The following is a 72,089-nucleotide window of genomic DNA, read 5'->3' on the forward strand; positions in this document are numbered from 1 at the left end:
GCTATCATGATGGGCAATATTGCGGGGGAGAGGGGCGGAGAATAAGAAGATAGAAGCTGGGGGTCAAGGGGAAAATAAATGCACAGACATCTTAGTATCTTAACTGATGTCAACTTGGTTTTGGATTCCAGATTTTGTGTGACCTAGAGGGCAAGATACTTATCTCTCTGTGGTTTTGTATCCTCATCTTAAAATCATATAATCCTACGCCGTAGAACTGTTGTGCAGATCACTGAGATAATGACTGTAGAGCTCTTGGTGCAGTGCCTCAGCAAATAGCAGGCCTTCAGTAAATATTAGCTATGGTCATTATGATCGTCACTTCCCTCTTCCAATCCCAGACTGTGACCCTCAGCATTTACTTTCCCGGCCACTTTGTAGAAGCTGACAATGAGTTCTGTGACACTGAGAGGAAAAGGACAGAGAGGAAGAAGGGAAGCTAGAGAATGAGGAATGAACAAACCACATCGGGATGGGACTCAAAGCGTTAAAGTCTACATTAAAGTCTACATGGAGATTTGATCAGCAACACACCTTGAACCAAGGAGAGTCTTTTAAACTCAAAGTAGATGGACTTGGGTTATTATTTTATTTATTTTGGCATATCACATCTAGTGATTCTAAATAAAGGTTAGCCTGAAGATGGTTAAGAACTTGTTTCCTATAATTACTATTTTTGAATTCAAAAAATAGAGGGCAGGTCCTATTTTCTCCTCTGTCTCTGACTCACATCAAAGGAGAAGCAAGTCTTGTCTCTTGCTGTCCCTGTGGTCAGCTGATCTTTGTTTCCCTGATGGGTACCCACCTTTAAATACTCCAGGGGGCAGGGCTTAGGCCCTTCTCTATCCACATTTAAATGCAGCATATGCATTTTTCTCTTTTAAAAAAACTTTCAATTGGAAACCAGCCGGCTTTACAAATAGACATTTAGCCTTAATGGTTTGCCACGAATACGCTCTATGCTGTACTTATCATCTACTTAAGCTCTTTGGTGACAGGGAGAAATTCAAGGCTCAGAAAATATGCTTACTTGCTTTAAACAAAATGCCACAATGCCATCTTCAAAGCCTCTGAGATCCATTTGAAGCAAATGTGTCTAATTTGGGCATTCTTTGAACTTGCTGGATTGAAATACTGTATAGAAATCCCCAGTTTTAAGCCAACTTTTTTTTTTTTTTTTTTTTCTCTTGACAGATGCAAGAATGACAGAAAACACCCTGGCCTAGAACTCATGGCCTTGGCCTATGGAACCAGGTCCTGCTCTAACTGTGACCTTGGGCCAGTCACAATCTTTTCCAGTCTCAGATTTTTCATACATAAAATGGTGAGGTTGAACGGTTATTTTTCATATGGCTGGTTTCACATTTGTGAGGCCCCATGTGAAATGAAAATGGGGACCCCTTGTTCCAAAAAAGCAGGAAAAGAGTGCTGTAAGGTGCTCTAACATCACAGCGGTATCTTTCCTCCACAGTGTTTCAGCTTGTCATGATGTTTTTTTAATTTGCCACTTAATTTAACATTCTTCTAAGTAAAGAAGCATTAAAATGGGAAATCATCAGTATGAATTTTACCGTTCATCTTTATATTTTGCAATGCCAGTTCTAGGTGCAAATGTAAGAGCTTTTACCTTGCGGGGAATCACAGAAACACAATGAGTGTTTTGTAGCTCTTATGTGCGTATATATTTCCTTAGAATAGCAGAAACACCACACAGGACTAACCGCACAGTTTTCATTTCACTTGTTGGTACATGTACATTCTGTCAACACTTCTTACCTTCAGTTCCTGATGGCTGAGAAAGGACTGCAAGGAAGAGGTCCTAGGGACTGCTCTCTTTCCCTCCAGCAGAAGTGCTTGGCTCTCACAGGGAAGGAACTAAGACAAGTCAGAAAGGATATGACAGAGTTTCTTGGTTGTTCCCACTTATTAGTGCAATTGCCTTCTTTCTGCACTGGAAGCAAGATCTATTTCAACAAGCCTCTTGGGGGCTGCCATTTCCCTTCCCTCCACCTATTCATTGTACGAGTAACAGGCTTGCCTTGTGCTCCCTCAGAGCCTGGCTGAGCAACCACGCATGGCAGTGAACTCCCACACTCTGGAATTCTCTGCTCACAGATGTCAGGAGTGCTACATGCTATAAGCCAATGGGGAGCCAAGAACTCCGGACACACATGGTGCACACCTCTTCCCTGCTCACATGCATGATGCCTTATCCCCTCCACATACAAAAGACAAGTTCAAAGATAAAATCTTTAAGTGTTTCAAGATGGATGGCAACTGCATATCATTAACCCTAGGGTGGCATCCGTCTGAGTACAGGACTGTGTGAGACAGCGCAGGTCTCCTGGGCCCACAAAGCTTGCCCTGATCTTTAAATTTCTGGATCCCATGGAATGATCTAACTGCAGCAAGACAATTCATTCTTGGGCATTTCGTTTTTTTAAATCTTTATTGAGCAACTTTTTAGAGTGACTCCAGCTTAAGGAATTTCCAATCAGATCATGACATTAAAAAAAAAAAAATTAGCATCATTGAAGTACAATTTACATACATAAAATTCACTCACTGCAAATGAACAGTTTGATTATTTTTAGTAAATGTATCCAGTTGTGCACCCATCACCACAATCCAGTTTTAGAGCACTCCACCAACACCCCCCCCCACCATAAAGTTCCCCAGTGCCCACTTGCAGTTAATTCGCATTCCCACTCCAACCCAGGCCACACCGCTGGTCATGACATTTGTGCAGCAACTCGTAATGGACAAAATGCACTGCAATGGTTCTGGTTCCATTAGACACAAAGGAGAAATTCCAGGAACTGTGGCTTTTTGGAGTAAGGATTCCTAAAGCATGGGAACTGAATGGAAAAAGATTTGCCTTTGTGTGCATTTTATTTTATTTTATTATTTTATATTTTATTTATTTATTTGCAAGAGAGACAGAGAGAGAGCGAGCATAAAGCGCCAACACGGGAGTGGGGTAGAGGGAGAGGCCGAGAGGGGATCATGAACTGAGCCTAAGGCAGATGCCTAACCGACTGAGCCACCCAGGTGCCCTTTGTGTGGATTTTTAAAAGCGTGGATTTTTTTAAAAGTGTGGATTTTTTAAAGCCTGGGTTGCATTTTCATCTTCAGTTTCCGTCACCACCCCCACCCCTAGCTTGGGGCTCTTTTGCAGACACGACCTGTGGAACTTTCCTAAGAACAGTGGTCTTAGGGAAGGGACTGGTGATAAGGGCTGGGATGGATAGCTAAGTCCACACCTACAGATGAGCTTGGGTGACTTACTAACTTCTCTGAGCCTCTGTTTCCACATCTGCACTGTGAGAATAGTAAGACTGACCTTGCAGAGTTGGCATGGGGACGAAGGGTCGCATGAGGAATGGGGCATTTAAAGCCTTTAAAGCCTCTAGTGCATAGGGCTCCAAGATATGGGCAATTGTTGGCTGAAAAGTGTCACGAGCACCATTGTTTTCAGTACTGTGTATAAGAGCAGCAACACTCCCTCTTTAAATGCTAAACTATAAATATGTTCAACTGAATTCGTTCATAGACCCCCAACTCTATTTCCAATTTTGGAACAAAAATCAACAGCTACATAGAATTTCACTTGGAAATTTCACTCTGTGGATGCCTGGCTGACACACAGCTCTTCTGTGAGTAGAATCTTCCTTCCTCCTTTACTTTCACTTAACCAAGCTAAGCTCTTTAAATGCTGGTAGGTTTCTGCCAATGGCTAGTTTTCTTCACTCTGGCTAATTTATGTGACTTAACTGGGTATCAATGTCCTCATTTATTAAATGGAAAGGATAGATTACAGAGATTCTAAGGATTTCTTCCAGTTCTAAAATGCAGCTCTCAGTGGTTACCTCCTGGGGAAAGAAGAAACACACCCATACAAAGAAAAGCTGCTGTCTGTTCAGATAGAATTTCTTCTCATTACATCTTTCAATTCCTTTTTTTTCTTCTGAGTATTTGCAATAAAATTGGTAGGTATTATAACTGACCAAATCCTAGCTGTGATCTCATAGCAGGAGGAAGCATCAAAATTGGGGCCCTCCCTTTTCCTAGCCTTTGAAAATTGATGCGTAGCAACCTCCTGGCTCTGTTTGGCTCTTGGGTGTTATCATGGAGGAGGACAGATTTGCCGTGAAGCAAAGAGAAGAGGTGAGCAGGGAAAGGGCAAAGTCTGCACCAGACGGGTGATGCCCCCACATGCATTCCAGGAGACGGAAGTGCTGAAACCATTCTATGTCCTTGAGTTTTCATGGGATTCCACTGAATTTAGTCTTTCCTGGTTAAAAAATAATTAATAAAAGCTTTGCCCTTTTTACGAACAACATCCCTGCCTTTCTTTTTATAATGAGAAGCGATTTAAAAAGATAACTTGTTTTTACAGAAGTGAAAGGGACATTTAAAAGGATAGGAGTCCAGTTCTTTCTTTTTAAAACACTTTGTTATGGAGTACACAAAAGCAGGGAGAACAGCACCATAAGGTCCCATGTGCCCATCGCCCATTTTAACAGGGATCGGTCTGACTGGTTTTGTTTCCTTTGCAGGATCCCCACTACTCACAACCTCACCACAGACTATTTTGCAACAAATCACACCATCATATTCTTTCATTTGTAATGTTTTACTCTGTATTCTGGATGTAAATACCTTCTAAGAAAAACAGAGCCAGAATATAATTACCATACCTCAAAAAAAGAGAATAATTCCTTAATAATCAGCAAATAGGAGTCAAATGTTTTTAATTATCTAACTTTTTTTTCCCCACAATTGGTTTAGGGTTCAAATAAGGTCCATATATTGCAGTTGGTAAGTTTGTGTTGTAAGTCTCTAATCTAGTGGTTCTCAAAGTATGGACCCTAGACCATCAGCATCAGTATTACCTGGGGTCTTCTTGCCAAGGCTCCTTGGGTCAGAAACCCTTGGGGGTGGATCTTCACAAGTTGTCTTCTAGGTGATTCTGATATATACTGAAATTTGAGAAGCTCTGCTCTAACCTTTAGGTTCTCTGTCTCTGCTTCTTAATATATTTGTTTAAGAAACTGATCGCATGTCCTATACAGTTCCCCGTAGACTGGATCTTGCTGATTACATTTTTATAGTAATTCGACGGTTCTTTATATTTAAACAAAATAAGTGGTACATAAGCTTACTTTATATGAATCACCTTATTTAGGTATTTGAACATCAATATTAGGAGCTACTATCAATTGACAATATTGGGTTACTATTTGTTCTGTGTATGTTTTAGAACTATTCTTTATTTTTAAATTAAAATCCAAAATATTGCGTGTTTGGACTTGATATCATGTCCGCAAAACCAAATAACAGCCTTCCTAACAGATCGTTAAAAAGCTGACACTTCCAGTGGCATGAGAGTAAGCCAGCAATTTGGGGGGGGTTTAGTTTATGGTATCTCTGTGGTGTAATCACTCCCCCATGACTGATTTCAGGCTACCAGTGTATGTCACCAAACTGTGACTTGGGAAGACAAGGGCACAGTCAGCAATCAAGAGCCAGTAGGCTCTTAACTATAAGGAACAAACTGAGGGTTGCTGGAGGGGAGGTCCTGGGGGGATGGGGTAACTGGGTGATGGGTATTAAGGAGGGCACTTGAAGTAATGAGCACTGGGTGTTGTATGAAAATGGCAAATCACTGAATTCTACCTACAGAACTCAAATAGAGTATATGTTAATTAAATTGAATTTAAATAAAAAAGTTTTTTAAAAAGCCAGTAGGAGCTGGCTCCAACACACCATTGGTATGGCTCATTTAGAATCTAGTCTTAATGGCTCAATCACTTGTACAATTTAGGCAAAACGTGCTATTTTCTTTCGGATCTGTGAATCTGAACTAAGGTACAAGCAATGGTTAATATTATGTGTCAATTTGATTGTGTCAGATGTGTGTTCCAACATTATTCTAGGTTTTTTCAGTGAGAATATTTTTGGATGAGATTAACATTTAAGTCGGTGGACTTTGAGTAAAGTAGACTGCCCTCCTCTTTGAGTGGGCCTCATCCAATCAGCTGAAGACATTAATAGAAGGAGGAATAGCTTCTACCAGGGAAAGGAAATTCTGCCAGCAGTCTGCCTTTGGACTCAAACTGCAACATCAACTTTTCCCTGGGTCTCTAGCCTGCCAACCTTACTGCAAATTTTGGACTTACCAAGCCTCCACAAACATGTAAGCCAATTCCTTAAAATAAATCCCCCCCACCTCTCTCTTCCTACACTTCTTTGTGTGTGCATGTGTGTGCATGCACACACACGCACACATGCACGCACTCAGTTGGTTTTGTTTATTTTCCATAAAACTAAGTTACCACAAAACTTTAAAATTCTTTATTTAAAAAACTCTTAGTCATAACCCTAATTTTATAATCCTTTCATATGTCAAGCTCTGCAGTTGGACAAACACTAATGTGAGGTCGCTTCTTTCCCAAGCATCTCCCTGCTGGCTTTTCTATAGCCCTTGAAATCCCCACGTCACTCACACAAGGTAAGTCCTTGATGGTTCCTGTTAAAATACAGAGCAGGACAACAATCAAGCCGCTGTCAGATGTTAGCATTTTTGTTTTTTTAAGATTTTATTTATTTATTTGACAGAGAGAAAGAGAGATCACAAGTAGGCAACAGAAGACAGAGAAATAGGGGGAAGCAGGCTCTCAGCCGAGTCGAGAGCTGGATGTGGGGCTCCATCCCAGAACCCTGAGCTCATGACCTCAGCTGAAGGCAGAGGCTTAACCCATTGAGCCATCCAGGTGCCCCAGATGTTAGCATTTTTAAAAAAGATTTTATTTATTTATTCAAGAGAGAGTGAGACAGGAAGCATGAGCATGGGGGAGGGGAAGAGGAAAATGGAGCAGAGAGCCCTGCACAGGGCTTCATCTCAGGACCCTGGGATCATGACCTGAGCTGAAGGCAGAGGCTTAATCAACTGAGCCACCTAGGTGCCCCAGCTGTTGACATCTTAATGGGCTACACAAACAGACTTCCTGTCCAATCAGCACTGAGAAATCTGTGCAGACAAGTTCTGGATGTATTATTGGGGCCCCTGGGCAGCTAGGGGTCCTTGTGAAGCTCTATCTAGGTTGTGGGTGGGCCTCCAAAGACTAATTTATGTACTTAAGTATATCCCTTCCAGCTCTGGAAGGATTTAGGCTGGTGTACTAACAAATATATAGTACAGCAATGTCAAAGGGGTAAAAAAAAAATGTGGTGAAAGGAAAATGATAGTAAGAGAATAGCCAGAGCCAGGAGCAACATGAACATGCAAATTACATGAAATTCTGTGTGCTTGTAGAGGCGAGCCATGTATCTGAATTAAAAACTTCTAGCAGGATGTGTGAAGTGGAGTAAAATAAGTCCAATAATATAGAAGATTAAAAAATCAATCTGTTGCTTAGACAAGTCCAAGTACTTCTGTCATTGAGACCAGAGCGAGGTTTCTTCAGTAGGTCTTCCAAAAGAAATCATTGTGTAATGTAAACAGTCATGTCTTTGCAACATCTTTGAACTAAATGAAGTGAAATGCTTCAAAGGAACCCTTTTAATAATACTCTTTGTTTAGCCAAGGGTATTATATTAAAGCACGCAGTTCAGTAGAAGCACTTTCGCAGATACCTACAAGGACGCATCCCAGGTGTGAAGTCACTGGTGATCTGGTTTCATCCAGGGATCAGTTATAAATTATCTAGTTGTGCTCAGGTACTAGTCTGGCAGTCGGTGATGAAATTTCCATGGGTTCCTGATGAAAATGAAAAACCATGTAGCAAGTTGTAAATTTTCCATAGCACTAAATTACTGTACAAGCTCCATTTAAAAGACTATCCTTTTGTTACATCCTTACTTGGTAAAGGAAGTTAGGAACCTATGTCAATAACCATCATCATATTTTTTCAAATTGGTCTATGAAATATAAAAATCTGGGAAACCATTGACCTCAGAGTATGGAAAGACATACAATCCTCTATGAGTATTATTTTTCTCAGCAGGGCTTTTGATATCTTTATAACTTACAGCAGTATGCTAGAAATTATACTCTCTGACAAATATCTGGAACGCAGCTCTCCAATGTTACAAGTTTAATACAAAACCATATGTTTTAAAAATCAGTCAATCTGGGGGAAGAATTGATATAGTATTATAAAAATTTGGGAACCAGACAAGAACCTTGCCTAAATGGGAAGCCACCCCACTGTCTCTCTAAGTTGGGCCAAGGGAGCCCAGGTCCAAGGGTGTCCTTAGGAAGTTATTTTTGGACCACTCACTAACTCACAGACGAATGCGTGAGAGAGATTTCCAAGTTTTACACCATTGAGCACTGCCACAATAATTCCAACCCAGGAGCCCTGGAAAATGGATATAACCAAGGTTCATCTGGACCATTAAACAACAACCAAAAACTCTAAACAAAAACTAAACAGTAATAAAACAACAGAATGCTTAGCTTTGAGTAATTGAGCTTTTTTGGATTTCTTGAAGTATTAACAACTACATATTGGTGATAGATGACATCATCTGGTGAAAGGGATTAGTAGCCATATATAAATAGTTAAATTTTTGAGCACTATTTTAAGCATTTTGCATATAAATACATTCAATCCTCACAACCTTACAAGATAATAATAATTACAGCAACAATACTATGTCCCCATTTTATTGATGAACAAACTGAGGCCAAGAGCTGTTAAATAAATGTCTCTCCAACTACTAAAAGGTAGAACCAAGCTTCAAACTCTGGTAGAGCAACCCTAGAGACCATACTTCCAGCAGGTGCTTCACTGACTCCTTACTTAGCTATGAGCCCGGAAGAAGGTAGGAGATGATTGCTAGGGGTGGTGCCCTAATCTGAGGCTAGTAAATTTGTTGCCATTCCTCCTGCAAGTAACCAGATCCCAAGAACAATTTTCTTGGAAGGTCACTTTGGGGCTGGAATAAAAAAAATCATACCATCTTCAGATAAGAGAGTACTTCTTGTTCTATTCTCGAGTCCTTGTCCTCCAGTTCATCCAGGAGTGGTGTCAAATTGTTTCAATATGAGTTAAAAGCAAGGGGGATGGGGAGTGTGACTCTGGTGCTCAGAACATATCCATATTTCATACACAGCATTTTATTGGATTGGCCAGGTCACTCCAGAGTCCCTGGGTAATGGAAGGTACTAGGGAGCAATCTCTGCCTGAACAGAAATATCTATGGTGTCTCTATTGAATTCTGGTGACTTGGCCCACATCAGACTCTATTCCCTTTAGTCAAAGACATAAGGAAGATAAAATAAACTCCAAACTACCTTTTATTAGGCCTACTGGCTTCCTTCTAAGAAAAGAGCATAGGAATGGTCAATAGTAGATTAGCTATGCCTAAAGCTGGCCTTCTGGGAAGGAAGTAGAAGCAACAGTCATCTCATCATTAGTCCCCCAGAGCTTGGGCTCTCTGTTGTGCTTTCAGCCTCCAAACCCTCCAATCTCTCCCATTGACCTCTGGCTCTACTTTGTGTCGCTTTTCATGGTAAGCTGTCACCATGGCACAATCCACACCTTTTGGGTCTCTGGCCTGTGGTAATTTGGGCTCTCTCTAGCAGGTGGGTCAATAGAAGTGCAAAGTATTTACAAGTTAGGAAATCACAGGTGGCGAGAGCTAATAAGGGTCCAGTTTTTAGAGATTCTTCTTGCCAGCTCCTTGAGCCCAAATATTGCACTTCTATCTCCAGTCTTACGGGCAGAGCTTAATCTCTTGGTTTGGGGCCACTCAGATCTATTCACCTACTTTGGGTACTTCTTTTTCAACTCAAACTCTTCTGTACTTTTCTAGTCTTTTCTTCTTTCTAACCTGGAGTCTGGAGTCTTTTTTTTCTTTTTGTTCTGCAAATGTTTTTAAAGTCTCTGAGTTTCTTCTGGGGAAAACAGCCTTGTTTATCCACGCTTATCTGTCCTGTCATTGACGTATCTATGGGCAAGAGATCATCTGCAAGGGGCCCCACAGATAGCAGAGGCATCTCACTACAGAGAGGGCAGAGACAGAGCTACCAGATACAGAGGACAAATTTGCCAGCACCATTTCCCCACTCCAAAAACTGTTACTTTTGACTTGAAAGAACATTAAATATTTATGCATAGACTCATTCAATAAATGTTGAATGCACTGTGGTAAAGCACTGTGCTAAAGCCAGTCATAGAGTTATTTGGGTCCTGCCTGTAAGGGTTTTTTCAGTCTGGTAGGAAAGCTGTGGCATGCCTTATATGATATAAAAGATTACATTCTAGGTAGAGAATGTTATGTCTCTAAGAAAAGTACAAAGAAAGCGCCATGGGAGTTCAGATTACTTGGTTACTGAGAAATCAGAAATGGATCAAAATAAGAGAAAGCAGGAATAAGAACCTACAGGGGGAATGAATAAAAAGTTCAACTAGTCCATCTGACTCACTTTATAGATGAAATAAACAGACCCAAATGCATTTTAAAAAGCAAACAAGAAGATAGGTAGTTTACTTGTGACAAAATTGGTCTAGAGCACAAGTGTCTGGATTTCTAGCCTGGAGCTATTTATCTCTCCCAAGTAGCCTTCTGCAATAACCCAAGGACATGTGGACCACAAATTGAAACTCAATGAGCAATAGACAACAAAATCGTTTTTTAAAAATTAAGACACCCATATAAATTGGAGACTGTCTTCAAAAAGATGGGAATGAACTCTTCGGTTATATTTGGCATTGATTCATATCCGGGTATAAGAAACTACATCCAAAGGAGAGCTATGAAAATAAGGGAATAGGAAACGAGTCCATAAGAAAGGCTATGGAAATCAGAGTTCTTTAGTCTGAAAAAAAAAAAAAAAAGAATATTAATGGGGAATTCTTTGGCCTCCAGGGAGTAGGAAGTCCCCAACCAGCTGTTCTCCATTGCTCCAGAAGGCAGAAAACCAGAGAAAATAGACTTGAATATCAAGCAGAAAAGATGAAGTTCTATGTAAGGTAAAGTTCCCTGATCTGAAGGTGTAATGCACACAGACAGGATACTGCAGAAAGCTGTGAGTTGCCTTTCCCTTTCAGTTTTTATACCTGCAAACCAATGCTTCTCCCAGAAGTCCCTTAGATCTGCCTGGAATGCAGTGAAAGACCTTTTCCTCTCAACCCTAATACCCATGCTAGACTGATCTTACAAATTAGGAGAAAACAAAAAGACAAAAATAAAATGTGACATGATATTTCCCGGCAGTTAGAAAGAGAATGGGATCAGACATTTCCATAAGATGTGAGAATTTCAGAATTGAAAAAGCTAATGAAGTATATTGTTTGACAAATGGCTATTTTTCAGGCAAGAGACTGAGAGGGAAACATGTGCATGCATGTTCACAAGACTTTCTGTGGAATTTCCAGTCCCTTCAAATTCCCACCCTTTCCTTTTCCTCCCAAATTATTATCCTTCAATACAATACTCAGGTATTGATGAATCTCTAATTTATTAGCTGAGATTGGCATAAGTTCCCGGTTTCAAAAACTGAGTATAGAATCATCTGGAATGTTGAAAACAAAATGAAAAAGCCTAGGTCCCAAAAGTGGGACCTACATATTCTCTAGATGGTCCCAATGCCCAAGTTTGAGGACAATTCACTTATGATATTTTTCTCTCCCAGAGTTATTTCTCACTTATAACTTATAACTTAGGGACTTTTTGAAGACCTGCTGAAATTTTCAAATCCCTAGCAAATCTGAGATGGGTGAAATTTCTTTCTTTTCTTTTTTTTTTTTTTAAGATTAATTTAAGGGGGGGGGAAGGCAGCAGAAGAGGGAGAGAGAGAATCTCAAGCAGACTCCCTGCTGAGCGCAGAGCCTGACATGGGGTTTGATCCCACGTCCCTAGGATCATGACCTGAGCTGAAATCAAGAGTTGGTTCCTTAACCAACTGAACCACCAAGGAACCCCAAGAGGTGGTGAAATTTCTGATGCACATGGTCAGAGAAGTAATTTGGGGCATTTTGTCCCCTGAATTGTTCCATATGGAATCCACCTACTCTTGAGACTTTATAGTGACCTTGGTTTTGCAAAGGGAACAGTCTCTATTGCATGGGAGTGACTTTAAGGAAAGGAGTAGAATCTCAAATCTTAAGGATGCACGGTAGTGTCCTTAGGGAGGGGTGAAGTGAAATACAAGGCTGGAAGACCAGCAGATCCACTTTCTGGGCTCTCTGGTTGACTGTAAAACTGGCTTTTGACTGGTGTTTTCCATTCTTTTATGAGGTGGTCAGTCCTGTGCAGCCACTAGACAGTGGACAGGCTCAAGAAAAAATTAAGTTTATTAGACTCACAGGTCCACAAGGATATGGCATGCCACGCAGCCTGCCCTTTTCACACATGGGAAAGTCACCAGGGTGGTTAGGCAGAAAAAGACAAGAATGAGGGGAAGGCTTAGACCAGAGTCTTTTATTGGAGTTTCCCTGGGAAGGGCAAGGCATGTCAGGGTAAATAGTTTGGGATTAGCAATTTCGGATAATTTCTGCAGGCTGAAGGGGTGGTCCCTAGTTGCCTGGCACCTGGCTTTGGGTTGACTAAGGCAGAAGAATATTGCCCCCTGAGGTATCTTGGCTATATAGAGAAAGTCAGGCTCTGGATTGGTTTGTTTGCACATCAAGGGTATGTTCTTAACAGTGTCTTTTTTTTTTTTTTTGAAAGATTTTATTTATTTATTTGACAGAGATCACAAGTAGGCAGAGCAGCAGGCAGAGAAAGAGGGGGAAGCAGGCTCCCTGCTGAGCAGAGAGCCGGATGTGGGGCTGGATCCCAGGACCCTGGGATCATGACCTGAGCCGAAGGCAAAGGCTTAACCCACTGAGCCACCCAGGCACCCCAGCAGTGTCCTTTTTTATATCTCTAAGAATTGGCTAGCTCAGGGAGGGGCAATCTATCCCCAACCAGAAAGTTTTTTGGTTTTGTTTTGTTTGTTTTTCAATGTCAAAACAGCATCAATACAGAAAATTTAAAATGTTTACCATAAAATTATTTTCCTATAGGAGAAATTATTTCTCTATTATTATTTTCCTATAATAATAATAATTTACTATATCCTGCAGGCTCATCCCTATAGTGTTGTACATTGCTGAGGGTGTGTAAAGTCTAGAAAATCTAGAAGATTTGCCAGTTCTTCTCCTCTCTTGAGCCATTTTTAAAAACCAGCTAAGGAACCAAAAGGACAATAAGGAATGAGCCTGCAAGGAAATTGATGATAAATTGTTTACTGACCCTTAAAGCTCCTTCAGACTTGCTGCACTGATCCTCCAGCCCTGACAGATAATCAAAACTCTTCTGAGAAATTCCTTGCTTCGTAAAGTGGAGTACTCGAGTATCACATTGACAGGAACTCAATATTTTTCTTGGAAGGATTTGGTCAGTCTGAACTGGCTATTCATGAGTAAATGGTAGTAATGCCTAAGAAGTGATTACCAATTAGTAAACCGATTGGTGTTTATCTCAACTATTGTAGAGAAGAGCCTCCATTGTCCTTCCCAGATCTCTTCCTCCCTTCTTCCTGGACCTGCCTACTTAGAGACTGGATTTCCCAGCCTGCTTTGCAGTGGGGTGTGGCCACGTGATTAGATTATCCCCAGTGAAATGTAAACAAATTGACACAGGTAACTTGTAAACAAATTGACGTAGGTAACTTCAGCCTAATCTAACTGAAAGAAAATCTCTTGCCCAGGACTCTCTTTTCTTGTGAAGTGGAAAGTATGCAGACCAGGGAGTCAGCTGCAGCCACATGGAGGAGGCTAGTGCCCTAGGGGAGCAGAGCAATGAGATCGAAGGAAATTGGGACTCTGGGGCATCTTCTGGAGTCAAGCCTACCTGCCAACCTGGAGTACTCACCTTGGAACTTTTTTTCCCTTAATATTTATTTATTTATTTCAGTGAGAGAGAGAGCAAGAACACATGCAGTGGGGAGGGATAGAAGGAGAGAAAGGGAGAAACTCAAGTAAACTCCACACTAAACATGGAGCCTGATGCGGGGCTTGATCTCACAACCCTGAGATAAGGCCTGGGTTGAAACCAAGAGTCGACACTTAAGCAACTGCACCACTCAATTGCCCCTCACCTTGGGACTTTTGCAAAAGAAATAGATTTCTACTTTATTTTGAGTATTGTATTGTGGGTCTCTTTGTTATAACTGTTGAGACTTCACCTAATTAATATATGTAATTACAGATGTGACTTTTTGTTGGCTTTTCTAAAAGAAAGTGTGATGTTCATGGAAACAAAATATCTTGGAATGTAGAAAAAGCTAAAGACCATCGTGTTCAACTTCCTTCCCATGCAGAAATCCCCTCTACTATGTCCCTTCAGAAGGTCACCCAGGCTCTGTACCAGCTCTTCTCGGCCACTCACTAGAATGGCCAGACCATGGACTGCTTTGTCTATACTTTTATACCATCCCTCCTATGACCAACAGTGCCGTGTGCTGCTGTAAAACTAATTGGCCTATAAGGTGTCTAATGCATCCTTCCCCATAATATGCTCTCCATAACACCCATTCTAGAAGATGTTCCTCATATAAAGCAGCTTGGGGCAAAATACATTTTGAAAACATGTATACTATACCTCCCCTTGAAGATTACATATATCATATATATTAATATCTTAAGGTTTAGAAAAACCTGAAATAAATTTGTTTAACTTGGCTTAATCCAGACTTTATTAATGGACATGAAACATTCCTAGACATTTACTTTTCTTCTTGAATAATATCTGTCAACGTCATGTAGAACTGGTATATTCTATAAAACACATTTAGAAAATGTAGATTTCACTCATGACTTTGACTCAGTTGGCACCATTTCCTAGACCACTGAGCCAGTCAATCGTACATACACAGGCTGCAACTCCACATAGGATAGAAAAATGTTAGAATTTGTTTATATTGCTTGATTATTGGACGTTAGCCCAGTCTGTAATAAACAGGAAATGTTTTTATTTGAGAATATACCAAGAACTCCAGAGACAAAGGAAATACACACCCAAAATAAAATCTTCGCCCAACAAACCATAAACAAGTAACTAAATTCTTCCTTCCAGTACCATTTACAGGGCTTACTCACAAAGAATCTAGTCTTTACTGATGAGGAAACCTGGTTTCTCTCCTGTACAGTCTCAGCCTATTTTAGTGGAAAGAGTGTGGCACTACGGCTGAAGAGATCTAATTTGAATCCCACTTACGATCTGTATGACTTTTGGAAAGTTATTAATTCGAGCTGAGCTTCAATTTCCTTTTTTGATAAAGTGGAGATAAAAATCTGTCATTATGTTTGCAGGGATTAAGAGAGATAATGCCAGTAAAACACCTAGCATGCCCGTAGTAGGAGTTCAAGAGATGGTAGAGTTATCTCCACTCTCATATCTCCACTCTACCCTCACCCACCCCTTCTTAAATGTTTACATCTACTTCAGACTGACCTTACTACATATTTCATTGCTATAGGATGCATTCCATATTCCTTAGCCAGATCCAAGAAATCTACTTACCATCCATTTAAAATGGAAGGATCTAATTTGTTTACCTTGCTGCCCAGATAATATCTTTCTCTTGTTAGTAGTTGTTATAGAATATGAATTGTGAAGGCTTCCTTCTGTTTTGTCCAGGAAATTGTTGTGTTCCCTCTCTGAGGGTGTTATAATGCCCCTTCCTATAATGATTAATATTTGAAAAATATCACAGCTAGCCACATTAATATTTTCCAACTAAACTGTTTTTTTTCCTCCTTGATGGAGCAAAATATTATGACCATAATTAAATTTCACTTATTTTCCTACAACTCTGTTTTAACAGATGAGGGCACTAATTGACACTGTAAGTCAAAACTATACTTTTGGGAACCAAAGAATTTTTCAGGAACTGAAACAGGTCAAAAGGTTAACTAAAGGTTAGAAATTTGTTTGAAGTTTTTTTGGTTTACCTAATTTGTAAAAGGCAAAACTTTTGTTTGTGGCCACCCATGAGTAACTTTTATCAGACAAACCCTCCCCTGAGAATAATTATAAAAGCTGAATAGTATTTTTTAAAGCATGCAGTTATTTGAAGACCTCAAATAACAACCAAGACAGCCAAAACTTTAGGGGCCAAGATTCCAGAGATAGCCTTTGATATAATAACCTGATAAGAATAGAACAAGAAAAGAATATTACAGGCTAGTCACTTGTCTTGGTATAGTTGCAAAAATTATTTATGAAATGCTTACAAACAGAATTCAGTATCACATGTAAAATGAAGAAGCCATCATGACCAAACTGAGTTTACTCCAAGAATACATGGTTATTTAACATTAGAAACTCCAATCAATGCAATTTTCTACCTTAACAGAATGGAGGCAAAAAAATTTTATGATCATCTCAATAGATGCAGGATAATTATTTGATATAGTTTGGTACCTTATGGACTTGTAGAAAGCTAAAAGTAGAAGGGGACTTTCTAAAATTGAAAATGTTTTTGGAAAAACTTACAGCAAACATTGTACTTAATGGGAAATATTAAAAGCTTTTCTCCTGAGAGCAGTGATAAGACATTGTACTGGAGGTCCCAGGCCATGAAATAAGACAAAAAAAAAAAATAGAACCACAAAACGATGTCATAAAAATTGGAAAGGAAAACATAAAACCATCATAATTTGTGGACCATATGATTGAGTACATGGAAAACCCATAAACCATTAAAATTAAAAGGTGAATTTCACAGGGTCTCTGGAAAAAAGGTCAATACACAAAAATCAGCTGTGTATTTCCATATTAGAAATAAACAACTGAAATACATTTTTATAATGACACAATTTAGATTAGCATAAGACATTAAATAGTTACCTTTTAAAATACGTGTAAGACCTCTACACTGAAAACAACAGAACATTATGGAGAGAAATTAATGAAATCTTAAATAATGGACTAAGACATAATACTTACGGATTGGAAGACTCAGTACTGAAAAGCTGTCAACTTCCTCCAAATTGACTTATAAATTGAATGACTTTCCAATTAAAATCCCACAGAGTTTGTGTGTGTGTATATGTGTGTGTATATATGTGTGTGTGTGTGTGTGTGTGTGTGTATACATGTGCATGGGTGTGTATAAATTGAAAGCCTGCTTGTAGATTTTATATGGAACAACTAAGGGCCAAGGATAAGAAAATTTGGGGACACCTGGGAGGCTCAATGCGTTAAGCCTCTGCTTTTGGCTCAGGTCATGATCTCAGGGGCCGGAGTTCAAGCCCCACATCAGGCTCCCTGTTCAGCTGGGAGCCTGTCGCCGCCCCCCCACCCCTGCCTACCTCTCTGTCTATTTGTGAACTTTCTCTCTCTGTCAAATAAATAAATAAAATCTTTTTTTAAAAAAGAATAAGATAATCTTGAAAAACAAAGCCGGAGACTCCCTCCGTCAGAGATCAGGACTTATATAATGCTACCATAATAAAAACAGTAAAGATATTGTGCAGAAAGAGACAAATAGATCAATGGAGGAAAAACAGAATTCAGAAATAGACCAGCACATGTGATGTCATTTGATTCATGACAAAGATTACTCCTGAAAAGCAGTGGAAAAGCATAGTCTTTTTGATAAATGATTTTGTCAGTTGGATATCCATAAAAAAAATATTGATTTCTACTTTGTGCCAGTTGTTAAAATCAATTTAAAATTCATTGTGCACTTAAATGTGATGGTAACATAGAAATGCAACATTGGAAGATACAAGATATCTTTCATAGGATACCAGAAGCATTAAACATAAAGAAAAAATTTATAAATTAGACTTGGTTAAAATTAAGAACTTTTCTTTATCAAAAGAGATGTGAGTGAAGATAAGTATATGTGGGTTACATGTATCTGGTATACCAGTTATCGGATATATTTGTATATACAGTAACTCTTATAAATCAGCCAGAAAAAATTAGATATTACTCACCCTTCCTTCCCAAAAAATGGGCAAAACTTTTGAGCAGACACTTCACCAAAGAGGATATGGAAATGGTCAACAAACATATTAAATTTTACTCAACATCACTAGTTATGAGATAAATGCAAAGTAAAATCATGGTAAGATAGCATTATGTACTCATTAGAATGGCTAAAATTTTAACAACTGATAATACCAAGTGCTGATAAAGATGCAGAGCAAAGGATTCACATATACTATTAGTAAAAATATAATTTGGCATACCCTTTTAGAAAAGTATTAAGCAATATCTACTAAAATTAAACATATGTATATTTTAATTTCAGTGCTGGAAGTAACAGTCCTGCTACTATCTAGCTATCTAATAGAAATTCATACATACGCCATTTAAGCTGTTGGATATTAGTACAAAATTGTTCATTCAGAGATATTTACAGTAGTCCCAAGCTGGAAACAACTCCAATACTCTCAATAACATAATGGACAAAGAACTTTGTATATTTATGAAAAAAGATTACGCAGCAGTGAAAATATAACATTCCTATGGGCAACATGGATAAGTCTTTTAAACATAACATCAAGCAAAAAAAGCCAGAAACAAAAGAGTTAGGGGGAATTACTGTAAACTGATGACATTTCTTTAAAATGACTGATATATTCAGGTTTAGTATTTCTTCTTCTATAAATTTTGATAATTTACATGTTTCTTAAAAATTATTTATATTTTCAACTTTATTGGCATAAAATTAATTATAGTGATCTCTTAAGGTTTTTAGAGTTGCTATTATCCCTGAAATTTCCATCTGATTTTTCTCCTCCAAAAGTTCCTCAGTACTCTGGGCCATTGATCGTACTACCCTCTCCTGTCTTCCAATGACATTATAAATTTATTCTTCTTATATTCTCCTAAAAGAATTTTTTGCCATTTCAAGATATTTGGGGAAGACAGGAGCATAGACATTTCTCTTCTTTATCCAATATTCCCTCAATAAACATCTTTTTGGAGGGTATCTCTTATTTACATATTTTAAGACAATGTTTAAAGCTACAAACCAATAGTAGTTTAGTACTATTAATATATTCTCAATAAAAACTCTCTTTTGGAAAGAGTTACCATTGATTATTTACTATTTTATTATTAACGCTCATGTATCGAAAACTAGTGGACATTAGGGAAAGAGAAAATTCCTGTGAGATTTTTTGAGCATCCAGATACTATTTATCAAGCAAATACTTTCATAGGGCATGCTTGTTATTTCATTCAAACTCCTATCATTGTGAAAGTATTAAGTCCATGTGTCAGCCTTGTTTTCATTATAAATGAAACTGAAGGGGGAAAAAAAGGATTTATGGACCAAGCCCTACAGCAAACAAGTAGTTAGTGGCAAGTACAGAAAAAGATGGAGATGAGTCAGGGTGACAAATGCAGAGAAGACTAGTGATCTCTCAGAGATCTTATAAACTCTGCATGAAAACCAGAGAGCATTCCTTCACAAATAAAGAGCCCTACCCATCTCAATAGAAACACTGGATCATATTAACATGCAAAAATGCCTTCAAAATTCTGTAGACAGAAATAATTTTCTCTTTAGGGTTCTACACCCAGAAAAACTATCAGTCATCTGTGAGGGTAGAATAAAAATATTATCAATAGGAAAGGTCTCAAAAAATTTACCTCCCATGTGCCTTTCCTTAAGAATTTCCTAGAGGAAATGTCCTGCTAAAATCGGAAAGGAAACTCCGAAAGAGGAAGACATAGAATCCAGAATACTGAAGCTCTCACATAAGAGGGAGGTAAAGAGAATTTGCAACAAGATGGCACACATTGAGAGCACTGTGTGGTAGGGCTTGAGAGCAGTTGGTCCAAACGGAAGCAGATCTGAAAGTTCAGGGACATAAGTCTTCAAGAACATGAAGTTTGTACAATGTCTAAATGAGTTTTAAAATATAAGCTTGACACAGCTATAGGGAGTTTGGGTTGAATGTGAGCTTATTCACAGAAAATAAAGCAAAACAAAAACATGATTGTTGTTAAATTCAGGGAAAAGAAAACAGAAAGGAAAAGTAATTATAACATGCATCATAGCTCAAATGAGAACAATGTTTATGTCATCGAATTAATACTGATCACTGATCTGAACAAAATTATGGTATAACTACTCAGGGAGAAGACAGGGATGAGAAATTCGTGTCTTGTGATTGAAGCAATATCTAAAGCTGAAACGTAATATTTAGAGATATCGAAGTAAATAACCAAAAGCAACGGTTAAAAACATTTTTAAAATAACTTCCTTTGGGGAGTAGGGAAAGAAAGGGCAAAAGGACGACTATGTTTTATAACAAGTTTTGTGGAACCATTGGACTGTGAAAATAAGCATGTCGAATTATGATAAGCATAGAAATGAAAAAATCAAACTATGAAAAAATTTGAATTTTATGCAGTCTTAGACGAGTAACTTAACCTCTCTGGACATAATAGGTGAAATAAATGGGTAGGACAGGTAGTATTCAATTTTGGATGATTTCTGGTCCCCAAAATTTAAGTGTTAAACTACTTAGTTTTAACTCTAAGGCTCAATAAGATCCTAGGAAATGGAGTCCAAATTTTAGAATTAGAAGGGATAATGGTGTCTCGCTGGATTCCTCAGTTTCCAGAGAGGAAATCCAGAGAAGCCAAGTGATTTGTAACAGGGACCAGCTCATTAGTGGCTGAGAACACACTGGGACACAGATGTCCAGCTCTTAATCCAAATATTCTTTTTATTTTACCACAGTGCCAGCAAGAGAAGGCTTTGTGAAAGAGAGAGACAAAACCACATAGAACTACAAACTACATAAAACCAATTCTGAGATATTATTTCTTGTGGTTAAGCCAGAAAAGTGGTTTGATTGAACCTCTCCCTTCCCCTGCCCCACCTCTTTCTTGAGAGGGCTATGTGCCTAATTCTAATTACAGCAAAGGCTAAAGGCAAGAAAAGTACATTTCTAATACGGAGATGAATCCATTTCCCTATACAGAGGTTGGGCTAGTACCAATTTCATTGTGTGTCACCAAGCCCTCCTTGTGGCTGTTAGTAATTTTCCAGACTTATGTCCACGCTGAGTCCGAGGTTGAATCAATGCTGGGGTTATTACAGAAACGCAAAGTGAACACATAAAGCTCCAGATGATCTGCAAACAATATTACAGGTGACATTCTGCCCAGAGCACACTCTGTATGCTGCGAACCTTCCCTTCCTCCAATTTGCTGTGCTTGCCTGCATGCAAATGCAAGAGGGAAATCTAAGACCAGTTACTAAGGAGACAAAACAGGTGCTCGCATGAGTCAGCCTCTCTTTGGAGGGAATTTGGGTAAATTTTCTATGGTGGAAGCTTCAGTGGTGATTAATTCACTTTTGACATCCATTTCAATGCACAAGGGCTGAAGAATTAACTTCAAATTAAACCTTGCTTTTTCCACAACACTGGCAGGTGAAAGCAGAAAATGATTCACTGTGGTTTGGTCTGAGGTTGCAGGAGAATCCCTGCAGTCTTCTTAGGGAAGGAAGGAGAGAGGCAGAAGCTTCTGAATGAAGAGGAAGCTCATCTTGCTTCTGGGCTGAGGAAAAGCGTGGGTGACAAACCAATCACTTGGCCCAGTAAGAGGAGCCGGAGAAAGGACCGGATGTTCAAGTGATACTATCTTGTGCTAAATCCTGTAGGACAGCCAGTCCCACCCACGCAGCCGACCCTGAAAAGGTAAAGGATTTGCACTGGGACTGGGGGAGACAAGAGGAACAGGATTTAGTTTTGACTGTCATTCTGGGAGGCAGCTGCATAATGGAAATATCACGGGTTTAGTAATCAGATACATGTTCATTGCAATCCCGGTAATACCACCTAATAGCTCTGGGTCCTTAAACTTTGTGAACATCTGTGGTCTGTGAACAACGCCTATCTCACAAGGTTGTTGTGAGGACACACACGTGACAAGCCCCCTGAGAAATTCTGGAATTCCGTTCCCTTATCTGATGCCCTATGAACACAAGTTTAGATAGAAGCATGGAATCCACAAACTGGAAAGAAGCATTAATGATCTCACTTGGCCACTCAGAATGTGTAAAGAAATTTCACCCCCTCTAAAGATGTCCAAAGGTCTTCTACCAGCTTGTGCCTAAACACCTCCAGTAAGAGGGACTTTCCACCTCCAGAAGGAAGTCCTCTAATCTTCTGATAAATATTTTAGGAAGTCCTTTACCTATTTATCTTAGATTGAGCCGCTGGAGCCACACAGGATAAACTAGTCTAATCATTCCCACAGGAAACACAGTTCTTATTTTCTTCTGATGTGTTATCTTCCTAACATGATATGCAACTTTCCTTCATTATTCAGATGGCCGTTTCTCCAAGAGTTCCTAGCAGAGACTAGGGTCCAGCCACCCAAATCCATTCTGTTTGCCCTTTGCTACTACTGAATTACAGTGGGGCAAATGGGATGATTGGATGAATTGCCATTCCCAGCCTTTCATGCAGTTAGGTGTGGGCAGGCTGGGTGGCAGTGGGAGCTGAGCAGAAATGGTGAGCACCAGTTCTTGCCCAGCACCTTAGGATAGTCTATATGTCTCCCTCATGCCCTTCCTCTATCCCTTCAACTGAAACCTGGTCAGAGAGGTGACCCTTTCAACCCTGTGGGAGGTAATAACAGCCTGATGGAGGATGAAGGAATCTTGTCCTTGTAAGACTGCATGGAACAGAGCTGCATAACATCCCAGAAGATTCAGCTGGGACTGTTCCATAAAACAGAAGCAAGCCTCTGTTTTTTAAGCCACTGTTTCAATGGATCTCATTGTATCAGAAGCCTGGGCTTACACTAACCAGAACAGGTCCTCTCAAAGTGTTCCTGAAAAATGGGTCCAGTGATCAGGCTGTGTTGTGGCTTCACTAGAGCAGAACACTTAACTCTCTTTTGTCAGAGACTTTCATTTTATGAATGGAATTTAACACGAATTATTCTTGTGGAGTCACATGAATTAAATATGATTAATCACATTTATTAAAATAAGCTAAAACCTTAAAACTTTCTGTGTTCCCACATATCCTCCAACCTATCCTTGTAGATTTGGTTTCTGGATAAAGGGAAATTCTTTATACTTATCCTTATTCAACACCAACTTGATAGATATAATCAATCTTTCCAGTTTTCTAAGATCCTTTCATTTTCTGGTTTGCCATCCACTCTCTTGCTTGCTCCTGTCGATGTCCAGTGATCCATATTTTGAGCATCATACCAGCTATGGCTTTAGTTCGGTGTAATTTCATGTTTTGATACTGGTGTTAAGGAATAAAACACCATATATATATATATATATAATGTTTTAGCAGAAAAAAAATTATTTATATATATGTGTACACACACACACACACACACACACACACACACACATATATATATATATATATATAAATTTTTTTCTGCTAAAATGAACCTAGAGTGCTCAGCCTGTTGCTTAACAGCATGGTTATGGTTCCCTATGGTGCAAGTAACATTTACAGGGTTGCCCCTCACATCAGTGCATTACAATGAATAAAGCAAAAATGGCGGTTAGCACTGGCATGCTTGCAACTGTACTTAGCCCGATGTCTGTCTTTTCTATCTTCCAGCAGGTGTCAAAACCTTGTCCACCCACAGGATTGTACTGCTTGTCTCTAAATGGAAAAAAGGCCCAGCTATTCTGCTTCTCAGTGAATGAGTTCCCTTTGTTCCTTCTCATTTGTAGATATACATCTGCAGATAGGAACATATAAACAAATGTGTTACCGTTTTAATTATCTGTCATCCACAAATGGATACACTAATGTAGCAGGCTAATTAAAAATTAACAATGCAACATCACTGTGCAACTAAAAGCCACGTTTTAGCTTCTAATAACTATTTAGGATCAGAATACAATTACTGAATAAAAATAGTTCAACTCTGATTGATTTCAGTAGAAATGAGGGGGCTGATAGTACGTGTTAGATATAACTGAAATTAGCACTCCAAATTACCTTACATTTCTGTATGTTTCTGCTGCCTAACATAATGGCAGTGCTGACTGAACGATTGGGCCAGGAGAACAGTCTTGGACTGGAACCTGTTCAGTGGATTCTGCTGTGCTCTGTGCATCTGCAGCGTCCCTGGCTTCTCCCATCCTTGGGCTCCATTATTAGCTCTTGAATTCCCGGGCTTATTAGGAGTTTTCCAGCTGGATGTGCCTAGTATTAGAATTCTATGTCAACTTAAGTTAGTGGCTTTAAGCAGGAAGACGTGATACACACTTGCTAGATCAAAAGCATACCAACCATCAAAGACATGATGGCCAGTGTTTTGAGTCCTGTTTGGGGTGTATTCAGCGTCACCAAAGTTTAAGGATGGACTAAACCCCTGAGATATGGCAGGGATTTGGTATGTTCCTACAGAATAAGAACTTAATCAACCATGCCTGGAGCAGAGCTGACATTCCACAGAGCCTGACCTCTGAATGCCAGCTACCACCCGTTAAGAGTCTTCTAGCTTCTCAGCCTTACTTGACTTCAGAAAAGAAATTTTTTCATTGGTCAATGATGAATACTTGGAAAGTCCTTTCCATCTTAGCAACTCTCCCATGTTTCTTTTTTTTTACTTATTGTTATTTTTTTAAAGATGTTATTTATTTATTTCAGAGAAATCGAGAGAGACAGAGAACGCAGAAGCTGGGGAGAGAAGCAGAGGGAGAGGGAGAAGCATACTCCCTCTGAGCAGCGAGCCAAATGCCAGACCGGATCCCCGGATCCTGAGATCATGACCTGAACTGAAGGCAGATGCTTAACCGACTGAGCTAACCAGGCACCCCAGGACCGCTCCCATGTTTATCTGCAAAGCTTCTTTATGCACTTTTTTTCTGTAGTCTTAATAAAATTGTGTGGAGAATGGCAGCTCCCTGAACTTTCATTCGAAGCTATGTCTCTCCTTAGTGGCCCAGCTTTTTCCCAACTTGCTTACCCACACAGTTTCTACACGTTTTCTCATGGAGAAAACCACCACAATCCCTTCTTAGCCTGGAGGAAAACGTTTCTTCCTGAGAAGTTTTTCCTTTTGCTGATATACAGAACACATCTGGTCATCCTTTCATGTTCCCTATCTTAGCTGATGGCACTATAATGAGCTTTTAGCTCACAGATGATTTCTTCAGCCATGTCCAGTCTTCTAATAAGCCCATCAGAGGCAATCTTCATTTCTGTTAGTGTTGTTATCTCTGGCATTTCTTTTTGGTTCTTTCTGAGGCTTTCCATCCCTCTGCTTACATTGCCCATCTGTTCTTAACGTGCTATCTACTTTATCCATCAGACCGTTGTAAGATATTGTAATATCTTATAAGATATTAATCATAGTTGTTCTAAACTTCCTCTCTGATAATTCTAACATCCCTAGCATGTCTGGATGTTAGCATGGTCTGATACTTGCTCCGTCTGTTCAGACTGTGTTTTTTTGCCTTTTAGTGTGCCTTGTAATTTTTTCTTGGTGGATGGACGTGATGTACAGGGTAAAAGGAAGAGCTGTAGAGGCGCCTGGGTGGCTCAGTGGGTTAAGCCGCTGCCTTCGGCTCAGGTCATGATCCCAGGGTCCTGGGATGGAGCCTCACATCGGGCTCTCTGCTCGGCGGGGAGCCTGCTTCCCCCTCTTTCTCTGCCTGCCTCTCTGCCTACTTGTGATCTTTCTCTCTGTCAAATAAATAAATAAAATTAAAAAAAAAAAGAAGAGCTGTAAATAGGCTGTTAGTAATGTGATCATGAGCTATGGGGGAGGGGAAGGATTCTACAGCACGTGATCAGGTCTCAGTCTTTCACTGAGCCTACACCTCTGGACTGTGAGCTTTCCAAGTGTTTCTCAGGGTCTTTTCTCCCCTCTTAGGTGGGACAGGATGGCCAGAGTGAACTTGAGTTGGTTGTTTCCTTTCCTCTGGTCAGTTTGGTTCTGCTAATACCCTAGTAGGATAGGCTCTGGTTAACTAGTTCCCCATAAAGGCAGGCCTAGTTAAGAAGGGCCAAGTACTCAGCCATAGTTCAAAATGATTCTTTTTTCCCCTCCTCCTGCCTGAAACACAGGGGGATTTCCCACCCCTCCCCACACCCCCCACCCCGCCTAGTATGTACTGTGAAAACCTGGTTGAGCTCCTGGAGGTAAATCTTCCAGTATTTGCTCTCCCGTGGTGGTTGATGTAGGGTGAGAGTGCTCTTGACTGGGTCCCTTGGGCATTTTTAACTCTCAGGATTGTCCCTGACTAAGGTCCAGGTTTTCCTACTCTGGCCTTGGCTCCAGTGGTGGTTTCTGCTCATGAATCTCTGCTCCCATAATCTGAATTTCTCTGTATTCTTCTTTCAGTCTCTTTAATCTTAGGGGCAGAAGTTTGCCCTGTGTCTTTCCCTCTCTTATGGATCCAAGGAGAGTTGCCGATTTTTCAGTCTGTTCAGCTTTTTACTTGTTAGAACAGAGTGGTGACTTCCAAGCTCTTTACATGCAGAACTAGAAACACAAAGTCCTCTTGTTATGAGTTTTTAATGCGTTTGGGAGTCCATCTAGTTGTGTGACTCATAAACCTAGAATCTCATCCCTACATCAACTACTGAGCCTTGTTGACGTTTATCTCCTAAATATCCCACGACTCTGTTCACTTTATCTCCTCTGTAGTCTCCACACTGGCCCAAACCACCATCACCTCCCACCTCTTCCACTATCTCCCACTGAGGGCCCCCTGTGACCATTCCACACCCTGAAGAAAATTTCAGAACAAAAATCTCTATATTACTAATCCTCTTTCGAAACCCTGTGGTCAACAAGAGCCAGGCCTTTGCCAATGGAAAGCCCCTACACAGACATAAACAGAAATTTCCCAGGTTCTGCAAAAAGAAAAAAAAAAGAAAAAAAACACAGAGAAAATTCTTAAAGGCAGTCCAGCAAGAATTTCATCACTCAGACCTGGGATTTTAGGCCTATGTAGTATGGATGGCTGAGTAGGCAGAATTGTTGCCTTACAATGGTGATTAAATAAATCCTGGAAATCCCGTGGTTCAGGCCTTTCACAGTTAGAGGACAAGCTACTCTGACCCGCTGTTGGTCACAACTGACACCTTGAAAAACATGAGGGTCTGAGAGGTATCTTTCTTCCACGTTGTTCTTATACTCACTTTGATGCTTCAAAAATCTTGTGAGTAGAACTGATTGGCCCCAATGGGTTTCATTTTCCCCATCCTCAAGACCGGTCTTGGTCTTCCTGTTCCAGGCTTCTCTTACAGTGACTTCCATAGTTCTTATAATAAGAAAACTCCTCAGTGTGGCCCCTGTCCTGCTCGGCTTCCCCTCACTTTGCCCAGACACAATGACTTTCTAGTTTTTCGTATTTGCCACCAATATTTCCTCCTGCCCCAGAGCTGTTCTCTTAGCCTGGGATGCTCTTCCCTTGTTCTCAGCTTAGTAACTTCCACTCATCTCCCTGATCTCAGCTCAAGCACGGCTTCTTCAGAGAAGACTTTCCTGACCTGTCTAGTGAATCGTTCCCATCACTGTAGGTTTTTATAGCATTTTGTATCTCTTCCTAACATGGGTCATCATTGTAGTTTCATATCTGTGTAAATATTGGATTAGTATCTGTGTCCCATGAGAGCCAGGACTGCCTTGTTTTGCTTATCATTTTTCCCCCTGTGCCTGGCCCAGCACTTGATTGTAGTTGGTGCTCAATGAATGTAGTGAATGAATTGATGAAAGGCCTTGTATTTGTTACAAAGAGGAATCATTGTATAACTGACATCTTGTCTTTTTTTGGATGGGGCTGGCCAGCTGGTCAACAGTATTTATTGAACTTGTAGGAGGTGGAAAGTACGATTGTCTGTCTATATATTTTAATAGTCCCACTGTATATGATATGTGAATGTTGTGCTGTGATTTCAAGGAAGAAAAATAAGGCATAACAAAGGGGATGATCTTTTTTACTTTCTTTGTGAAACATTTTAAGATAAGTAACTAGAGGCCAACACGTAAGGAATAAATAACTTCCAAAAAATAACACAGAAGACAAGTTAGTATTGTAGCTCCGAATTATGGAAGCATATTGATGGCTTCCTCTTCCTTCAGCGACTTGGTGCATTTTGAAGGATTCCTCTTTTCTAGACAAGTGCAATCGGACCTAGTGACTCACCCCAGGTAGTTCCGAGTCAGCATTACATAATACATCGCAGGCAGCTGGCTCGAGCTGGTGTCAGTTTCTGTCTCCAGGAGAGAGGGAGCGAAGCTGCTCTCCAGCAGGGTCAGCCTCTGCAGGCCTGTAGCAGAAAACAGAAGAGGTGGGAGTTCCACTTCTATTCTGTAGACTGATGCTGGCTTAGAGAGATGCCCCTGATTTCATCACTCAGCTCTGCGGACTGCATTTCATTTACCGAATGGTTGTGCAACAGGAAAAGTGATTCAAGGGGAATTAGGCAGCAGGCTTGTTTACCAAATGTTAACTTTGGTCTGAACACCAAATCACGGATGTGTGCCATGTGCAACAACAGGGTTTTGTCTGTCCCAGCAGGCAGTGTGCAGAGGGACCTTGGGAAGGGCTCCTGGGAGGGAGGTTTGGCTGGTGCAGAAGAGCCAGGCATGAAGGCTGAGCCTGGAGGCCTTTCCTGATGGGTAATGGAGCAATAGTGAAATAAGGACTTGCTTTACAAATATTTGATGGTTGCTGTATGGTATGTGTGCCTCACTGGAGAAATATTATGCATCTTAAGAACATTTTTGTGGAGAACATGCTGTTGTTTTGTTGACTGTTAAACCAGAAGCTTAAGAAGAAAAAAACACTCTTATTTATCCCAGATGTCCACTGGAAACCCAATGACCTAAACTGGGGAGCCCATTCAGTGCCTGGACAAGGAATGTCTCGTTTGGACTTGCTTTACAGAGCATGGTAATAGAATGTGTCCTGACATTTCCCATTCATTAAATATTTTTCAGATTGTGAAATTCACTTTAAAAATAGTTTTAAAAAATCCCAAATCTGCCGTGCATTCAAACTCCATGCTGAGTGTGGAGCCTACTTAAAACAAAACAAAACAAAACAAAAAACACTTCAAAAAATAACAAATCAGTAAGGATTCAGCCCAAGATTAAAGCCCTTTCAAAAGAGCTGGATTAAAATGTAGACCAAGGTAAATGAGGGTTTATGAGATACAATAGAAATGTGGAGGTGTGAGAATTTTCATCTCAAAAGAATCATTTGTGGATTTTGACACACAAGATGATAAATAGAAAATCATCATTCATTGCTTTGGCTGTCCAACCTTGAGCCCTTTCATAGGAGCCTGATTTGCTTGGAAAGACTTGTCCTTCCCCCATGTGTGTCATCCTGACAGCACAGGGAGCACCTGCCTTCCTCTAAGGAAACTGAAAGGAATCCATCCTCTGTCTCCCTGGGAGATAGGACATGATCTGGGCTCAACCAATCACTGGGTCAGGAACGGGGATCCCGGGCAAAGTACTAAAAGGACTTGAGAAGTGGACCATTGGAGCTGGCTGACCAACCCACTGCACTCTGTGTCTGTGGTTGTTACTGCATCCTGTCTTCTGGGTTCCCTTGGTTCCTATGCATTTTAATGGTTGAATGCCTCCAGCTGCTTGTGGATTCTCTGAGCCCTGGTGCCCTTCCAGCAAATGCCTTTGACTTAAGGCAGCCAGAGTTGGTGACTAATATACAAACAGTAAATTGATATGAAGAAGACTATTGAGATGGTATGAAATTAAAAAACACTCAAGGGCATACCTTCAGGAAAAGGCAGGGCTTGGGAAATTCTGGGCCAGAGTCAGAGAATGTTTCTGGGACAGAATTCCGGGAGGCTGAGAGAAATGCAAGGTATGGGACTTCCCATGTTCTGAGGTAGACTTGAGAACCAGAATCATTACCTCCCCCTACTGCAATGATAAAGGACACTGAGAAAAGGACCACCACCCTGGCTGGGATTCAGAAATGACTTAAGGGTTTTCAGAGTGGAAATTTAATATGAAAGATGAGATACATTTTGTTTAGGAGAAAAAGCAAGCAAGGGAAGTTGAGGCACCACAGAGAGAAGCCAACATAGAAATCGCTTCTTCTCACCCCTGGCTGGAGGGATGGAGGAAGGAGTGATAGTGGTATTTGGGGAGGGGGTTTCTGCATTGTAGAGGGTAGGACTGGTGGGAGCAGGAATCGCAGAGAAGACACAGTGACTCCTGGAGGTATGGACTCCATGGTGTAGAGAGAGGGTAAGACATACACTGGCTTCTCCATCCCTCCTTCCCGCCAGTCTCTACCCATTGACTGGACCCCACTGGAAAACAGGTGGTAGGACTCTAGAAAATGCAGCTTGCAGAGGATTGCATATAAGAGCAAATAGGCAATGACCCCACTGAGTGGAGATGGGGCAGCCTAACCAGGAGAGACACTGTGATAGTCAAAGGTCAGATCTGAGGAGACATCAAATGGCATGAACATAACCACGGTCATCTGGAGAAGACTGGTTCTGTTAGGTCCTAATGCTTCTGTAACAAATTATCACACATGTTTTGGCTGAAAACAACAGTCCAGTTCTGTGGGTCAGAAGTCTCAAATCAGTTTCACTGGCCTAAAGGCAGGGTGTCATCAGGGCTGGTTTCTTCTGGAGGCTTCAAGGGAGAACCCATTTTCTTGCTCTTTTCAGCTTCTAGAGGCAACCTGCATTCCTTGGCTTGTGGCCCCGTCCTCAAATCACTTCAGCCTGTTGCTTCCATTATCACATCTCCTTCCTCTCATAACTTCTGCCTCCCTGTTAGAGAGACTCCTTGTAATGACATTGAGCCCATCTGGATAATCCGGGATAATCTCTCCATTTTAAGATCCTAATGTAATCCTATCTGACCAGTGCCTCTTGCTAATAAGACAACATATTTACAGGTCCTGGGAATTAGGACATGAACATCTTCAGGAGCCTACTGCATAGAAAGAGGAGGAGTTGAGTCAAACTGCCAGGTGTTGCGTGGGACTGGGAATGGGCAGGTAATGTACAGCTTGTGTCCGGCGATCCTATTTTCTCTTAGTGAAATGGAATATGTTGCCCATTGAATGTATGCCAGACTGCTGCGGGGTTGGCATCACAGAAGGGAAAGCAATTTGAATGGGACTCTCAGAGGGAGGTATTATGAACAAAACATTCCCATTGGTGCCTGTAAACAGGGTCATCCCATCCAGCATCACAGAATCCATGTGCAAACCCACATCCTTTTCTGCCTTCCCTCTTGTCTCTGGCTGAGCTGGGAGTTGTCGAGACACAGCATGAAAAAGGTGTAAGAAGAAGGCAGAATTCAAGTGTATTTCACTAAAAATCCTGGAAGTGTGGTGGTCTACAGACCTGAAGGATAATAAAAGAATCTAAAATTCAAGAGGTATATTTATTTTGTACTGGATAAAGGGTTGAAAACTTAAGATTATAAAATGAAAGAATTACATGAAGTATAACTTTAAACCAGGAGCAGCTCACCCTATCTGAAGGATATGGGATTTGGTATTCTTTATTGTCATAGAGATTATCTCCAAAAGGCTCAGAATGTCCTTTAATGACTCAGAAAGAATCCCTTCAAATATATTCATCCCCTAGGCCTGCATGCTGGCCTCAGATCTCTGATCAATAAGCAATCTCAGGCTTCCTGAGATAATGATCCTATTGTGGTCACTGTCAAGGCAATAACCTCAACTCACCTAAGATAGGAAACTATAGGTAAGAAGAATGAATATAGAAATGATGAAGATAACAAAGTCACAGGGTTAGTGCACGTGTGTTTAGTGTACGAATATTTCATGAACGCTTGATAGTTAAAGGAGTATGTTGTGTCTTAGAGAATTTAGTATGTTAGAGAAACTGACAGATTAGTCTCATGCATTCACTTTAAAATGTGTCATTGATTTTAGGCTTGTCATATAAGCAGAAAGAGCATAAGAAAAATGGACTTAGCCTATAAACTGCATTATGCTGTTTAAAAGAACTTAAAATTTTAATTCACTAGATTTACCAAAGTACCTAACTGCCTGAAGGAAGTAGTACTTCTTCTGGTTGTAAGCCTGCCCAGTTGGGCGTTTGGAGGGCTTAAAAAGAACCTGAATACATTATTTTTATTAATGAAGTTTAAAGGATAAAAAAGGATCTGATTAAATTTGTAAATGGGATTAAGTGGGATTTTTCTCAGATTTTATTTATTTAGTTCAGAGAGAGAGAGAGAGAGTGCGAGCATGAGAGGGGGAAGGTCAAGGGAGACGCAGACCCCCTGCTGAGCAAAGAGCCTGATCCCAGGATTCAAGGGTCTTGGCCTGAACCACGAGGTAGTTGCTCAACCAACTGAGCCACCCAGGCACCCAGGATTCAGTGTAATAGTTGCATGGTGTGTTCAATATGAGCAGATGATGTAGCAATCAAAGGCCTTTTTGTTTTTATTGTATAAAATTTATCAGATTTATATATAGCCTGGTAAAGTTTTTAAGTGAAACCTCAAGCCTTCAAGTAAACTATATTTCAAATTTGTTATTTGATCAACCAGTTTAATTCTAAACTTAATAACTATAAAGAGTATTTTCTGTGCACACCTCTCCCCCTCAGAGAGCAGACTCCTGACATCAACAGCTCGCAGAGCTCTCTGTGAAAGCTCCAGGCTGGATTAGGTTGGAGTTCTCCCCAGCAGAAAGCAATTTAGCTAGGATTACATAGATGGAGGTTGCGAGAAGGCTGCCTAACGCATAACTTTTTATGTCGGAGACTTTCGACACCCTGCAAATCACATATCTGCTCCCAAGCTCATCCTTCATCTTCAGCACTGTCACCGCCCCCCGCCACCACCCCACCCCCAGCAAGTTGTTCCAGAGCTATCCCTCCAAACGATTTAGTTCACTGGTTTTGGAGGCTACTTCCAAACTTGGTGCAGAACGTCCCCTCCCACTTCTGCCTCTCCGACAGACCTTGTGGTGCCTGCACTTTGTGGGTTTGCAATGATTGTTTGCATTTCAGGTTTCCCATGAAGACTGCAGCGTAGAGACGGATTCGCTTTCGCATCTGTTTCTTCAGTCCTATAGTATGCTCCTGGCTGCCCTCTTTGCATTTATGAGATTGTCTGCCCTCCCCACCCCCACTTCGGTCCAATTCCTGGCATTTTGCTTCGTTTTGGAATCAGTCTCTTGGAAAGTACTTTCTGAGATTGTGTGTTGATGGCATTAGGTGAACACGAACTGCGTTTTGTGTTGCAGAGCAAACAAGGATTGCATTTGTGTATTTTGGAGGACAGCTAGGGGAGCAGACTTCCACAGGAGGGCAGGGCTGAAGTGACAGGATCTCTTCTCATTTTTGAGGTAGCAGGGAAAATGAATCTGGACTAGAACAGGCAGAATGGAACTGAAAGGCATCCCATTACCTGAGCATTAAGGCAGTGAACTAATCAATCTCAGACAGCCTTGCCAACCCCATTTTCCAGGTCACCTGTCTTATCACTCTATTGAGGAACTCAGGACCATTTGTTGCCTGTCTGCGGTCACTTTGTGTTTATGTTTTTCAGAGTGTTTGCTGAAAAGCTTTAATTCAGCCTATTTTGCTTAGTTCCTCATGTGTGTCTTTGTCTTATCTCATTTTGCCTTAATTTGTGGTAGAGAATTTACTTTGACTTTAGGGTCCTGTGATAGGCGGGTTGTAGTTTGCTATCTCACTTGAAATTGATAGAAAATATGCAAATGGGGGAATGAATGATTAAGTCTTCTTAAAATGCTCAAACCAGGTGCATTTGCTTCATCCTTTCTCCATCTGGGAAAATTAAACCACATTATTTCCACACACTCAAGATACTCTCACGTATATTATAGTACATCCCCAAATGAACTACTTTTTCAAAAAGAGTTTTTGTGTTTTCCTATGGGACTTGAATAGTTCAAAAGCCACATTAACAAAATTATCACTCCAAGTAATTAGGATAGTGTATTCTTTGGAAAAGCCCTATACTTTCAATATGAAATTTAAGAATTTCAACCAGTAAATAATTTTCAGTCTAAAAAATAATTTGCAGACAGAAAAGGAACTCTGTAATTTAAAAAATTCTTCTCAAACCTAAAATTCTCCTCTAACCTCTTGTTATTAGCTGTGGCAAAGACTGGGTAACTTTTCAATAAAACTCCCATTCTCTTACTCCTTGGCTACATTTTCTAGTCCCTTTGTATCTGAGTGGGGTCATATGACTTGTGGCAATTTAGGAGAAGTAATGGGTGTCACCCCCAGGCGGGCAGCTAAGAGTTGAGGTGCCTTTTTGGTAGAGCTTGTGACTCTTGATCTCGGGGTCATGAGCTCAAGCTCCATGTCAGACAGAGTTCACTTAAAAAGTAGAAGAGTTGGGGTGCCTTTGTTGTATACTCTCTTTTCTTCAACAGCAGGGAGATCATAGAGGATCCAGTGGTAGACTCCAGGGCTCTCCTGAGATGCAAAAACACTAGCTTGAAAAAGCCTGGGTGCCTGAGTCACTGTGTGGAACAGAGCTTCCCACTAACACTCACTGGGTGTGGTGTGAACAATGAAAATATCTATTTTATTAAGCCACTAAGATTTTGGGGTCCTTACTGCAGTTAACCTACCCCAGTTAAGACATTGGATACCTGTCCAAAAAAAAGTGATTGTGAATGCTGATTAACTGGCTGCCAATTCTAGGCATCCTTGTTATAAAAAAAAAAAATGAAACAGAAAATAAATGTTGGGAAGATATGGTGAAATTGGAACCCTTGTGCCTTGCTGGTAAGAATGTAAAATGGTACAGCCACGGTGGGTAGCTCCTCAAAAAATTAAACATAGAAATACCACATGATCCATCAATTCCACTTTTGGGTATACACTCAAAAGAATTGAAAGCAGAGACTCAAATCAGTATTTGTACACCAACGTTCATAGCAGCATTGTTCACAATAGCCAAAGGTGGAAATGATCCAAGTGTCCCTCAGTGGATGAATGGATAAAAAAATGTGACGTGTACATACAGTGGAAGATTAGAAGGAAGTAAATTCTGACACGTGTTACAACACGGATCAATCTTGAAGACATTATTCTAAGTGAAATAAGGCAGTCATGAAGGGACGAATATTGTGTGTTTCTGCTTATACGAGATACCTAATGTAATGAAATTCATAGACATAGAAAATAGGATGGTAGTTGCCAGGAACCACAGGGGTGGGGTGGGAAAGACTGGGGAGTTAACTGTTTAATGAGGATGGAGTTGCAGGTTGTGAGGATAAAAAGAGTTATGTGTGTTGGTGTTGGCTGCACAAGAATGTGAATGAAATTAATGCCCCTGAAATGTACACTTAAAAATTGTTATAATGGCATATTTTGCCACGTAAAAAATCTAATCTTCTTAAAATGCTCAAACCAGGTTATTTTCTACCGAATATCAATCCACAGATCAGTGTGGGGAGAAAGAACATAACATTAATTTAATTTTTCTCTTTGATAGAGGATGAATCATGAGGAAAACAGAATGATAATAGGCATTTACATTTCTATAACTAAGACTTCTAGTTTAATGTTAGTTGCCAAGAGTTGAGTTGATTGCACTTTTCCATTTATAATACAATAACATCATGTATCTGTGCAAAGGTCTCTCTAGTTTTATTTTCCTGTTCTTTTTCCCCTTCAGCCTTGATACCCCACCTCTGTGTTTGGTATATGTACTTTGATAAAAATCTTTGAAGTGTGTGTGTGTGTGTCTGTCTATACATACACCCAATATATGTCATATATTTAAATATGTATGTGCATTAAGTTTGTATGATTGATGTTATGCTATAACTCTTGCTCTGTTTACTTTCTTTATTTAACACTATTTTTAAAAAGCTCTATCCATGTTGTTTTATGTACTTCCAGCTTATTGGTTCTGACTCCTCTACTGCATTCCAGGATGAGCTTCTACCATCTCTTATTTATCCATTTCCCTAGGGGATGGGTGGCTACTTTGTTGCTCTCCTGCCTACCACAAAGTAAAATGCTGTGATGAGCTTCTTTGTTTTTGAGACCCTAGGACCTGTGAATACTTTTCTCTCATTTTACACCCAACAGTAAGTATGCACATACTGAATTTATTAAGTTCTGCCATTTTTTTCTCCAAAACAGTCGCCGTGGTCTGATGCCTCCCCCAGCGATGTGTGAGAAAATCCATTGCCCCACATTCTTACCAACATTGACTATTACCCAATTTTTAAATTTTTGCCGAATTATGCATAGGGTAAAGGAGTATTTTATTCTTTCAATTTGCATTACTCTGATTACTAGTGGGGTTGAACATCATATTCATATATGGGTTAACCATTCTGATGTTCCCTATTACACACTGCTCATTAATGTGATTTGCCCATTTTTTCCTATTGGGATTCCAATCTTTTTCTTATTAATTGGTAAGAGTTTCTCGGAATACTAGGCTTGTGGTCTCTGACATTGCAAATATTTTCACCCAATGTTTTACTCAATTGTTAAGTTTTTCTACTGTGCTATTTGTTGAGCAGAAATCCTTAATTTTGATCTAGTCAAATGAATAATTTTTACCTTATGCTTAAACTTTTGAAGTCTTGCTTGAGAATCTACTTGTATTCCAAGGTCACAGATGCAGTCTCTGACACTTTTTCTATTTATGTTTTTAAGCCATCTGGAGTGTTTCTTTGTGTATGGGGTGGGGGGGGGCGGTTAAGGATAAGTTTTATTATTCTCCATATGGGAAGAATGCCAGAATTTCCCAAAGCATTTTCCAAAGAAGACTAGAAATTATGTGAGATGTTAAGTGGGTAACAGGAAAAAAAAAAAGATTTCTATGGTTAAATAAATTTGGGAATAATCTGGTTAAACAATAATAAACACATTTCCATCCTACAGAGTTTTCAATGGGCTAAATAATATACATTTTGAATCCTTAGGAAGAGTCCACAGGAGTCCGTGGACCAAATGTAGCCCAAAGCCCCTTTGGGTGCAGCCTGCAAGCTAAGAATGTTCCTTACATTTTAGAGGGTTGTAAAGAAAAAGGAGAAGAAGCAGAAGGAGATGGAGGAGAAGGAAGGTGAGGAAGAGGAGTAACAGGGACCCTATGGGGTCCACAAATCCTAAAATATTTACTATCTGGTCCTCTACAGAAAAAGTTTGCCAATCCCTAACCTATTGTATGCAAAGTATCCAAAATAGGCTGATCCCAGAACCCTTCCGTAGAGGACAATCTCCTGGCATTAGCATCCCGCTACACAAATACCAGGAAACACTGACCTGGGCTGGATCACCATGGTATGAACAAAAGCCAAAAGTCTGGCAATTTTCCAAATAATTTGGGGGCACCTGGGTGGCTCAGTCAGTTAAGCATTTGCCTTCAGCTCAGGTCATGATCTCAGGGTCCTGGGATTGAGTCCCGCCTCAGGCTCCCTGCTCAGTGTACTTGCTTCTCCCCCCTGCCTCTGCTGCTCCCCTGGCTTGTGCTCTGTGTCTCTCATTTTCTCTCTCAAATAAATAAATAAAATCTTAAAAAAAAATTTTCCAAATAATTTGAATGCTATGGAGTCATAAAATTATTAAAGCTTGAATTGATTTTATTGGTCATTCAGTCCCAACCTTCTACCCAAGTGTTGATCCAATCGATAAGAATATCTGACTTTTTTCTTCATTTGTGCTTCCATAGGGGGTGGGGTGGGCTCTGCTTCTGGAAGCAGCCCTGGGTTTGCATTTGTCTCCCTTGTGGCGCTTCTACCACCTTCCCTGAGACAGCAGTGTATTTGTTCTCCCAAACTCACTCACTCGAAGCTCTTAATTCTGTTTTTATTTTTTCATGGCTGCTATATTGCTGAAAATATTCCATTGATAAGCTTTGTATTTCACAGCCGGGCTCTTGTTTTTTGTTTTGTTTTGTTTTTTGAAACTTTTTCTTAAAAGACCTAGGATCATTTCCTTTCTATTTTTAAATATACTTTGAAAGAGACAGATTAAAGAAATCTTACTAAGTGAATTTCTAATAGCTGCAAAAGAATGGCGTAGAGCAGTGTAACAAGAATAAAAACAATTGACCACTGTGTAATGTGCAGAAGTTATAAAAATGTTTATTCTGTTGATTGAATCCATTTTAAAATATATTCTTTTTAGGGATGAACTCAGGGAAGAGATATGGAGAATTTAGAAAGTTACCCCAAATGGCAGCCAAAATAATTAGGGGGTTAAAAAGGAGTGCGGGGGTGCTTTGAGTCTGAGCTAGACGTGTTTCCAGAGAACAGAGTATGGAAAGGGAAAAATAGAAATTTTATATTGAAGAAAGCATGCAAACATTACCTTAACCAGATGACCACGGCTAACGTTCCTAGAGATGTTCTGTGGCTGTCACGTACCCTCAGTTAGGAGATAATGAAAAAGGTACTTCACCTCTGTGGCATTCTTTCCAAAAACCTATAACCACAGTTTTGTCATATGAAAAGCAACAGTTCAACCCAGATGAGGGAAATGCTACAAAATACCTGGGCAGTATTTCTCAGAACTGTTAAGGTCAAGTTGATGAAAAACAAGGAGACACAGACACTCTGGCTGGAAGACAAGAAGACAAGAAGGAAACATGGCAACTAAATGCAACATTGTTCCAGTCTGGATCTGGGACGGGGAAAAGAACTTGAAGGAAAACCTGATATTAAAAAAAATAATAAATAAAGGAAAAAGAAAAGAAAAAAAATCTGGTAGAATTAAAATAAGATCTAGAGTTCAGTGACTAGCAGTGTATCAGTAGCAGTTTCTTTCTTTTTTTTTTAAATTTTTTATTTCTTTTCAGCGTAACAGTATTCCTTGTTTTTGCACCACACCCAGTGCCCTATGCAATCCATGCCCTCCCTAATACCCACCACCTGGTTCCCCCAACCTCCCACTCCCTGCCCCTTCAAAATCCTCAGGTTGTTTTTCAGAGTCCATAGTCTCTCATGGTTCACCTGCCCTTCCAATTTCCCTCAACTCCCTTCTCCTCTCCATCTCCCCTTCTTAATTTGGACTGATCTAGGTACTATCATAGTGTTTTATGGTAACTTTAGGAGAAAAGAAATAGGTGAGGGGTACATGGGAACTTTTGGTCCTATTTTTGTAACTTTCTTGCAAATATGATATGGTTCTAAAGTAAAAAGTTTATTTAAAAAATAGGGCATGGGAGAGGGGGCAGAATCACAAGGGGAGAACCGGCGGATGGTGATGGGATTATGAGCTGTTAATTTCTGGGGTGTGTGCTGAGTATCCCCAGGAGGCCAGAGCAACAGAGCTTGGTAAGGGCTGAGGTGGGAAGTGCCCTGGGACACTGGTTGGGAAAATGAGCACATTACAGATGAGACCATTAACATGAGTAAAAGGGGAATGGAAGATAGTCTGCTCATGAACTGGTAGGAAGGGGAAAGAGCTGGAGGGGAAGGTGGCAGGTTTTTACAGGTACGCTGAAGCCAAGCAGTGGTGGGTGTCACAGGTCAGGGCAGACAGCTCAGAACTGATTGGTCTCTGTAAAACCATGGAGTTATTACGGAAATGGAAAAATGCTTCATTGGCCGAGGAGAGAAAATATGGTGACTAATTTTCTGCAGACACCTTGATCATATTAATAAGTGGGAGCTACAAATCTGGGGCACCTGGGTAGGTCAGCCCTTAACCGTCTGCCTTCGGCTCATGTCATGATCCCAGGTCCTGGGATCGAGCCCTGAATCAGGCTCCCTGCTCAGTGGGGAGTCTGCTTCTCCCTCTCCCACTCCCCCTGCTTGTGTTCCTCCTCTCGCTGTGTCTCTCTCTGACAAACAAATAAATAAAATCCTTTAAAAAAATAAAAATATTTTTAAAAAAAGTAAAAGAAAATAAATGCCTTCTTCCCCCCGCCCAGGTTTTTTTTTTTTTTCAGCATAACAGTATTCATTATTTTTGCACTACACCCAGTGCTCCATGCAATCCGTGCCCTCTATAATACCCACCACCTGGTACCCCCGACCTCCCACCCCCCGCCCCTTCAAACCCCTCAGATTGTTTTTCAGAGTCCATAGTCTCTCATGGTTCACCTCCCCTTCCAATTTCCCCCAACTCCCTTCTCCTCTCTATCTCCCCATGTCCTCCATGCTATTTGTGTAATGCCTTCTAAAGATTTTTTTAAATTTTTTTTTATTTTATTTATTTATTTGAGAGAGAGAGAAACAGTGAGAGAGAGCATGAGCGAGGAGAAGGTCAGAGAGCGAAGCAGACTCCCCATGGAGCTGGGAGCCCGATGTGGGACTCGATCCCGGGACTCCAGGATCACGCCTGAGCCGAAGGCAGTCGTCCAACCAACTGAGCCACCCAGGCGTCCCTGTGTAATGCCTTCTAATAGGTGAGATACATTTCTATGGAGGACAGCAAGCAGCCCTTTTGCACTCACATTGTGTGAACTTAAACCAGTAGGTTTTGACTGTGTGTGGGAAGGGAGACTGAAATTAGACAGGATTTGGTGCCTTTTGATTGAGAAGCTGTTAAGCCCTAGAATATGCTCTGAAGGCTGGCATAGAACCTCTTACAGTGAGGGAAATACAGACCAGGCTGGGGGGTTGCTGCGCATTCTCTGGAGGATAACCTTTACTCCACATTCCTACCAGATCTATGGCTTCATGATTTGAAAAATATTTTTTAAGCCCAGGGTCCTGGTGCTTGTAAAACATCAATGCCCCTCCAGGGCTTTACCATTTAGCTTTTCATTTTTACGTTCTTGGGTCAAGCTGGTGAATGTAACCTTCAGAAAAATGATAGACCTCCCTGCTCAGAGCCGTGAGAACTACAAGGAGAAATACGGTTCCTTGAGTTGATTCAGACCAGGCACGCTCTCCTGTGTGGCTGCCTCGTTGGACTCAGCCCTGGCCCTTGATACTCCCACTCACCTGTGAAGGCCTTGCCAGAGTGGACATGATCCAAGCCCAGGGATCCTGATTCTGAATGTGTTCTTTGGTGTAGTCACTCTGGGCTGTGTATAGCCTGTTATAAAAAACAAGAGTGGGCTTCTGTGGAGGCAGAGAAGCCTCCATTTGCAACCCAGGTCATCCATGGAATCTCACGAACTTTCTTTCTTCTGGGAAAGATGTCATTTCTAAATCATAGCCTCTGAGATTTGTTGGTATTTGTCACACAAAAGGAAGAATTGTTCCTGTAGCATGTTTCCCAGTGTGTTTCCGGAAAAGTGGGTAAAATTCTCTTATCATCTCGGCTTACTTAACATTTCCGTTATAAACATGTTGCTACCGAGAATGCAAGCAAGCTTTGGTCCCTACAGATGGGGAAAGCCAAGACTGGGACTAGGACAGTCTGGGCAGGAGCCCATGTGTTTTTCCATAATAGCTGCATCAGACCGACAGGGACCTCGTGGCTCTAAATGACGCAAGCCCGAGTCTTTCATTATCACCCTGAGATCTCCCCTCCTCCCACCACAAGAGCATCTCCTGGCCGTTCTAGAAGGCAGAGAACAGTGCTATTTTGTCTTTCGTCAGAGTGCTCTCCCACAGGCTCCCTGGGAAGCGAGGTCTACCTTTCAATGGTGTCCCCATGAGTGAGGGGGGGTTGTCGAGGAGGTGAAAGTGGTGAGGACAGCAAACTGTGCCACTTCCATACCCTCCAGCTTGGAGGAGAGGTTCAGGCTCACCATTCCTCATGACTTTGAATAAAACGAAAAAAAACAGAATCTAAAATTACCACCCACCTCCCGTCACCCCATCTATGATTCACAGAACCGTTTTACTGGAGTGGACTGAGAACAGCATGTGCCCATCCCTCACTCGGACAAAAGGCAGCATTTCCCTGTGTTGTTTCATCTCTCAATTTTCCTCCACCCTCCTCCCCATCCCCCTACCCTTCCAGGTTGTGTTCCTGCCCTTCTCTGATGGTGGACATTCTCTATACTGTGTTGAAGATAATGTTCAATAAATTGAGTAAGATTGACTCCAGGAGAAGAGAGATGTATTTAAGATTCAGTTACAGACTTCGAAATCTGGAAGCAAATGTAGCGAAAATCTCAGTGCAATATATCGACCACTGAATTCAGTGACCCCCTAACTTGCCAAGTTGCAGGCCATTGGTGGTCTTGCTAAGAGTGGTCTCAATAGAGTGGTGGGGAGAGACTCCCTAATGAAGCAGTTCAAGAAGAACAAGTAAAGAAAAGAAAAGGGGACTCCGACCATAGGCAAGTCTTGGAAGATGTTGTGCTATGAAAGGGAGTGGGGTCAAGGGAGGGTTGAGAACAGAAGCTACTAAAGCATGTCTAATGTTGGTATTAATGCTGTTTGCTGATCCAGGAAAAAGAGAGAATTGATGTGACCCATTCATTAACTCTTGTCCCTAAAAGCAGAGTCCTCTGAGAATGATTCAGTTTTGTTTTATGGTCACTTTCATTTCTACTAGTTTATAACTGCTTCAGGGTAGAAATCATGTCTGATTCATTCTTGCATTTCAAAAAAATGTTTTGATGTCAGATCCACAGGGGCAGGGATCTGAATGCCTTTCATCCTTATTGTGTCCACAGTGGCTGGCACAGTACTTAGAGCATAGTAGGTGTTTGATAAACAGTTGTGGAATTGAATGGCTGCTTCTAGAATGAATGCATGAGTGTATGAATGAATGAACAAACCCGATTAAATGCTTTTTTGGAGTGTTTGTTGGAAAATTTGAATCATGAGCTGTCTTCCTTCCTCTGTTTTTTTCTAGTTCTAGAAACTTGCTCTTGAAACACAGAAGCACACTCGGGAAATGTTAAATTTAATATTCATCTAGAAGAACAGATAGCTGCAAAGGAAACTATCTACTTGTTTCAAGTTCTCAAGAGGAGTGATTTGGGGGGGGTACCTCTATTTTGGAGTATCTTTTGGTTTTCTTTAGAGTTATAAAGTGCTTTCCCACCTGTCGTCTCATCCTTTTATCAGTCTTGAAAGGAGGTGAGAATAAGAATTATTATTCTGATTTTAGACGTATGGAAACATAGGTCCAGAAGAGTTCAATAATTACTCAAGTTCACATAGTTCATTAGCACAGAACAGAACCTTGACCTCAAATATCCTTGCTGTCACTTCAGTGAATTAGTATTTAAGTTCTCAATTTTGTAAGAGCTCTTCACCCACATCCTGTGACTCAGAGGATCCACTCCTGTTTTTATTCCATTTGTTTCATTTCTGTGCAAAGCAATAACAAATCTGTGTTTCTCAGGGCAGGACATGGTTCATTAAGCCTCTGCAAAGTTTTAACCTTTTCCAAGACTAGAGGCCGATGGAACCGGCCATAATGAGGTTGACTTTGTTTGGTGGGAATTGTTGGGTTGGACTGGATAAAGAGCATCCAGCCTGGAGGCTGACTCCTCCAGGGGCATTTTGGGATTTGAGATACGTGGTCCCTGCAGCAGGCAGACAGGTAGATGAAACATGACTGTTTACCAAATCAAAGCAAACGTTCTACTCTTTGAAAGGTGAGACGGAGACTCTTCCCTCTTTGAAAAAGCTTGTTGAAAATGAGTTCTACTTCAAAGTGTGTTGATCTGGGAAATGTTGGCTCTAGTCACATAGACCTTGTGACTATGTTATGAGACAACCTTGACAAGCAGAGGACATGTTCCCAAATCAGTGGACACAAGAGCCTATTGTATTTCCTGGTGAATGAAATACACATGAGAATAAACCAAGTACTTAATGCACATCACAGATGTCAAGTTTAGATTCACTCACACACATGTCTAGGGCTGCCATAGGAGCATAGCAAATGCAGTTGCACAAGTTACACAATATTTATAGACCAGTAGATTAATTAAAAGACTCACATTATGAACAACCGGGTTATAGTGCCACACTGTATCAACTCCTAAAGGGATATGGGGTTCTGTTTCTTTTCTTTTTTTAGAAAAAAAATTTCAGCGTTATTGAGGTGTCATTGATAAATCAAATTGTAAGATAATTAATGTGTGCATAGCGTGATTTGGTATACAGATATATATTGTATTGTATCTTAATCTTTATCTATTATGAAATAGAATAAGCTTGAATACTTGACATTGTTAGGAGCTGAGTATTTCTGTGAAATAATGATACTGTCTTAGAGTCAATACACGTAGATAGCTTTCTTTTTTTAAATTTTTTAAATTTATTTTTAAAAAAAGATTTTATTTATTTATTTGACACACACACAGAGAGAGACAGTAAGAGAGGGAAGACAAGCAGGGTGAGTGGGAGAGGGAGAAGCAGGCTTTGTGCTGAGCAGAGAGCCCGACACAGGGCTCCATCCCAGGACCCTGGGATCATGACCTGAGCCGAAAGCAGATGCTTAACGACTGAGCCACCCAGGCATCCCCTGTACCTAGATTTCTATCTACATTTTGTTTTCCCGTAATCACAGGGAGTTTAGTGGAAGAACCAATAATTACTAAATTTTAATTGATGGATTTCCTCCCTCCCTCCCCTCATGGAGCACATGTGCTAAGTGAGCCTGCTCTAGATACTGGGAATATAGTAGTGAATACTGCAGATGTAGTTCTTGGTCTCAGGGTGTTTGTAGTTGAGATGGGCAGAGTGTGGTGGATGGAAGGATTTGAAATAGCAAACCACTAATTACGCAGACAATTAACTATGTTTACAAGCGCTGTGTAGAAATATAGGGTGATTGAGTATGGAAGACAGAAATGGATATATTTAAGATATATTTGAGTTGAATCAATAAGCCTGGTGATGTATTAGATGTGGGTGTGAGCAGTAGTGAAGGTGAGCAAGGAGTCAAGGACATGACTGGATAATTAGCTGGCTGGCTGGAAACCTATCAGGAGGGGGAAGACCAAGGAGGAACAGGTTAATAAGCGAAATCCAAGGGAAGCATCTGAGTGAAGATGCCATAAGTTGATCTCTTTCTTCCTCCCTCTCTCTTTCTCCTCCCTCTCCTGCTGTGTCTCTTCCCCACCACCCAAAGAAAAGTGAATTTCTCAAAGTCTTTTGGTTCCCCCAAAGAAAGTTACCATTTTATGAGCCATGCAGATGGGTTCAGCAAAAGTCTCTGGGGCAGGTTTTCCCATACATGATTGTAATGGACATTCTAATGTCACTCTATTTAGGAATCATGATGGTACCATGTCAACATTTAATGGCCTTCCATTTGTATGCTTGTCTTTTCCTTGTTCTACATTGTACTGTGAGCTTCCTGGGGGTGAAGATAGCACTCATCTTTTGTATCCTTCAGTCTAACACAGTGCATGACATTTAGAAGGTAACAATAATTATTTGTTGAATTGAATTATAAGACAGTTGTATGATCTGGCTACGATGAACTTGTGTTATCTGATTCCTTTTTATTTTTTATTTTTTGGTCAGAGAGAGAGAGAGAGAGAGAGAGAACACAAGCAGGGGGAGCAGCAGGCAGAGGGAGAGGGAGAAGCAGGACGCAGGGATCATGACCTAAGCTGAAGTCGGACACTTAAACCAGTGGAGCTCCCCAGGCATTCTGTGTTATCTGATTCTTGCCTAGACTTGATGAGGTCTTTCCTGGAAGTATTTATTTCTATGTATGTCTCCTTTTAGGGAAGAGGTAATTCTGTCTTGCCAACCAGGACATCTCCAATCCTGATACATGGTTACATTTCATAAGTAATTGTGCAGTTTTTATGAAAAGGAGAGCAATGTGAATTAAGGCATTCAGCAGATTTTACAAGTAAGGGGGACAAATTTGCCACCAATAAACCTGAAGAACCTCAGGAAGTAGTTCTGAGGCTTGTTAATAGAGTAGAACATTCTTACTCATAAGCTGACCACTTTTAGATTAGCCAAGTTTGGCTCAAATATCAGACCTTTAATTAATTTTCACAATTGACCAAAATTGGATTAATCTGACACATTGATACTCAAACCTGAAAGTATGGTGACTTTTCTTCATTAGTTTTCAACAGCGTTCCAAGGAAACTTTGGGGTTTCATGGAAATCTCAAGCAAGCCAATTGGATGGGGCTCCAATCTGTTATTTTTGCCTTTATCCAGGGACACTTGTTTGTATTTGATTTGTTTACAAGTCCGTAAAATTTCCACTGGAGGACAAGTTCCATGGCTTGAAAGAAAGAAGAAAAAACTTCAGAAATTAGTGTCACATAACAATCCTAAAACTGTTCTCAAATAACTGTAATATTCTTACATGTAAAATCCCTACTTGAGAGCTGGTGGTAGCACGCTAGCTGTTTTTGGGAAAGTACGAAACCTTTATCAGCTCAAACATCAAAAGCCTACAGATCTGTTTACAAAACACATGGCACATTTCTAATCATTCTATTTATCCCTCCCCCTGCTTTTTTTTTTAACTGCCTGTTTTCTTATGTGCATTTGTCAACTAAGAACAGTAGAACTTAAGAACAGTAACAATTATTTTTGTCTCTATTGAGTTTAGCATAATGCCTGGCTTGATAGAGTTATGCCAATGAATAAATGGATGAACGGATGGATGGATGGATGAATTTGACTATTAGAAGAATGATTGACGCAACACTAAGACCTGAGACTTGGTAATTGTGTTCTAATCCTGTCTCAGTGATTCTGCTTTTGTAAGACCCTGAATAAATTAATTTTGTATCTCATTATGTTAAATATAAAATTAAAAAATAGAGTGTGTTTTGCAAATTAAGGATAATGAGTCACCACTGTTTCTTGGGACTAGAGGGTGCATGAGCAAATTAATTACAAAGGCTTATGTTATTATAATTATAATGTTAATTATAAGACATAGCCGCTGTTGATGAAACTAGCCCAGAAAAGTGATGAAATATGAGCAGTTGGTTCAAATCTTGGGTCAATATTCTGGTAGACAAAACCATTACTCATTACTTAGAGGACCTGAGACCAAAGTTTGATGCAATATAGGGGATGTTGGATCTCTGTAGATTTAGTCACAGCAATGACCTAGTAGCCAAAGGAGACATTGAAAATCAAGGCAAGTTTGAAGAGGAAAAGCAAAAGCCATTGTCAAAGGGAAAGGTTTCTACTCATCTACTGCCAGGCTGGATGAATGTAGGGGTGAAAAAATACAATGGGATACAAAGTTGCTTTTCTGTGCAAGGTCTTGTGCTAAAGGAAATTAGAGATGGGTTACTGAATCAGGGGAGATAGGACATACACATATAACAAGGAAAGCATAAAGGGCTCCAGAGAAATAGTGTTCAAGTAGTATCAGAATTCATGAGGAAGAGAATAACCTTTCCCTAAATATTGCTGATACTGTGGTTACTTATGCCTTGGTTTTCAAATGAAATAAAACCTTTCATCCTCTCCATAGAGCCTTTAGCATAAATAAATACGTAGAAAGTGCTTCTGGCAAAGGCATGCATTCCCTAAAGAAGGAAGCCGTTTCCATAAAGTAAACCTCTTCTGGACTGTGGCAGTCAGCTCCATTTTGTTTCTGTCCCATGGCATGAAGGCACTTGAAGTTGCAGAGCTGCCTCTGATTCTGGGCCAAAGTTGAATCATTAGATTGCTGACCTCACCACAGCATGTGTTTTGTATTAAAATTGTGTGTGTATGTGTGTGTGTGTAGCAAATGAAAGTGAGGACTCCCCAGGTCCTACATTCTTTATTATTCATACTTACACCAATGTTTTTACAATACCTTGAAAACAATGTGTTTCTGATATATTTAAAGTACCTCACTTTTATAATGTAGAATAATAATATAACCCAGAAAGACTAAGTAAGTACACAGTTGGTCTGTATAACCACCTACAAACAACAGTAACTTTTGACCTTCATGTAAATCTTTAAATTTGACCTAAAAACACAGAGAACAAACCGAAGGTTGCCAGAGAGAAAGGGGAAGGGGAGTAAGCAAAATGGGTGAAGGGCAGCGGGAGTTAGAGGCTTCTAGTTATGGAGGGAATAAATCACAGGAATAAAAGGCACAGCATAGGGAATATAGCCAATAGTATTGTAATTGCGTTGTGTGTTGACAGACAGTAGTTACACCGAGCACAGCAAAATAAAGAGAAGTCAAATCACTGTGTTATACATGACACAAAACTGTGTCAACTATAGTCAAATAAAATACTTTAAATAAAATAAATCTTTAAATTTGAATATGTTTAATTTTCCTTAAAAAAAAAAAAGATAGATGATAGATCTAGAAAGTTTGAAGAAAAAGGACATACATAATCTCACCCTAACTTAATACACAACTTTTTCTTCTCATATATTTCCTTCCAATTATTTTTTATTATTTTTAATTATTTAAAAGATTTTATTATTTGACACACACAGAGAGAGAGAGAGATCACAAGTAGGCAGAGAGGCAGGCAGAGGCAGAGGGGGAAGCAGGCTCCCCACTGAGTAGAGAGCCAGATCTAGGGCTTGATCCCAGGGCCCTGAGATCATGACCTGAGCTGAAGGCAGAGGCTTAATCCACTGAGCCACCCAGGCGCCCCAACTTCCAATTATTTATATGTCCATGCTCTTAACCTTCTACTCCTTCCAAACCCACATTAGTCTGGATTCTGCCCCCACCATGCCACTGAAATTCAAGTTAAAGTTAAAGTCACCAAGGAACCCAATGGTTTCTCTTCAGTCCTTAGCCTGCTTGACCCATCAGTGACACTCAACACAGTGGAGGCCTCTTCACTCTTCTTGTTCCAGACACTCTAGGCTTGACTCATTTATCGTACACATTCTGTTCTTTGGCCCTGGGCTTCTAGTATGTTCTGTACTTCCTCCTTGGAAGACTCTACCTCTCAGTTTCTCATTCACTCACTTAACCTCTTCTCTTCTTTCAGATCGCAGCATAAAGATCACAAAGTTAAATTAAATCATTGAATTTCTGCTTCAAAATAGTCCTTAGACATGTAATTATGGGATTCCTCTCTCTTCTTCTGTCTCACCCTCTAAGTCCCTGGAAGGCAGAAGCCATACTTGTCTTCAACAATAAAGCCTGAGCATCTAGATCATTGCCTGGCACATAATAGATGCTAAGAATTTTTGTTGTGGGTGAGTGGACTTAGGAATATTTGTGGTCATGGTATACATACAATTTTATACCCTGCTTTGTCATACCAAATCCACATCTCCATGTTGTTGCATTATAATTTTTACTTTCATCAAAATGATACCCACCCATGAATAAGAATATTCAAATTGAAAATAACCCAAACGTCCATCAACAGGAGAATGGTTAAATAAACTGCAGTGTTTTCATTAAATGGAATATTACACAGCAATATTGTACATCTTGCTACATACAACATAGATGAATCCTACAGACTAGAGAATGAAGCCAGAAACAAAATGGAACACATATATGATTTCATTCATATCAATTGCAAAAGCAGGAAATATTGATTTATGATGTCCCAAGTAAGGTTATCCTTGGTGGGATAATAATTATTTTCATGTATTTTCTTCCAGTTAAAAAGTGCACTGAACTTACAATGTGTATACTTTACTTACGTAACACTTGAACAAAATGTTTATTTAAAAATTAAAAATTAATAAATTTTACATGCACATCTTTTAAAGAGGGGAATAATTCTACAAGGTTTAAAAATAGAATTTCTTTGCTTCCCATTTCCTCACCCTGCAATGTTCATTTCCCCAGAGATAACCTCTTTCAACTTTTTCTAATTGAGTCTTTTGCTTTTGACCTCCATGGATCTAAATAACAAGTCTGATTGTCTCAGTTTTAAATGTTATCTATTGACTTCCCAATGTGGAAGATAGGGACATAGTTCTTTTTCTTATCCTTTCTTGTGCATTGGTACATCCTTCCCACATCTATATCCCTCCAGTGTGGGTGATTTATAATTTTGGTTTGATTAATATTCAATTTTTATTTATATAATATTTTCTGTGTGCTATTTCAGCTAAGACGTAATAAATTATGATCACTTGCCTTTTGCTGCATTTCTTGTTTCCTCTGTTATCTTTGCTTTGCTTGCTTGTTAGTATTCAGAGAATTCTGATCCCTAATGTTCTACCAGTTGCTTAAATATTCCTCTAATGCAATCAGACTTACTTGTTAAAATATCAATTTCATTTTGAAGAAATGCCCTAGAGTCTTAAGATTTGCTCTACCTTGGACTAGTTGCCCTCTATACCCTTATCCTGAAACATGCCTCCAAAATTATTCTGGGTATTTACTTACCCTCTCCTGGGTTGATCTGCTGTTTCTTGTATTCCATATTGCCTTCCTTTTCTTTGTTTTTAATTGAAAGTTTGTATCTTTGCAGGTGTAGTGAAAAGAAGGGCCATCTGTACCCTAATGTTCATAGCAGCAATGGCCATGTTCGCCAAACTGTGGAAAGAATCAAGATGCCTTTAACAGACAAATGGATAAGGAAGAGATGGTCCATGTACACTCTGGAGTATTATGCCTCCATCAGAAAGGATGAATACCCAACTTTTTTTTTTTTTATGGGTTTTTTTAACATATGTTTTCAGCTTTTTTTTTTCCAATTTATTTATTTTCAGAAAAACAGTATTCATTATTTTTTCACCACACCCAGTGCTCCATGCAAGCTGTGCCCTCTATAATACCCACCACCTGGTACCCCAACCTCCCACCCCCCCGCCACTTCAAACCCCTCAGATTGTTTTTCAGAGTCCATAGTCTCTCATGGTTCATCTCCCCTTCCAATTTACCCAAAAGCACATACCCTCCCCAATGTCCATAACCCTACCCCCCTTCTCCCAACCCCCCTCCCCCCAGCAACCCACAGTTTGTTTTGTGAGATTAAGAGGCACTTATGGTTTGTCTCCCTCCCTATCCCATCTTGTTTCATGGATTCTTCTCCTACCCACTTAAGCCCCCATGTTGCATCACCACTCCCTCATATCAGGGAGATCATATGATAGTTGTCTTTCTCCGCTTGACTTATTTCGCTAAGCATGATACGCTCTAGTTCCATCCATGTTGTCGCAAATGGCAAGATTTCGTTTCTTTTGATGGCTGCATAGTATTCCATTGTGTATATATACCACATCTTCTTGATCCATTCATCTGTTGATGGACATCTAGGTTCTTTCCATAGTTTGGCTATTGTGGACATTGCTGCTATAAACATTCGGGTGCACGTGCCCCTTTGGATCACTACGTTTGTATCTTTAGGGTACATACCCAATAGTGCAATTGCTGGGTCCTAGGGCAGTTCTATTTTCAACATTTTGAGGAACCTCCATGCTGTTTTCCAGAGTGGTTGCACCAGCTTGCATTCCCACCAACAGTGTAGGAGGGTTCCCCTTTCTCCCCATCCTCGCCAGCATCTGTCATTTCCTGACTTGTTGATTTTAGCCATTCTGACTGGTGTGAGGTGATATCTCATTGTGGTTTTGATTTGTATTTCCCTGATGCCGAGTGATATGGAGCACTTTTTCATGTGTCTGTTGGCCATCTGGATGTCTTCTTTGCAGAAACGTCTGTTCATGTCCTCTGTCCATTTCTTGATTGGATTATTTGTTCTTTGGGTGTTGAGTTTGTTTAGTTTGTTTGTTTCCTTACACCACACACAAAAATAGATTCAAAATGGATTAAGGACCTCAATGTGAGAAAGGAATCCATCAAAATCCTTGAGGAGAACACAGGCAGCAACCTCTTCGACCTCAGCCGCAGCAACATCTTCCTAGGAACATCGCCAAAGGCAAGGGAAGCAAGGGCAAAAATGAACTTTTGGGATTTCATCAAAATCAAAAGCTTTTGCACAGCAAAGGAAACAGTTAACAAAACCAAAAGACAACTGACAGAATGGGAGAAGATATTTGCAAACGACATATCAGATAAAGGACTAGTGTCCAAAATCTATAAAGAACTAAACAAATACCCAACTTTTGTATCAACATGGGTGGGACTGGAAGAGATCATGCTGAGTGAAGTAAGTCAAGCAGAGAGAGTCAATTATCATATGGTTTCTCTTATTTGTGGAGTATAAGAAATAACACGGAGGACATGGGGAGATGGAGAGGAGAAGGGACTTGAGGAAAATTGGAAGGGGAGATGAACCATGAGAGACTATGGACTCTGAAAAACAATCTGAGGGTTTTGAAGGGGCAGGAGGTGGGAGATTGGGGGAGCCTGGTGGTGGGTATTATGGAGGCCACGTATTGCATGGAGCACTGGATGTGGTGCATAAACAATGAATTCTGTTACACTGAAAAGAAATTAAATTAAAAAACTAAATTTAATTAAAAAAAAGAAAGTTTGTATCTTTGGTTTTTTTGTTTTTTGTTTTTTTTTAATTTATTTTTTTTAATTTTTTATTTTTTATTTTTATTTTTTCCAATTTATTTATTTTCAGAAAAACATTATTCATTATTTTTTCACCACACCCAGTGCTCCATGCAAGCCGTGCCCTCTATAATACCCACCACCTGGTACCCCAACCTCCCACCCCCCCGCCACTTCAAACCCCTCAGACTGTTTTTCAGAGTCCATAGTCTCTCATGGTTCACCTCCCCTTCCAATTTACCCAAATTCCCTACTCCTCTCTAACGCCCCTTGTCCTCCATGCTATTGGTTATGCTCCACAAATAAGTGAAACCATATGATAATTGACTCTCTCTGCTTGACTTATTTCACTCAGCATAATCTCTTCCAGTCCCGTCCATGTTGCTACAAAAGTTGGGTATTCATCCTTTCTGATGGAGGCATAATACTCCATAGTGTATATGGACCACATCTTCCTTATCCATTCATCCGTTGAAGGGCATCTTGGTTCTTTCCATAGTTTGGCGACTGTGGCCATTGCTGCTATAAACATTGGGGTACAGATGGCCCTTCTTTTCACGACATCTGTGTCTTTGGGGTAAATACCCAGGAGTGCAATTGCAGGGTCATAGGGAAGCTCTATTTTTAATTTCTTGAGGAATCTCCACACTGTTCTCCAAAGAGGCTGCACCAACTTGCATTCCCACCAACAGTGGAAGAGGGTTCCCCTTTCTCCACATCCTCTCCAACACATGTTGTTTCCTGTTTTGTTAATTTTGGCCATTCTAACTGGTGTAAGGTGATATCTCAATGTGGTTTTAATTTGAATCTCCCTGAGGGCTAATGATGATGAGCATTTTTTCATGTGTCTGATAGCCATTTGTATGTCTTGATTGGAGAAGTGTCTGTTCATATCTTCTGCCCATTTTTTGATGTGTTTGTCTGTTTCGTGTGGGTTGAGTTTGAGGAGTTCATTATAGATCCTGGATATCAACCTTTTGTCTGTACTGTTGTATCTTTGGTTTTAACTGAAAGTATGCTTCAGTAGCTTTTTGAGAAAACGATAGGTGGGACATAAAAATGTTAAGGTCTTACATGTAGGAAAATGTTTTTCTTCTGCCCTCCCACTGGATTGATGATTTTGTTTTATATAGAATTCTATGTTAAAAATAATTTTCTTACACAATTTTGAAGACATTGCTCTATTGACTTATAACGTTCTGTGATAAGATTCAGAAGTCTGTGGTCATTCTTCCTTTTGTGTGTGTATGTTTCCTGTTTTTCCTCTTTTGTAGCAGTTTCTTTTTGTGCTTAATGATCTGAAATTTCTATTGTTGTGTCTTGCTATGTATGGATGTAATTTCACCTGCTATTCTAAGTCAAAGACCATATTTTTTTTTTAAGAGAGGGATAGTGAGAGGAGGGTGGAATCTTAAGCAGACTCCATGCCCAGCACAGAGCCTGAATCAGGGTTCGATCTCACAACCCTGAGATCATGATCTGAGCTGAAATCAAGAGTCAGATACTTAACCAACTGAGCCACCCAGGTGCCCCTGAAGTGGACCCATTTTAATCTGAAACTTCAGATCTTTATGTTCTGGGAAATGTTCTTGAACTATGTTATGAAGAATTCCTCTCTTCTCTTTTATCCCTTACTAGAATCCTACTATTAGATCTCCTGGATTAATTCCCTAGTTTCTTTATGTTTAATTTCCTATTTACTGTCCCTTTTCATGCTTGGAATAGTCTCTTCTCTCTCTAAAGATATCAATGATTCTTTTTTTTTTTTTCTCCATGCATAATCTTTATTTTCTCCAGCTTACTTTTTTTTACTTGTCATTTATTTTTGTCCCAATCTTCCAAGCTATTGAGTGCTTAGATGGCTGGTAATATAGATATATTTTTTAAAGTTTGATCATAACTGGGGGATTGGGAAGTCTGAGCATGTGGGTGAGACTCACTGATTACAGTAGCATGACCAGCTACATTGGTTTGCAGGGGACTGCCCCAGTGTTAGCACTGAAAGTCCCATGTGCCAGGAAACTCTTTGGTTCTGGCTGAGGTTACCCTCTTGGGGACAATCCTTATGGGGTGAACTGTCTGGGAATGTTCATCGGGAGTCTAGTGCCATCAGTTGTTTTCTCTCAAGCTGGCAGATTCCCCACTGAATGCAATTCCCATTTCCTGCATGGAGGTCAAAGTCCTGCTTGCAAACATTCTTGGGCTCTGGTTGAGGGAATGCAGCAGGGATTCTCAGCTTCCCACACGAAAGTATCCTCTAGTTCTCACTTCAGCTGCATCTGGTTTTTCCCACTCCTTATTTACGGAGTTCCTGCCATGCATCAGGCGCTAAGCACTGGGTGAGCAGCAGTGAATAAAACATAAAAATTTCTTCCTCTGTAATGCATGTAGGAAGGCAGACAATCAATCAATTAATTAAAAAAATACAATTTGTCAAAGAGTGATAAATGCTATAAGTAAAAAGAAAATGTGGGAAAAGGAAAGACAGAGCTAGGGTAAATGGCCTATTTTATGACTACTTTAAATAGAGTGGTCAGAGAAGACCTTTCTGAAAAGATCCATTGAGCAGAGACCTGAAGAATATAGGGTAGCTAGGCGTAGTCCCTAGGGCAGGAATGTACCTGATATCTCTGGAGGAGAGCAAAAAGCTATGGTTGTAGCATAGTGAGCTATTGAGTAAAGGGGAGAATAGCCACACTAATGCTGTATGGAAAATATACTGTAGGGGTCAAGAGAAGAAGCAGAAAGCACCATTAGAAGCCTGTAGCACCAACCCAGTCAAGTCATGGCGGTGTCTTGGACAAAGGTGGTGACCAACTTGTTAGGGAAGTGGTTAGATTCTGGATATGTTTTTTGGATTATTAATGGGTTCATTGTAAAGTGACAAAGAAAGAGAAGAAGTGAGATGATTTTAAGGCTCTTGGTCTGATCACCTGGAAGAACAGAATTGCCATTTACCGAGATGGGGGAGATTATGGGGAAGCAGGTTGGAGAAACAACCTGAGTTTGATTTTGCATGTGTTTGAGACACCTGTGGAATGTATCCCAGAGTTGGTAGATATATGAATCTGGTGTTCAGAAGAGACAGTGGAGATAGAAATGCAGGAGATGGTACTTAAGGTCATGAGATCAGGTGAGCTTGCCTAGAGAGTATTGTAGACTGAGAAGTGGATCAAGGATAGAACCTGCAACACTTCACATTCAGAGGTCAAGGAGATGAGAAGCAAGGAACAGCAAGAAAGTTAGAAAATCAGAAGAGAGAATTATCTGGAAGTCAATGGAAGCTATGTTTCAAGAACGAGAATAGTGATTTGTGTCAAGCCCTGCTGAAAGAGCACTGTGGTTCAGAGGTCTTTTGATCATCTGGTCCAGAGAGCTTGTGTCACAACCTCCAAGAGCAAATGAGCCTTTTGCTGAGGTTGGAGGAGAGAGGGTCTCCTGGTTGTGTGGAACAGGAGAGGAGATAATGCTTCTTAGATTTAGATAATTGCTTCTTAGACTTGCAACCACTCTGCTTTACCCTAGCACCCCATTCCTTCACTCTACTTTTAAACTGATGCCACCAATTTCTGAGCCTTTAAAGAATCCCATGATATCAATTACATTGATTCATACCTTTCCTCCACTGCCTGTTTCAAAGCCAACCTTCTCAGATGTGCTAAGTCATTTACTACTGAATAATTTACAATTTTCAAGCTTTGCAAATAAAATTGCTATCGTTTCCTCTTCTTTTACTCTACTCCTTGTGGATTTAAGCCTTTTAAAGAGATCCTTTCACTGTCATTTAGGGAAGGAGTAATAGTAGATGTATGTGTCCAATCCATCTTCTTTGCCTGGAAGTCATGACCACTATTTTTAATGGCGTGAAATTGTCAAATGTTTAGATATACATCATTTATTTAACTGTTCCACAATGTTTGGACACTTGGGCTGCTTCCAATGACATATAATACTATGCTATACATCTTCTTGCATATAACATTGTCCATGATTAGGATTTTTTGCTCTGGATTTATTCCCAGAAATTCAATAACTGGGTTAAGACATATTAGCATTTGATATAATAAAAGCAGTATGGTGAATGGTTCAGAGCAGTCTCTGGAGTATGCGTCAGAGTGCTTTCGTTTGGATCCCTGTTCTGCCAATTACCAGCTGTGTGACCTTGGGCAAGTTTCTTAAACTCTCTGTGTTCCAGTTTCCTCATATGTCAAATAGGGATGATAGTAGTATTATTACGGAGGAGAATGAGGTATATTAACACATGTCAATTACTTACACAGTGATTAATACACAGTGATTAATAATGTTAATACAGCCAATTAATATCCTTACTACCATCATCATTATCACTGTCTGACTCTTGATAAGTTGCCAGGTTGCTTTTCAAAAGGGGATCAACCTGAATGCAGCTTGCATTGGCAAGGATGCCATGTAAACACCTCTTTGCCAATCAAACTCAATCACTTTTTAAAAACGTCTCTTAAACAACACTTTAATGAATTCTATGTAGGTTTTATAATAAAAACATGGATTATAGGACTACATTGCTTATGTCCTAGGCTATAAAAGGGAGATAATTGCAAATTATTAGCAAACTCTGATACAAGGGTTTCAAAGTGGGTAAAGTCTTATCATACATGAATTCAACTTGAGAAAAGTTGACTCTCACTCTCTAGAAGGTGAGAAGGAGAAGGAGGAGAGAAAGAGAGAAAGAAAAACTATATTTAGGCTTACAGTGATTCTTTCTGACCATTCCACTTAATGAATGTGCATGACTTTGAAATGGAGGTTTGGACCCACTTTTCCTCAGTTGGTCTGAATTTTAATGTGCCTCTTCTAATGTGAACACTTTGCTCCTGCGTATTGTCGTTCTAGAGTTGTAGAGCATTTCTCATACCATGTACCTCCTGGACCCAGGACAACACTGTTCGCCATTTTGAGAAAGTATCAGTATTCTCAAGTGATGTTCACTTTGAACCCTGCTTAAATATCCAAAAGTTTGTGGGCAAAAATGATCACATCATGTTTTGTCTGCAACTAAAATAAATGGTATTGTCCAGCGTTTTTTTTTTTTCCTGTTTGAGGCTTTTGATTTTACTATTAGCTAGGTGATTTTCACTGATGACACTGCTCCTTCTGATCAGGACATACTTCCCTTCTTTATTTGCCTGGTAAATTTAGACCCATCCTTCAAGGCAGCTCAAGCTTGAAGTCTTCCTGGGCTCCTGTCTGCATATCACTGTATCCAGTCCACTGTGAGTGGACATCTAGGATAGCAGTTATAGTCATTGAGTCATAATTGTAGGTCTCTCCCTCCATTAGAATATGAACTTCTCCATTATAGGGACTGTGTGTTATTCATTATTAGCACTTAGTAGACATTTAACAGATGTTGTTGAGTGAGTGGATAAGGAAAGGAAAATGAAATAGGAGAACCATGATATAGAGAGTTATCATCATATATAAGGATAGAATATAAGAATAAAAATTGCTCCATAATAGCATTAATAACTACCAGTTATCAGAGACCTGCATTATACTCTTCCTCGGAAATTCCTCACATACCATATTATTTATTTTACAGATAAAGGAAAATTAACCTCAGAGAAGTCACATGGCCTGCCTGAAGTCCCATGACTAGTAAGGCAAGAGCAAGTATTTCAACCCAGTTTATGCGTTTCTACTATTGTCTCCTGCTTCTCTGATTTAGCCCTGTCAGGTAGAAGAGAGATCAGGTAGGATGATTAAAAGCATCTACCAAATATTACGAGGTTATTGAGACCCTCCCTGATTTCCCGGGTACATCCTTATGTGTCCAATTAATTTCTGGAAATAAAGTTCCTGATCACAAAGTGCATTGCCAGAATGTATTCTCATTAACAGAAGTGCCACTGGTCCTTCAAGAGACCACTAAGTCCTGTAAAGGAAGCACAAGTTCAGTGTGGAGAAGTGGGTCATGACATTGTTGCGGGGACTCAGGCCTATCCTGGGACTCATTCTCAGGGATAATTAGGAGACATGTTCTTGCATCAAGCTGGATGTGAGACTTCAGAGCCGGGCCCCTGAACAGAACTTTTTGGAAGGGAGGAGACAGTGACAGGGCAAGGAATGTGTGCGCTGGGGGAGGGCCCTATGTCATCCTTGAGATGAACTCCTAAGATTGATGACAACAGGAAAAGCTGTCTCTGAGCGAGTGAGAACTATTTACGTAGCACTGGGACAATGACTAAAGTCCACTTGCTTGTTGGATTAAAATATTATGCTGATGCAGTGCTAAACGGAGGCTAAGTGTGAGTCATGATGACAAACCACTGTAACAAGATATATTGAAACACTCGCCCTCCCATACTCAAAGTCACTGTTGGCTATGATGGTTCCAAAATTTTAAATCTCCGCAGATCCTTTACCTATAACTTTACTAAATCAAATGTAGCAGGGTGATCTTGGCTATACTTATGTAGAAGGTGGACCTTGGAAAACAGAATGCCTCCCCCTAGATCCCCAGCCAGTCATAATTGATAGGGATGAAGACATCTTTTTAATGAAGGAACAAAGAAGAGGCCAGGGTATGGGCAGGAATATGGGAGAGAGATGGAGAGAAGAGACCACAAAAGAAGAGTCAGTGTCCAGTTCCAGGCCAGCCCACGCTGGGGACCATGTTTAATCCTCTGAAGGAGGGTCTTTAGGCAGAAACCATGAGACTTAGAGGAAGGAATTTCACTAGACTTTGGGCCCAAGCAATTCCGTTCCAGAGTCCAGGTGAAAAGGCACAACAGAGTAGGGAAGGGGGGCACCCATGGCCCCAGATTCTGTTATCCTGAAGCTCAGTGCAGCCATCGTGAATGGGGGAGGTGGGGGAGAGGTGGCAGTGGGAACCACTGGGCACTGCGTTCTATTTTCTGCACAGGGCCAGCAGCTGTGACTGGGTAAAGGGGCCCCATTACAGGCAACACGCCCTGCTGAACAGGCTGGGGTTGAACAGCATGGAGGTACCTTTCCTGAGCATCTGGCTGGATGTGAAGAAGACACCCATGAAGAATCTCAAAGACATGGGAAGGCTGTGTTTTGGAGGGGGTGGGGGACATGAAGGCTCCATCAGCAGTTACACAGTTAATGTTAACGTTATTACTTGTGAGCCCACGGGCTGGTGAGGTCTGGGAACATGGAAGCGACATCAGTACAGAAAGGAGGGGGTTAAGAATGTATGCGAGCCTTTTAGTGGATGTAGGAGCTCTGCCGATAGATGGCTAGGATGAAAATAATAATAACGAGGCCTTGTATTTCTAGAGTGCTATACATTTTAGAATGCACTTGCCCTTGGACATGCTTTCTCTTACTTGAATTCCCCACAGTTTACGAGAGGTAGATGGGACCCCCATTTTGCAGATGGAGAAACTGAGGCAAAGAGTCACGATTTCTAAGTCCACCCAAACTGCATGCACCAGCTTTGGGGCTTGGACCTCAGTCTGTACCTCTCCACACCTGGTGCTCTTTCTACTAGATGAATTCACTGCCCCCACAGCTTGAATGGCGGCCTGGAGTTGGGCCACTCACAGTCCATGTGCTCCACTAGGGCAGCCCTGCCCCTGGGCTACTCGGGCCATGAGAATGCAAGAACTTCTGCTTATGCCCTCATCCCTGATGGTCCCCTCCATTAGAAGTGGCTGTTGTCAGCGCTGCTGCTACTAGAACTTGGGCAGAATCTGGCCTGCCCCAGGGATTTCACAGAAAGAAGACTTCATCGCTAAATTGTTACAAAATTTTCCCAGTTTATAATCAGAAAATATTGAGAATATGTATGGGAATGTCTGGGGAAGGGTACCAGACCAAGGGGTAAAGAACATAACATGAGATTAGGCTGAACCGATCTATAGGTATCACTTATCAGAGACTCTGGATATCTACCAGTTTAAGCAGCTGGGAGTGGTCATAAAGGTTTGTTTCATTGGTTGACTGAAACTTCACCTTAATGGTGGTCTTCATTTATTGAAGTGGAGAAGCCAGAAATTCTTCAATATAATATAGAGTAAGGAACCCAAAGGCTTGTGAAATAAGGACGTTGGAGGAGATTTGCCACGTGACCAGCTCACAAACACTCTCAATATATCCCCCAAGAAACCCCAGAAAATACTCCCTTCATCAAGGCTTTGAGGAAATATATTGACTGGTGAGGAGAATGTCAGCACATTTGAAAAGTTCCGAAGGGGCTGTAAACTGTAGGCCTGGAAGCCTAATGAGAAAGACTGCAATTGAAATGAAATCCCTATTTTCTGTGGGGATACCACAGAGGCTATCATTATAGGCATCAGAATCAGTATATAAATCAGAAGAAACAACTAGCAACAGTCTTTATAAGTGACTACTTCACTGTTTTTTTGTGTGTGTATACCAAAACTACCTGGAAGGCTTATTAAAGCATAGATAGATGGATGGACCCCATCCCCAGTTTCTGATTTGGTAGGTGTTCATGGGATCCAAGAATTTGCATTTCTAACTAATAACTTCCCAAGTTATATTGATGCTGCTGGTCCAGGGACACTTTTAGAACCATTGATCCAACTGATCTTGAGTCCTGAGAGCCAATATAGATAAACAGACTATAAAGATATCTCTTAATTTTTAAACCCCCAAACTCTAAGAATTATGAACAAAGCCACCACCGCGAAGTCACTCTCTCCCACCCTATTCCCAAGTTGAGTCAATGTAAACACTAGAGCCACTTGAATGGACATAGGCTGGGACTACTTATGGAAGGATCACGGAATCGTCTGGCACATACTTTATTGTATCTCATCTTGTGGCTTCTCCAAAGGGTCCTGTGGTCACTTACTTGAAGAAGAAATACCTAGTCTATTCAGGATATTAGATATTGTCTCTGAGCAACACTGATTTTCAGGGACCCAGATGCCATTCTAATGCACAGACAGCATGGAGGCTTCTCAGGGCCATGTGATAAGTGGAGATTTGACCTAAGTTCTACCTCAAAGAAGGCTCAATGAGACCCCACAGTTATTTCCCTAGTGTATTAGTATGTCATTGGTATAGATTTACTCAGCAATCTTCAGAATTCCCCCGTTGGGTCCTTGACCCACGGAACAATTTTCATTCTAGTTGGAAGTATCAATTTAGAAACTCTGAGTTCTCCACTTGCCTACTCAAACAGTAAATCCAGGGGCACCTGAGTGGCTCAGTGGGTTAAATCCTCTGCCTTTGGCTCAGGTTGTGGTCCCGGGGTCCTGGGATTGAGCCCTGCATCGGGCTCTCTGCTCAGTGGGGAGCCTGCTTCCTCCTCTCTATCTACCTGCATCTCTGCCTACTTGTGATCTCTATCTGTCAAATAAATAAATAAAATCTTTCAAAAAACAACAACAACAACAACAACAACAGTAAATCCAAAGCAAAGTCCTATCCTTGGTAAAACTGAAGACATAAATATGATCGTTATGGACCCAAAAAGATATAGGTACAGGATTACTTTCACATCCCCATTTGAGTGCCATTTTGGCCAGTATAACAAATAACATGGAGGACATAGGGAGATGGAGAGGAGAAGGAAGTTGAGGGAAATTGGAAGGGGAGATGAACCATGAGAGACTATAGACTCTGAAAAGCAATCTGAGGGTTTAGAGGGGGTGGGAGTGGGAGGTTGGGGGAGCCAGGTGGTGGGTATTATGGAGGGCACGTATTGCATGGAGCACTGGGTGTGGTGCCTAAACAACAAATTCTGTTGTGCTGGAAAGAAATAAATTTAAAAAGAAGAAGAAGAAGATATGGTCCATATATACTATGGAGTATTATGCCTCCATCAGAAAGGATGAATACCCAACTTTTGTAGCAACATGGATGGGACTGGAGGAGATTATGGAGATTATGCTGAGTGAAATAAGTCCAGCAGAGAGAGTCAATCATCATATGGTTTCACTTACTTGTGGAACATAAGGAATAGCATGGAAGACATTAGAAGAAGGAAAAGAAAAGTGAAGGGAAGGAAATCAGAGAGGAAGACGAACCATGAGAGACTGTGGACTCAGAAACAAACTGAGGGTTTTGGAGGGGAGGGGGTGTGGGGATGGCTGAGCCTGGTGGTGGGTATTGTGGAGGGCACGTATTGCATGGAGCACTGGGTGTGGTGCATAAACGATGAATCTTGGAAGACTGCATCAAAAACTAATGATGTACTATATAGTGACTAACATAACACTATATATATATATATATATATATATATATATATATAATAAAAAAAGAAATACAAGTTTCTAGGACTAAAAACAAACAAACAAACAAACAAATAAATAAATAAATATAAATTTTAAAAAATGGATGGATTTTGGATCATGACAGTAATTTGTTGTAAGCGTAATCAGGGAGTAATTATAATGGCAACTAGGTGTGTGTGTGTGTATGTGTGTGTGTGTTTTATGAGAGTAAGTAACACACAACCCTTGGCATTGGCACACAGCTGTTTATCTTTATCCCTCAACATAGAAAATGCCTGAAGTAGTTTGCTTTCATCTAATGGGAAGAGCGGTATACCTTCAGTATGCTGCCTCAGGTTTATGTTACCTCGCTGTCCTTGTGCCACAAGACCGTATGCAGGGACCTTGATTATCTCATCATCTCACAGAAGACCATGCTCATTAGATGAATACCTGGGAGCAGAACATTGCTGGAACTTGATATACATTTCTATGCCTGAGCACGCCAGATATCAGAAGATGAACACCATGCAAATAGTAGGCCCAGTATCACAGGGAAGTGTTTTGAGGGTCCAGTCTGAGACACATTGGGATAACTGCACAAACCAAAGACTTGTTGTGCTGTTTTTCAACCCCTACCACTAGGAAAGAAGAAAATGCCCAATGGAAGTGTTTGGATTTTATAGAAAAAAATTATATGTATATTATATATATACATATATAAACACCAACTTTGGGTATTCTGCTTCTACCAGTTGAAAGGCAAGCAGCTTTGTGTGGAGCCCAGAGGAAGAGAACTGTTTCCAGCTGGTCAAGGTTATAGTGACAGAGCAACAATACTCAAAGTATTCGTGACAGATTGTGATGTCGAATGAAGCCCATAGAAAGTCCCAAAGGGATTATCAAGGAGGTGATTCCTAAGGTGTTAGAGCAAGTAAAGGAGCTATTCACCTTTGAATAATATCTGTGGGCTTGCTTGTAGGCCCTATCAGAGACCAGTGGTGGGACTGTGGGAAACCATATGGTTCTTCCAGGTTCTACTGCCTTCCATACAGTATCAGGTTTGTATTTTAACCATTTTTCCTCTTCTCTCTCTCTTTCCCCATTGTTTTGTATGGGATGAGCTGGTAGAAGTTTCCTCTACAGTCAAGTTCATAGAATATATGGATGTTGAAGAATATTTGTACAGATATTTCTTTTCTATAAATAAAGGAAGAATAAAATAAAAACAAAGATCTCATTCAGAGATCCAGGGCATGGGCTGGGTGCAGTATCCAAGGAGTTTTGAGGAAAGGAGTGATAAATAGTATAACTACAGGAGGGATGGTTTCATTTTGCTAGGCAGGAACATTCAGGGTGAAGAAGACTGTTAATGTGAGATAGTCAAAGTGGTGGACTGTGATGGGCATTTATTCCTACTCACAGTAGCACAGACTCCTTAGTGCTTCTCTGTGCAAAGCACAGCACCTACTATCCAGTGGCTGAAGTGGAGTGTCCTTACCATACCTGTTTTGAGACATGACTTGGGGCCTTGCACTTGGCTGTGTATCCACATTTGATTCTGTAGCCATTCATGATCCCTAAGGTTATCCTATATAATTTTATAAATACCTTTTCTACTCAAATCCACTATAATAATTTTCTACTGCATCTAAGAACCCTAAACAGTGCTCTCAATAAAACGTCCTTCCAGCCACCACAGTAAAGCAAGAGGATTCCCCAGGTAGTGGATAGAAGCATTCCTGTCACTGTAAAGAAATAAACCCTCCCCCCCTTATATATTTAACAATTGACATTCTGATTTAAACATTGGTCCCTTGTAAGTTTGGTTAGCACAAGTCTATCCCTGCTGAGCCTCATCTCCTCCAGACACACTGATAAGATCCAGCAACTTTGTGGCAGCCAACCATGGGGTTCTGTCTTAGTGGTTACCATGGATCCCTCTGATCACTCTCTCTTTCCCTCTCAACTAAGCAATTCTGCAACCATCCACCTCCTAGAGCTCACATCTCTATAATATGTTCATACACATTACCTCATTCATTCCCCCTTAACAGGGCAGGTATACATTTTTATCTTTAGAGTTTAAAAAAAAAAATTAAAGTTAAGGGAAAAATTTAACCAGCTAAAGATTAAAAAAAAAAAAAACCCTAAAGTTAAGAGAAGTTACATTGAACTAGCTAGTAAGAACCAGAACTCAGGTCTTTGGACTCCTAGACCAGCCTACTGCAGAGTGCTCCGCCCCTTTTACCTTATCCAGAAAAGCCATGAGGTAGAGGGACACCCCTGTAGCAGCTAATGCCATCCATGCCCTTCAACAAATACCCATGGAGATCGTGGGAGTGACCCAAGGGAGTGTAATTCATTTCTAAGTGGTCTGAGCGTTTCTACGCCTTGTGCTTTCTGTTTGTTTTGTTTTGTTTGTATATGTGTTACTTTGAGCTCCTACGTTGTCTTGCTGTGGGGTCCGGTGTCTCTGCCTCTCATTCTTTTTTTCTTTCTTTTTTTTCTTTTTTTTTCCTCATTCTCATGTAACTTCACAATTGCCTTTCCTACAGGTAGATTCACAGAAATGTGAATGTAGTGTTCACCAGCCCCCTGGGACTGTCGTGCACACTGAGCCCGTGTGTAATGTGGAAGAATTTGCTCTTTCCAGAAGGTGAAACAGGGAAGCACAGAGGCAAGCTGGTCCAAAGGAGTTCTGTGTTGGCTAGTGAGAGACATTTTCATCTCTTCATGGATGACTTAATGCCAAGTAGATATGTGCAAGTTATACAGATCACCACAGGAACAAAATTTTCATGAATATAAACTTTTCACAGAAAGTGCCCTTTTCTGAGACTGCAGAAAAAGGATCGAAACCTTCTAGACTGTTCAGTTACATGCTGTGCATATCCACGGTTTCATCTCTTTTAAGTTTGCTTTCAACTCCCACCATGTGACTTTGTTCTAGGGCCCACCTCAGTTTTTCAACCTGAACTTAATTAATTTACATTGCCATGTCCTCTGAGGTTCACCAACAGGTCCTACTGCTTACATTACTCCTTCGGGTACTTAGAAACCCAAAATGTTTCTTTTCTTATTTTGCTGTTTGCATAGCAAATAAGAATCTAGGCTTTTTACATTGTTTCTACCCCAAAACCCAAATAATTAGGCTTCTATGGTACATGAACTATTATTCATTCCCTAAGGAGAACAAATCAAGGTATTCTGGCAGGTTTTCACCTTTACTGCTCCCTCTCCATGGCAGTGCTATTCATTCATTCATTCATTCATTTAATTAGCATATATTAATCTCCTCAGCCCTTTATATAAACACCATTAAATGTGTTTTAAAACTAAACATGACCAGGGCGCCTGGGTGGCTCAGTGGGTTATTTATCTATTTGAGAGAGAGAGCGCAAGCTGGAGGGACAGGGGGAGGGAGAATCTCAAGCAGACCCATGCTAAGTGGGGAGTCTGACACGGAGCTTGATCTCACAACCTTGAGATCCTGAACCTGAGCTGAAATCAAGAGCTGGATACTTAACTGAGCCACCCCGGCAGCCTGACATGACCTCTTCTAATTAGGATCTTACTACGTAGCTGGGCTGTGGAACAACCCATGTTATTATAGAATATAATGTAATTATATAAATGCATTCATATGTGTTCTGAGGAATATGAATTGTGCATGTTGTTACATAATATAAAGGGTACATCCTTTTAATTTTTGAGAAAGATGCAGAATTTCCTCACTTGACTGAATTCTTGAAGATCTAGTACAGGCTCAGTTGTTTCGACTACTTACTAACTGCTAACAACAGTTGTTATCATGCGTTATCCTGATAAGTTCTCTGCTAATAGGCCTGGGGGACCCAGGACTGTCTAACTCAGCCTCTGGTGCCCCCACATTGCTACAAACTGCCCTGACTCTCTTCCTCTTACCCGGCACTAGGAAAGTGGACTCCCAATCATTTGGTGGAAGGTGACGGACAGAAAGCACACCATAGAACCTTAGTGGCATTGAATGCAGCAAAACCACATAGTTGTCTTTCTTCCAATCCATGGGGAGCAAATTTCTTCCTTCTCAAAAGGAAAGGACTTGGGGCATCTGGGTGGCTCAGTCGGTTAAGCCTCTGCCTTTGGTTCAGGTCATGATCCCAGGGTCCTGGGATTGACCCCCACATAAGGCTCCCTGCTCAGTGGAGAGCCTGCTTCTCCCTCTCCTCCCTACTCATGCCCTGTCACTATTTCTGTCTCTCTCTCAAATAAATAAATAAAATTTAAAAAATAAAAATAGAAATAAAAATAAAAAAGGAAAGGACTCATCTTTGTAGGGGAATCCACTAAGAATCTTTTTTGATATCTTCTGGATAATTTTCTTTTTCTACATGTTCATTAAATATTAGTGCTTCTCCCTAACACAAAAGCTTCAACCTGCAGTTTGGATAAACTTGCTGCTGGTATACACTAATACTTTGAGCTCTCTGAAATTAACATGGGTAGAATGGAAAGATTATATGTTCATGTTTGAGAATTTTTAACTACAAACTTTAGATTTAAAAAAAAAACTTATTAGTTTAAACAGAGCCTGAAGGACCCTAATATATTCTCCTCCAATATTATGAGTAATAAATTACTTTAATTTCTGACCTCATCAAGCCATCTTTTTCCTCTCCTCAAAGTTCAAGTCAAACCATCGGGTATGTAAATGCGGTGTGGTTTACCACTTGAGCCTGTGTTTCTTTCCTAGAGTTGACTCATCTAGCAAGACTAAATTGTTTCAGATCTGGGGACTGTTTTTTCATACAAGAAAATCTGTTCATTTTATGGTATCCCTAAAAATGCTGATCAAATTCACATAGGGCCAGGCTTTTCTTGCAGATGACCTCAGCTTTTAGAGGCTGGTATATTCCATCTAGCTCGTGCCACAGTTCCCAAAACGTTGAAGTCTGTCTGTGTCTATCTCTCTGCCATCTATCTACTTCTGTTTGCCCACCCATCTTCCATCCTCCACTCAAATAAATTTTGATCATTCACCAAAGCTTGCCGAGCACAGTGTTGGGCACAAAGCTACATAGAAGAGTAACACAGAAACAGAGGTAATAGTGTAATCAAAGGGATGGACAGGTAAACAGACTAGTTACAATACAGAGGGGGCTTGTGTTTTTTAAGTGTTTTCACCCTTACATTTATGGTACTGAGAATGGTACCTAGCACAGACAAGGGACTCCAGTCCTCATTGACCAAACTGGATGAATAAATCACAGGGGCTAGCTAGTGCGGATGGAGGAGCAAGAGGGAGCAGGCAAACCATGGATGAGGGTGGAGAGCATCCAGGGTGGGGTCTGGGCAGTGTGGGGTCCTGTAAGGACTTTCCTTTTACTCCAAGAAAGAACCCATAGAAGACTTTGGGCAGAGAAGGTGCAGAGAAGGTGGTTCAGTCAGTGGAGCGTCCAACTCTTAGTTTCTGCTCAGGCCATGATCTCATGGGTCGTGGGACTGAGCACTGTGTTGAGCCCAGTTGGAGCCTGGAACGTGGAGCCTGCTTGGGATTCTTTCCCTCTGCCCATCCCCCCACTCATCCTCTCTCTCTCTCTCTTTTGCTAAAATAAATAAATAAATAAATAAATCTTAAAAAAAAAAAAAAAAAAAAGAAGATGACTTTGGGCAGAGGGCTGCTGCTGGGAGAACAGACTGCAGGGGCCACAAGGAGAAGCAGCAAGAATTATGGCAACAACCCAGAGGAGAGAGGACAAGGAGGACGCAGTCAGCAGCGGTCGAATCTGGATGTATTCTGAAGGTAAGGCTGCCGAGATTTGCTGATACGTCTGATGCAGGCTGCGAAAGGAAGAGAGGAAAGAGTCAAGGATGGCTTCAGCTGCTTGGCATGAGAAGCCAGAAGGACAATGCTCCCACCCCCAATATCTGCCAGCTAGCTCCTTATTTGCTCACTTTCTTGAGGTTTCTGTTTAAGTATCCCTTTATCAGAGAGGCCCCCTTGACCATGTGTAGCACTGATGAGGGCTATTCTCATATGTTTGGTTCTCTCTCCTCTCAGGAAGACGGGAAGGGTTGCTCTTTCATGTCCCTTTTAAATCAGGTGTGACTGGGTGACTCATTTTGGCCAGTGATATGTGAGCAAATAAAACCTGTGCCATTTTTCAGGTGAAACCCTTAACAGTTGGTGTATGCTTTTTCTCATTTTCCTCAGCCTGTGCCAGAGTAATTAGAAATGCTTGCTGGCTGAAGATTAGTCCTTGGAAAAGGAGCGTCGTGAAGAAATAAAACTCCCCACGACAGGCAGCAAGAGTGGTGGAAAATGCGGGTGATGAGAAAGGGAAGTTGTGTGTGTTTCTTTTTTTAAAAAAAAATGCATATTACTCTATTTCTGATTATAAAAATGATACAAACTCACTGTGGAGAATTTGGAAAACGAGAAAGGAACTATGAAGAAAATACCCACAAGAATTGTAGGTAACTTGAAATGTTGCTTTTGACTTTCTTCTCAGTCTGTAACTGCATAAATAAAACTCACCTCTTGTTTTGGAATATTTAAAACATTTTCGATTTTACAATGACAATTAACTTGGTGATGAACATCTTTGGCCTCAAATCCTTCTCTAAATTATTTCATACTGGTGGTGCCTTTCTCCATGACAGAATGAAAACATCTCAAGAGGAGGTAAGAGTGGCTGTCTTCTGGCAGGTGGGGTGGAGAAGGGGCACCCTGGGAGAATGACAGAAATGTCGGGGTTCATTGAGGTCACTATCTCTTGTGCAACCTCTTTCCCTTGTGTGCTTACTGTACTGTCGCAGTTTCAGACTGTAGTTGGCCTCGTGGCGTAAGGAATCCTATAAAAATCCCTGTGATTCACACTCCCATCCTCTTCAGGGTAGCTTGATTTTATTTGGCAATTTGACCACAGCCTTCATGGCCCAGAATATTCTTGTGTGTACTGACAAGCTTGACATGCGGCCCAGCCCTTTCCTATCATAGCCCAGGGAGGTTGGAAGCTACAGTCGACATTTGCCAATCTTCTTTGTAATAGGCTTCAGGATGTGGTTTAGAGGCTGCCAATCAGATGTGCTCATGTGGAACAGGGTTTAGAACAGAACCAGGAGGAAGGGGAGAGCAGGGGAGGAAGCAGGCTTCTGTGTGGCATGACCAGCAACGCTCAAGATCTATCTGCCCATCTCCCCAGGCTGGGTCCCTTCCCCACCCCAGTCCCAAAGGGAATCACTCTTGTCAGATTGGTGTGTATGCTCCCATTCCCTTTTCTCTCTGTTTTCGGGATATGCCTATAAACATACATTCTACTTTTGTTTTGTTTCTCCAATTTTTTTGTGGTGGTAAAATACATATAACATAAAATGTATTGCCTTCACCATTGGCGTGTACAATCAGTGCTAATATGTCCTTTCATAATGTTGTGCAGTGGTCACCACCATCCACACATCCTGCTCTTTTCATCTTCCCCAACTGAAACTCCATACCTGTTAAACATTAACTCCCCATCCCCCACTCCCCATAGCTCCTGGCCACCACCATTCCACGTTCTACCTCTAAGAATTTGACAACTCTAAGTACCTTATGTAAGTGGGATCCATTCAGTATTAGCCTTTTCATGACTTGCTTATTTCATGCAGCACAATGTCCTCCGGGTTCATCCACGTGGTAACAGGTAAATCAGGCTGAATTTAATATCCCTTTAAGGCTGAATAGTAGCCCATCTTATGCACAGACCACATTTTGCTTGTCCGTTCATCTACCAATGGACACTTGGTGGCTTCCATGTTTTAGCGACGGTGAACAATGTTGCTCTGAGCATGAGTGTACAAATAATCTCTTCAACGGGACATGAAAGAAAGACCTTGACAGAGATGTCGCTTTAGCTGGATCAAAGATGAGAAGGAGCTCACCAGGCAGCCAAAAAGAGCAGGTACAAAAGCAAAGATGGGCATGGAATGCTCCAAAGCTGATGTGCATTTCTCTTTATTTTCTAGAATGCCCTGCCCAGAATTTTCGCAGTCTCTCCTTTGACTGGCATCCATGTCAAATCTCTGGGCATTGCAATCAATAGAGAAACCAAGAATTCTTCATGACTATTGCATATATGAGCCTAGACCTATAAGTCTACCTGGAAAATGCTTAGCTTCTACTTTTCTCTGTTACCTGAACTAAGCAAATCACAGTGGTGGTATTTGAGTATAAATAGGTCCTACCTGTCACCATTGGTCATAAAAGATTTTTTTTTTCTGGAATCAGATCATTTAACCTCATTCCCAACAGCTATGCTCAGGTGCTGGGTGGGTGGATGTTGTTAATAACAACAAATTGCCAACGATTTTCTGGCAAATACAGGAGAAAGTCACTAGTGGGCAGAAAAGTCTGTTCCTCCATATCCATTTAATAAAGAAAATTCTAGAACATAAATCAGTTTGTTATTAAGAGGGGCCATTCCCAGATATAGTTCTTCTGTCTCTATACTCTTTTATAAGCCACAGGCATCTGCCAGCTGCTGCCGCTGAGAGAAGAATGTTTATATCCAGGCAGAAGGACAGAAACATGGTAGAAAATGAGAGGGCTGAAACCAATAAGAAGAAATACCGGAAGAAAAAATGCACAATCAACTTTTGCTGTGTATTTTAAGAGAAATTCCAGCCCAGTTGTAGCCAAGAGATGATTCATCCTGTCTACAGAAGCACCAAGAGGAATGAACAAAAAACAAGATTCTGTTTTACATAATTCTCATTTTCATGCAAAGAGCTATTCAAACAGCTCATGAAATTAGCCGGCAATTTAACTACCTCACTACTTAGAGTGTCAGGGAAAGTGCTCGAGATTTTTCCAGATAAAGATGATGACAGCTGGGCAATAAGAAAACCATCATAGACCCTGCCCTTCCCTCCAAAATATCAGGGAAGTGTCAAAACCCCTCAGAGATCCTGGGGGAAGTAATGTATAGGAGTCTTTAGGCCGGAACAAAGACCCACCCAAATGACCTCAGAAAAGGGGATCCAGGGAGTTATCAGTGATTTTCAAAATTGGCTACATATTCACCTTGTCTGAAGAGTTTTTAAAACTATAGAGATTCTTCAGAAATTCTCATTTATTCAGTCTGGAGCGTGACTTGGGAAATCAGGATTTTTTTCAACTCCCCACGTAATTCTAATGTACAGTAGAGTATGTGAACCAACGACAGAGAATGTAACAACTGGAAGTGGAACAGAAGGGGGCTGGGAAGTGGAACAATCAGGTCTCCCTCACTACACAGCTTCAGGGAGCACCAATGGTTACGCGGTCTGTGTGAATGGCGCCCCCTGGAGCACAGCTCCAGACAAGCAATTCTGTTGCCCTATTGACCATTGATACGCCCCATCCCTTTCATGGGAGGACCAACAGATTGTTACTCAAGTTTTGAATGCTGCCACATGTCCTTTCCCTACAGCTTTGTTCCTAGTCACCCAAGTCTCTCAATTTCCCAATTTCAAATTCCTGAGAGATAAATTTAACATATCCAGCTCTTTTTTTTTTTTTCAGGCAGATGGCAAAAGTCACCTGCTTCTGACCAGTCTACGCATGAGGTGCCCCTGAGCCAGGTGGCTGCCTCAGTCCATCATGGATGTGGAAACACACAGCCCTGGACTAGAGCTATGGGCATAGGCACCTTTCCTCAGGGAGTACGAGTAGGAAGGTGATAATTTCTCTCTTTTTTGAAGAAAAAAAATAA

This window comes from Neovison vison, chromosome 5, assembly GCF_020171115.1.
Source record: "Neovison vison isolate M4711 chromosome 5, ASM_NN_V1, whole genome shotgun sequence".
Lineage (NCBI taxonomy): Eukaryota > Metazoa > Chordata > Mammalia > Carnivora > Mustelidae > Neogale > Neogale vison.